General features: G+C 39.3%; 1 long non-coding RNA gene across 1 annotated transcript; it reads left to right on the top strand.

The window, feature by feature from the left end:
- Nucleotides 1-31,247: 31,247 nt before the first annotated feature.
- LOC124280250 lies at nt 31,248-49,019 on the top strand. Its single transcript, XR_006899630.1, has 3 exons — nt 31,248-31,332; nt 40,369-40,372; nt 49,009-49,019. It is a non-coding gene; the product is annotated as an uncharacterized LOC124280250 (long non-coding RNA).
- Nucleotides 49,020-72,089: the final 23,070 nt, after the last annotated feature.

The raw sequence follows: 72,089 nt of genomic DNA, 5'->3' as shown, positions 1-72,089 counted from the left end.
CGCAAGAAACCACAACAGAGTTAGCGTAAGTCAAGTCCCAGAACGGAAATGGCGAAATGTTAAGGCAGGTTAAGAAGCTCAAATGGTCGTTGTAAGCCTGGTGGAATAGTTCGTGTAGTCTGCTTTTAGGTGTTAGATTTGATAGGACATTTTATTGAGATTTATGGATTACCTACTAGTTAACGATCGGGGCAGAAATATGCATGGCAGACAAGCTGTGCGTGGCTTGTCACTCCTGAGCGACTGATTTGACTACAGATTGTATGGAAATGCAAGGGCTATGGTCATCAATATGATGTCATGTGACGAACTTATATTGTCAATATCCCGTAAACATAATAAGTAAACAAATTTACGTTAATTACTGTTAATCAATAGCATCTTTATGCAACACTAGTTGTGACAATCTCATAAAACACATATTCTGTGCCTCCATGGCTAATACACCCCGAAAATCAACTATTTGTGGAGATCTTCAGTCTGTTTTGTGCAAATACAACCTTAGAAACTACTTATATGCTTAGACAGTGGTTCATTTCCCCCCAAACACCAGTGGAGACGAATTATAAACAAACACGTACAAGGATATGAAGAACACATGTGGCGTAACAAAGTATCACTTAACGCAGGACTGTCTCGTTACATGCGAGCTCATACATCACTGACATATCACATACTTTTTGAACTTAGCACTTTTATACCTAGAACACAGAGCAGCCTTTGCAATTATGTTTGAAACTTTCATCACGAAATAAAATCTCAAAAGAATGTTTGCTTTGTAACAAGCACGCTTATGACTATGACAACCATGTGATACTACACTGTGAAAATGATTAGGTCACCCCTATTTCTGATCTACTAGATGTTGAAACCCAAGTGTACTTTGAAATGTTGGAAGACGACGAAATGTTGTCCAAGTAGATACAGTTCACATGATCCTAGTGGGATACATACTATGTTGTTACAGGTTCTTGTAAATTATGTCTATTTAGCTTGTCATTATCTTTGAGTTTAGCTTTTATGGAGGCACAGGATGCTATCCTTGTATTGCTTTCGTGCTATATCAATTTGTTGACCATGAATAATATTGTTTCTAGGGAATATTTAATAGGTTAGGGTGTTTGATTGAATTATGTATTAATAATTTTGGATTGATTTCTGGAGGAAGAAGAATTTTGGTTGGTAAATAATGTATTTGGAATAATCTCTATGCATTGTTAACACAGCATGCAGTATATATATCAGTGCATTTCTTGCCTCCTATTTTACCATCCCACCCACCCTTCATCCATCCCAACCCGTCGTCCAAGATCATCATCCCACTATATTTCAAAACCCATGAAGTCCCCAACATCCTATCACTACACGTCCTCTCAACCACCATGACCAAAACTTCTCTGGCGACCTGACTGCAGACAATTACAGTCTTGTTTGTGGTGTGTCCATAGCTCACATATAACACACACACACAATACTACCACACACACACACACACACACATGGGCGGTAAGGGTAATTCCTTATTGTCTGGGCAAACGAAGGTTTCTTCTTCATCAAGCACACGCTTCGGGATGATCACAGCTATGATCACCACAGAAAACACTGCAGTAGTTCTATGCCTGTTAGCTGACACTTGTTTGGGAAATGCTGATGCTGCATGTCCTATGTCGAATTTTCGCATCATTGACTTGGAACGCTGGGACGTACATTCATAAAGGTTTTGTACTAATTTCACCAGGAAAATATATATTGAGCTTGTGTCATTATCCAAAAACACCAGGAAGAAACACGTCGGTTGGCTACAATGATAAGAGACTATCAAAATGTGTCATGTCAGAGTCAGTGACAGCCCTTGTTACTGGCATCCGTGGGAGCACCTCAGGTCAGGGCGACCCATCAATTTCGATGTTTTGAAATCAAATTCATGCCACTCAGTTGGCGTTTTGCAAAATAAGCAACAAACAGGAACCCTACAACCAGGCAGATGTTTGTAACCATGTACAAAGATGTGTTTTAAAACATTAATTGACTCAGTTTAATTTCATTTGGAGACATGTAATCTTTGTTGTCTCTTTACTACCCACCTGCTGAAGCTGATGCATGATCGAAATGGCTTGCTCCTCATTAGTTCATTCTTATTCCATTATTCAACAAACGTATTTTATCATTGACTGCCTATGCACATGCCTTTTGTTTGACAATAAGTAAATAACGATATTACCAAGAATACTTTTCATCCTAAAAGTAGTATGTAAACAGCATCATGACGTCAGTCCTAAAACTAATTCTTTTCATTTATACTGTTTATTTGTTGATGAAGTAAATGACGCATTTGAACTCTACATGTGAAGGATATGGAATATTCACAAATGCCCTGGAGTGTATATCAATAGCATAATTATTCTAATATGAAGGAAAGTTATAACTGCCGTTTTATTAGTAGTATTTGATTAGAAGTTTCATGATTTTAAATAAGATGATGTAGAATGTATATTATATATAATGGTAGGTGGATATTATTTCTAGAATGTTGTTTTGATGAAGATGTATAGTTGTAATATTGGCTTTGGATATGGACATTGCAATCTAAGTTTCGATGTGAAGTTGCTATTGATATTCTAACGGGTCGGACCATCTGCACGATATGCCCGGAAACTTGCCATTCCACCCACCCATTCCATTCTTCCGTCCCATTCTCCCATTCCAACCCACCTCAAACCTGTTCAACTCGATTTCTCCTCAGCCCAATCATGGAACGGAACAAACAAGAAACGAGCTCAACACGATTACTCGAACCGGTCTTTGGACAACCGGACGCTGTAGCTAAGATGGAAAATTACATCCATATACCTCCCCATTTCACATACCTGCCTCTGCATCCTGTTCCTCCAACAGCAAGACCCCTACTATTCTACCCAACTTACGCTTGTATTAACTGATGTAACAAGGAACATGGAATTGCATCAATGCAGCTACTGACTGCAATTAGTGTTTTATATATCACGACTACCTTTCTATGTTTGCTGACTAGAACAAAATGACTTTAAGTGACAATAAGAATTACGAACATACATGCATTATAGTTTGGCATGAAATGCATGTGGACCCGGTTTTCAACATTCTCTACCCAATGACCCAATCGATCTCAAACTGTGCAAGTGGATGTCGTCAGACAAATCCCCAATCACATTGTAAAATCACCGATTCTATGCATTTGTATTAAAAGAATCGTCAATGTAACTGTCAACAAAATAAACAGCAGCATGCAAACTGCTTGCAGAGGGAGGGAGCAATGACCTGTAACAGACAGTGTTGGGTCATAAAGGTCAACGTTCGTCAAATGAAGCCAGCTATGTACGTGACAGGTATGAAGAGATGTTCATTTCTAGCAAATAGCCGGTGAATGACATCTCTGATGACCCTACAAGAATATAACTTTTGATGCCAACACTGCCGCAGTTACAGGTCATTGGCCTCCCCCTCTGCAAGCAGTTTGCGTTCTGCTGTGTATTTCACAGACAGATTCTTTATCACAAATGCATAAAATCGGTGATTTGATACGTATTTTGCTTATGTTTGAGAAAAATAGTCTGCTTTGTATAGTTTTAGGTTTGATTGGGTTGGTTGGGATGAAGATGGTTACAAAATTGGGTTCATATGTATTTATGTAAAATCTATGGGTATATGATATATGTACCATGCCTTATACTTTTGTTTTGTTCTATATATCACTATTTTTAAGTATTAGATATTCTAGCATTTGTGTGGAACATGTTTTAAGCATAGTTTTATTAGGTTGAATTACTTTAAAAGAGAAGAGACACACCAACAATATCTTTGTTTGTCTTGTGATGACAAAGCCAGCATTTATTTGAAATGGGTATATGGAATTTTACTCATCATTCTAGTTCTAGAATAATGATGTTGGCACATGGAAACATTAAAGGAGCAAAGTAGATGGCATGCATGGTATTAGCCAATGGGCTCATTCACACATATCAGTTTTGTCCCGTCCCCATCCTTCACCCACACCCATTCATTAACCCATCCCCATCCCATTTTCCAACCCGCCCAATGCCTTTTCCACGCCCACCATCCCACCCACCTCCTACTAACCCATCCCACTGTTCACGCCCAACACTCTATTCCATATCAGTAATAGGATGCTTCACACGAAAGCACAGCCCAGGCACGAACATCATCTGCAGCCAATAGGAAAACACAGTCAGTCTTAAACTATCACATGCATGACAAAGGAAATAGAGTGGCACTGGCCTTTACAGTATTACAACATGGACAGAACCTTTAGCCGAGTATTAGATGAATATCTTTCCTGATTGATATATAAATCATTTAGGCTAAGTCTCAGGCGTATTAGAAAAACATTACGGAGGCTTTTACTACGTAAGCAGACATGACTCAGGTTCAAGCAAAGATTTAAACTCAATGATAACAATCATATCTTGAACTTTCATATAAAGATGTAAATGCCAGCCTCTTTAAAATATATTCCATAGCCTAAAATGAAAGAGTTTTGATAAATGCATTAACGTCGCCTCCAGGGTTTGGGATAGCCAACAAATCCAAAGCCGTATCTAAACAAAAGATTACGAACACGGGCTGCCCAAGTATTTTTACGAATATTATCAGCAATCATAGTTTTGGCAGACGATGCCTTACATTGCTTACTACACCCTCAGTACTTTAAACACAGAGTAAGCAGAAATTATGTACAAAGGAAATTCTTACATTCACCGTACACCATAGCATAGGGGTAGACATGCCAACATTAAAACCCTACATGCAAGAAGACGAACTCTTTTCAATGGCATGTGGCCTCTGTATTAGCCCTCAAATTTCAGACCCATAAAGAAGAATAGGCTGTACTTTGGGAATCAAACAATTTGAAAATATATTGGGACCAACAACCCCCAACTTTTGGTATAACAGAGAGCAATTGAAGTAGGGCTCCTTTTCTCTACCTGCTCCTTTCTAATCACATCGAATACAAGATTCTTACATTTGAATACATTGACCTGATAATATCAAACATTTTCCTTGAAGACCCCTATTTCTAAGACATTTCCACATTTTATTCTTCAACAGAATCAAAGTTTTCTAAAATCAATAACAAAGTATATAATTTTACTGAAAGTTAAACATCGTTTCACTATTGAGTATATAGTAAAATATGATCAGTTGTTGAGTATTCTTTTAAATCTAGCGAATTTGGAATCAAGTCTCCTTATATTTTGGACTCATCAGGTATGGTTATTGGTTAGATGGGCAATGTTTTTACTAAATAATACTTGTCAGAGAAATCTCGGATAATTGTTAGGGTTATTTATGTTTATTTGGGCCATGGAATAATTTTGATCGTTCATCCGCATCTTGTCATCTGCAAACCCAATTTTCTAACCCTGTCCTATTCCAATTCCCCAGTTCTCTGTCCCACGTTCAACCTTCTCGTCCCCATCCCAACCCAAAGCTCACCACTCAGACCTCTGTCCAAACCGCCCATTCAATTTTTCCAACCAACACACAACCTCTACAAAACTGTCCACCAAGACATGGTTCCACCCCACTACAAACATTGACCCAATATTGGCATCCAAACTTCTGGAGAGAACCCTATGTAACCATCTCCGGGAAGTGATCCCATACAAATTCTACTTCACAAACTAGGACCCCCCAGCACAATCAACCCGTCTGTTAGACCTGTATGTACAAGGGAAACGAACGACAACTCCAGAGTGAGCTGCTCAACCAGGCATACCCACGCCAACATTTAACTTTTCACGAACTCAAAACAAATCAGCAGATGCAGCAGTGCCACCAACGACACTTGAGCCATTTGCCCAACAAATGTAAACCTCCACCTCTGTCTCCTTCTCACTCTACCACCGTTCCCAGCAAAACACCAAGTGGCACACATACCACAGATTCAGTAGTACACGCCCAAATCTTACACCATACTGTCATGACACACGCTGGTCAACGGGAGCACATATCTGCATCCATAGATGTCACCACACACCACCACGATCTTCGCAAATAGGATTATTTCATTACCAGCATGAGCATTAAAATCGCCACATAGCAGTACATATAAAGCACATATATCAGACCCCAGTTGTCAAATAAAACGACTCCAGTCTCCTTCAAATGAGCATGCCATTCTAACGTACTGGTCAAAATGGAGAATTCACAGGGGGAACATATATAAACAAGAAATAAGTCATTTAGATTAAATACAAATCTCTGGAATTTCAAACACACAAAATTGCTGATTGCAGCCCTCTCAGTTCAACACATTTGTTTGCTAGCGTCCTGTCCACATTCACACACACGCCACCTGAGTGTCTGCCAAATGTGACAGCTTAGCTGCCAAAGGAAAACACCTGTATCCTGTTAACCAGCCATTCATGAAACCTGTTATAAACGCTCCAGCAAATATACAACGTGTGAAATGAATAAAGATAATCAATAAAATCTGACGGTTTGGCTTCACTTAGACGTGGCATTTTATGTTCGTCAACAATATTATCTAAAACCACTGATAGATCAGGATCAACCTTTATACTCCATCATTGAGACTATTTGATCTCAATTTACGTGTATTGTGATGTGAATTGTGGTCGATACTCATATCGCTGAACAAAATACAGCAATATGGATATATTATGATGTATATAGGGAGCTTAAAATAAATACTATAGGGATTTATAAATAGAATAAACTTGTGGGGCCGAATACGCGACGGTACCGCCTTGGCGATGCCTTTCGGCAATGCCACCCATCGTCCCATCCGCCTTCGCCCAACCCAAACCCACCAACTTCCCACCCAACTCCATGACCCACCATGGAAACCCAACCCCACTGTCAGCTAAACACACTGCCCTCCACAAGTCAACACAAACCAGCACATCACAGACAGCAAAACCAACATATGTGGAAAGAAGTGGAAAAAAATTTTATAAACAAATAATGACCTACTCTGTGTATATAATATTTGCAAAATAGATGGTTATAATTATTTTTGTATGTGAGGGAAGATGGAAGTTGCTGATCAAGTCAATATTCCTAATTTCTTTCCTAATGTTAAGTAAATTCTCAAATAGTGCTTTGTTTTAGGGGTCAAATACTGTAAACAGATGCTGTAATGAGAACTGGGAGTGCTACTTTAATTTCTAAGACATGGACACTGCCTCTTTTCACAAATTTTAGCCATGAATTCTCACTGCTCTGCTGCTAGGATGGGCCCAGACACACAGGGTGTAATATCGACATATACGATTCAAATGGACTTCAAGGGCACTCTGTCTGAAAGCTTGGGTGCAGGGTCACTTCTAACAACTTATCATAGGTTTGCATAAATAATGTGGCTCTTGTAAGACCAAAGGCATATTTCACATATTTTTCCTGTGTTTTACAGGCTTCAAGGTATTCGAGTTGGGTAGATAATAAGCATCTGTGTCAGTAGTATTTATAAAATGGGACAATTTCAGCCTACCCACACACACACCTTTGGATGTCTCTCCAGATGGGAATAACATTTCTAAGCAGTTAAAATGTGTGTTGTGTTTTTATAAGCCATGAGTGTCACACAACTGTCAGGGGGTTTCTTAAATATGTTTGTCACGTACAACACAAATATACCTAGAAATATACCTTGGCTTGTCATTAAATACTTTGGGAGAGTAGTTAAAGTAAGTCCACTGGAAGGTTCCCCATCATATTTCACTTTTTAATATAAACTATACTTCCTCACAAAAAGTTAAGCAACAAGCAGTCTTTTTTTCACATATTTTCTTTCTATGGTATATAGTTATTACTTGGGTATATAAGCTATGTAGGAGAATCCCTTTGCTGACATGAACTTAAAGTATTTCTATACATATTTTTGATAAATATTGTTAGTACTGCTTGGAATGTAAATTCACTCTTTTAAACCTCATATGTAGGGGCTTGAAATATAGTATACATTGTTGTATATGTGTTTTATTGTGTTAAATTGCTAGTAATGATGGGGCTATGTAATATTTAGAGAGAATGGTTAGAGGTCATTTATTACACTAGTTGTTTTGGGGTTTGTGGGTGGGGGTTAGGGATTTAGAGGTAGTACCTTATTTTCATTGTTTGTTATTTCTAGAAAGGGATTAAGTTGGCACCGATTGGGATTTGTGACTGGGCTCATTCTATCCCATTCATCCTTCCCATCCCATCCCAATCCTCATTCCACCAACCATCCAACTCCAACCGTCCCACCCATTCCCATGCCCTGACCATGACCCACCCCACCCTAACTTAAACCCATTGAACACGCTTCAGAACATCCCCCAGCACTCCACAAGTCTGTCCTCCTCAGACTCTGGATCAGCTTGAACAGGCATTGAGGAGAGAATGGCAGAACATTCCCACAACAGACTCTAGACAGACTCATCTGGTCAATGCCTAGACGTCTTGAAGCGTGTATTCAGGTCAATGGTGGCCATACACGTTATTAAACTTTGGATCAGTGCTCAAAACTGACAGTAAAAGTGTTTTCAGACATTTTCATACCCTGATGCAACACATTTTGCACGGCTTTTTCAGTGACACTGTTTTTGATGATTTGCAAGTCAGTTATTGTTCAATGAATTTTGATTTCTTTGTTGGAAAAGTGTGTGGATATGCTTTATCTTTGTTATGTTTGATTCAGTTGTAATGATCATGAGTAAAGGCATATGTACTGACCAAAAATACACTTGTTGCTTAATTTTTTGTGAGGAGTATAGTATAGACGCATACATATTATGTTCTTTAAGAGAGTGTATTGCACACACCTGTTCAGATCTAGACTGCTGTCATCACATGGCATAGCTTTCAATGACTAGACGGTTGTTGGACGAAACTCGTTCAGTGTCAGTGGTCTAGGAACCAAGCTATACATGCTATACACATTTTATTGAATGCCTCTAAGTATGTGCATACAAGACACAAATACAATCGTTTCGTCAACTGTACCCAGGTTTCGCTTGACAGTAATCAGCAAACATACACTAAAATACATCTCACATAAGTCAAATATCAAATATCACGCAAAATAGATGATCAAAGTACAAAAGTATTGCAAGTAGTTCCAATGCATTTGATTGGCAAAGGAAACAATACTGCTGCATGTATCTTCCGTAGACCGAAAGGTATTTGAACACGGCCACAAACTGATCAGTAGTATGTATTAATATTGCATATATCTCACGATAACGTCATAGTCAACCATTTCTGACTGAGAATGTATTGCATGTTTTATCCGGAGTCTTGAATAACTCAAGGAATACTGAAGGTGAGTTCATTTCACGGAAACAGGCATCTGACGAGGTTAAGCTATACTATCTGAAAAAACAAACTATACATGAAAAAAGCAGGTACAGAATTGTTGTGAAATACCTCTATTTTGCAATTATAAGAAATCCAAATAGCTCACACTTCACATGACACGTACACAGTGTCTTGAACTGCTCATCAACTTTTATAGGATATATCATTGTATAGTCTTATCCGTTGGTTTGTCAATCTATGCCGTGAGAATCTCTTCATGCGAATTTGATAGAAGGGCATATTCTTGGATGGAACTTCTTTTGGGGTCACCCGTGCAGATCCGGGTCAGAACTGATCTCCAGTAACCCATGCTTGTCGTCAGAGGCGATGGGAGGTCAGGCTTGCTGACTTGGTCGATACACGTCATCGTATCCCAAATGCGTAGATTGATGATTATGCTGTTATTCTGGTCCATCCTCGATTATTTGCAGACCGCCGCCATATGTCGGGGATATTGTTGGGTGAAGCGTTAAGAAACTTACAACAACCAACAATAAATTGGGGTAGACACAAGCCGACATTTACAGAGCGTGGTGTTCTATTTACACAAAGAAAACCAGAATGTTGAGACCCCACCACACGAGAAAGAATATGAAGAACATCATGTCTATAGCATGGGTAACAGTAGTGTCATTTGTAATATTAGATGCTTTGGGATAGGTAGATGATATTTTTCTTTGGCCAAAACAAGATCCTCCTTTTCTACAGGCGCCCTTGTTGATGATGACCAGTTGGTTATGATCGTGAGACAACTCTGAGTGAGAACTAGAATCAGATACACGGCCATTCTTGATAGGGATCCCGACTTGGGCATCACATCGATGATGAAGACCAGAAACACCGAATAAGACATGCATATCGAGATCAGGTACGACATCCTTTCTCCTGAGTCGATGGGCAGTAGGAATGAACAGGCGTTCAAGAGAGACAACAGACACATGGGAAACAAAATGGTGGTCACGTAGAAAGTTGCTTCTCGTTTCACAAGTAGAGTAAAGTATATTGGACGTGAGACTGTTTCAGATGATGCGTTTACAATTTGTCATTCAGATGAAGTTTGTGTTCCAGATGGCATTTTCATCCATACAGACGGTATAATATTGGATAAAATGGGAGACTCAAAAATAATCCGACAGCTCTAACTGTCAAATGGAAACTTTGTGCTATCAACATTGCAAGTGGTTTGGTAGGTACTCACGATCTTCTGGCGAACCCGTCCGTCATTAGACACCACCAAACTGTTTTCACGTTCAAGGAGCCACTTAGAGTCCACACTGTTCAACACTCTGATGTGGTGCATTTATACTGCGAGTATTCTATTGATTGTTTAAGATAAATAAACAGTGATCGCCTTGTGTTAAGAACTTTTAATCAGGAGCAGCATTTTTGGTGTTTGACAAGTTAAAAGTATTTGTGTTTCACTAATGAGCCATTTAAGACCCTTTAAACGGCGCCATACAGAATGCACAGTACACAATAAATATTATTTTACCGGTGAGTGTTTGTTGTCTTATTATGAGACTTGGAGTCAATAGATGTCAACGCATTAGCATCTGTTTACTGCCCAGAAACGTGTAACATATTCCACCCTCCCAAAGGCACTTTGTCAGAGTCATTCAAAGCTTAGACCATAAATCATCAACTGACTCACGATAGCGAACCTAGGAATGTGGTCATTAACAGGATTCATAGAATAGTGCAGACTACTACACCTCGGAAGGCTGTGCACAAACTCATGTTTTCTACCATGAAACATATAGTGTGTTCGTATTTAGCGTCAGTCAATGTCTCTAATACCAAAAACTAGCACCAGCATATGTGATACAATGATATCAACTGCTTGTAAACACAACCTTAATAATGTCATTTCGACCTTTATCAGAACTGGAACATTCCCCTGCAAAACCGAATGGAGAAGAATGGTATGTCACGCAATATCCTTATTTGAGGAAAATCTGTGGAAACGCAGCTTCTTACTGAGAGAAGATCTGGTCAAATACAGGTCAACTCATTAAAAACTTAAGATGCATATACTATCAATGGAAATCAGCACTAACGTATCCTCATCTTAGATATTGCATCCAATACTCTCTTAAGATTGCTTCCAGACCAATTACATCTCGAGAATGTTCCAAATGTGGCAGACATGCTTTTGATTATGACAGACATGTACTTTTACACTGTGAGTATTATATACTCAGCAGCAAAACAAACGTCAGTACGAATTCAAAATTAGATAGGCACTGTAATCAAATCATTACAGAAATTGACATAATAAGCGGATTAAAACATTTTTTATGTACAATATCTTGACACATCAATGAATAACTCAGCAGAATTTCAAGACATTACGTGAACGTTTCCAGTCTATTCAGACTCTTGACTTCAGTGTCTAGTGTGACCACCACGAGCGGCAATAACTGCAGCACAGCGTCTGTGCATGGAGTGCACCAATCGATTGATGAAGGCCATTGGCACCTGGAACCACACTCTGAGAAAGCCTGGAGCAATAAATCGAAGATGTTCAATTGGGTTTAAATCAGGACTAAGGGCTGGCCACTGCATAATGTTGACACTGTTCTGCTGTAGGAAGTCCCGTGTAGCTCTGGCAGTATGGGCCCGGGCGTTATCATGCTGGAAAATGTTGTTCCGGTGACGTGCGAAATGTGGTATGACGTGGGGTCTGAGAGCTTGGTCGATGTAGAGCACCACTGTGATGCCGCCTCCTCTCCCTGGACCAAGGTTCTGGAACACCACAGGACCCACTCCCTTGTTCAAACCTATTCCACCCCCTACCATGATACTTGCACCTCCCCATGAGTCTCTTTCCATAACACATTGGTCTGAGTAACGCTGGCCACGTCGTCGCCATATTCTTGTTCTGTCATCTGTAGTTGATACGCAGTACCGACTCTCATCTGTGAACAGAACAGTTCTCCATTGCCTGTATCGCCAGTTTCGGTGTTGGAGGGCAAACTGTAGACGTTCACGCCGATGACGAGGGGTGAGGATAGGTCCACAGTAAGGTCTACAGTAATGGAGGTTCCTGCTGTTAAGACGTCGGCGTACTGTATCAGTACTGATTGGTCTTCCGTGTGTTCCCACTGTCTGGCGTGCTGTTTCGGATGCCTGCATGAGCGGATTCTGTACATGCTGTCGCACAACATGGCGGTCTTGTCGTCTTGTAGTCACCCTTGGTCTGCCAGTATGGGAGCGATCATTTATGGTGTTGGTGGCCCGGAAAGGTTGCTGCAGCCTGTAGATGGTCCGAACGTTGACCTGGAAGTGATTGGCAACGGCTTGTGCAGTGTGTTCAGCTTCAAGTCTTCCTAGCGCCTGGTTCCTCTGAGCTGTCGTGAGTCGCGGCATCCTGCTGACGTTGTAATGTGAACGTTTTAACCAGGTTTGGGGGTGCATTTTATAGGGCTGGTCCTTGTGAACAGCACGTGCAGCATGAGTTGCATGAAAAACTTGGAGAACACCGTACCATCTCCGAGATCAGGTTGCGTTTTTGAGACCATTTCCTGGGTTCCATTCTGAGTTTGGGAAGGAATGTCTTTGCTCAGGTTAAGTTGGAAAAAATATACAATCAAAACATTAAATGAGTTTACAGTTATCCGAATCTACGGAAGAAAATTCCAAACTGACGTTTCTTTTGCTGCTTAGTATATAACTGAACGAAATGAGTTTTTCTCCACTCTCACTGACAAACTGGATGTTGACAGCTATGTTCAAATTGAACTTTTGGATGAAAATGAGATGCTTGCACTATTTTGGGGTTCGGCACAAACAGTACCTGCAATTGGTAGTCACACCACTTGGGAAAGTGTATCATTATTATTCTGTAAATATGTACTTCATCTGCAAAATGCATTAGACCATAACCTCTTTTCATTTGCTGTGCAGCAATAGCTGTCATTTGTGTACATATGTGTTATCGACTATTTACTTATACAGCTTGTGTCACTAGGACTCATATATATATTCATGTACATATTAACATCATGTATTTGCTCTGAGTAACATCAGGCATATTGTAAATCTCCGAATGTAGATTCTGGAGGAAATAAAATTGATTCATTCATTCATTCATCCATACGATGTTTTTTGTAAACAAATCGAGTCTGGATGTCACCATGTAATACGATGACAGAGCATATATTTATAAATCAATATGAACTAGTGGTAATATCAGGTATTCGCGAAAAAGGTGAGCTTATTTTGCCTCAACGGTGGTATCCGTCATAAACATGTGCTAAGTCTAGTCAATTGTTCACCAGAAATATTTGGACATTCCACCAAGTGATTACAAGTCAACATTTTTCAATTTCAAAACGTTAAATATGAAGTTGATATTTTTCCATTGTTGTGAAAGAAGAACCCCATGAGTGGTTGTACTGACAAATATACTAACAACAGATTTCTTAAGCATATTATATTAACATATACCAAACCTTCGCATTCAATAATTCAAAGAGATTGGTACATTGTGATGAAAAAGTTGTTCTTTCTTAATTGATAGTGTGTAATGATTGATATTGTGTGTGGCTATGCCTTCGTCCTTTAAAAAAATTGTCCCCTGACAATATCTGTGTCTTTGAAAGTAAGGTATACCCATCATGGTTTCAATAGCAATATGGTTATTAAGTTTTTTTATTGATGGCAAAAACGTGTACAATGACAGGTAACCTAAAGAGTAGTGTAAGTTCTGCAAGGGAACCATGCAGATAGCGGAAGTACCTATGGCCCAAGTATTGTGAGCTAACGCTCTTTTGTGGTGATCTGTGGTCCGTGTTTATAGTATATTATTATCCCCGCCCCCGCCACGAGCTCCCTCCCTCCCCCCGTCCGTCCGTCTCTCCGTCCGTCTGAGATAATGGGGTTGTTTTTTCCAAAAACCGTTGTAGATAGGGAAAACAAATTTGGTACGTGTTTTCATGAGTTGTTTAAGACCTTTCAAACGGCGCCATACAGAATGCACAGTACAGAATAAGTATCATTTTACCGGTGAGTGCTTGATGACTTATTATAAGACATAGAGTCAATAGATGTCAACGCATTAACATTATTCCACCCACAATACCAAAACTTCGCATTCAATAATTCGTTAGCCAAAAAGATTGATCTTTTGATGAGCCATGTTGCTTGTTATTAATTGGCTGTGTATAATTAGAGAATAACCAACGAGGTACGAGTGATTACGGGAAATATGCCCGAGTTGAAATAATGTTCACAGTGCCATTTAAGACCTTTCAAAAGGCGCCAAACTGCATTCACAGTACACAGTAAGTATCATTTTACCGGTGAGTTTTGGATTTCCATTTATAAGACATCACCATCATCATCATCAAAATCTTTATTACGTATGAAGGCCACAGGCCCATATACATATTAATATACATATTCGAAACAGGTATGGAAACAGGAAACAATTTCTTAAAAGATTTAGCATTTACCTGTCTACCTGAGTAGATTTTCTTACACTCCCAGTGACAAATATCAGTAACATATATATGTACATGTATAGCTGTAATGGATTTTGTTTAATAATTTTAATACCAATTTCTGTTTTGCTAACTTTTCTCTTATTTTATGTGCATAATAGATAAAACGAGCTAGATTATTTATGTCTTCAGTTTTGTTTTGTTTAAGGATATTTCTAAACAATATTATATTTACTTGCAAATTCTTAGGCAAAAAGCTATCCCGAAGATCTTTATAAGCTGGACATTTCAACAAAAAGTGATGTTCATCTTCTAAATCTACTTTACATGCTGGACAGTTTCTTTGAGATACATCAATATTCTGCCACCTACCTACGTTATTTTTTAAACGTAAGACACCAGCTCTGAATTTGACCAATACTTTACGAATTTATATTCCAAATTTGAGGACAGATACCCCCCAGGCTCAAGAAGACTCTTATATTTTGCATATAACGTATAACGTGAATTGTTTTCAAGAGTAGATGTCCAATTTTGGTAAAACATATTGATCAAGCGTTCTTTAAAAATGTGAATAAAAGCGCACGGATCACCGACAGCTTGTGAAAACCAGACAAATCCAAAGCCGTGTGAGCAAAGTATATGGCGGATCTCAGACGCCCATGTGTGGTACCCAGCGGTATCTAGGTAGTATAACATATTATATGCCTTTTCCGGAATTCGTCCATCATGCATTGTCATTAACTTAAGCCAATAAGACATAGAGTCAATAGATGCCAAAGCATTAGCATCTGTTTACTGCCCAGACACGTGGAACATTTTTAAATTTCGAATAATACGAAGTTAACATTTTTCTATTGCTGTGAAAAAAGAATTCAATTATTGGTTTTACTGACAAATGCACTAATAAGTGATTTCGCAAACAGATTTATTAAGCATATTTCTAAAAGCATATACTAAATTTCGCATTCAATAATTCATTAGCCAAAGAGATTGATCTTGCTGGTACATTTTGAAAAACAATGTTGCTTGTTATTATTTGACTGTGTATAATTTTATTTTGATATTATAATATCATTTGTGGCTGTGCCCTGGACTGGGATTGAAAATAGTGTACCCAAATAAGTTATACCTAGCATGGTTTCAATACCAGTATATGTTTTTTTATTGATGACAAAAACGTGTACACTCGCGGGTAACCTGGGGGATAGTGGAAAATCTGCCAGGGAACCATGCAGGTAGCAGAAGTATCAAAGGTACCCATGGTCCAGGTATGGAGAGCTAACGCTGTTCTGTGGTGATTTATAGTCCGTGTTTATAGTGTGTTATTCAGTGATAGTGTATCCTGTTCCATGCTGTCAAGCTCGCTTTAACTAAAATGTTTTTATCTTCTAGTTACTGTCCTGTCCTTTGCAGGGTTTATAATGTCAGTGTCAATGTCAGTCTAATCTCGTCACGAGGTTTGTGAAATACGTCTATGTGAACTTGAACTTGAACTCACTTACTCACAACACCATACTGATATACGAGGTACATCAAAACTTTACAACCAAAAGCAAGTAGCAGTCTAAAATTTTCCCCACGAGATATCAGTTTCGAATAAACATTTATAACTCAATTAGATTTACAACAAATCTCTGAACTTATATGCCACTTTTAACAAAAAATTCTATCGAAATATTCTTATTATCACCAAGACGTATTCAGGGTAGAAACTTTATTTTGATTTCTTGCCCTGAAGACTTCTCTACATAATCACAATCATGAGTGACACATTTCTCCCAACATTGCTTGACCTTGTGCAGACCACTTGAATAGACCCCCCTGATTTCATTGAAAACCAACCCTCCAAATCTTCAATGACCTCATTGGTATCGTTAAAAATCTTGGCTCATCTGTGAGGGATATATGACCGGTTTGAAAATGACTTTTCCATCTCATAACAGTATCATAAAATGGGCTATCTTCACCGTAAACAGATTTCATCTCCTCGGAATCTGTGGTGAAGTGCAAAAACTTGATAACACTGCGTGCCTCTATTTTCTCCATACATGGGGTTATTCATGGTTTGGATCAACTAGCACAAGATTGAATACAGTGATGTAAATAGTTTTCGTCCATTAACTAGATAAGGATCACTGATGTTACCTTCAAATTTTCGTCATAATTTCTCAATAAATTCATGGCGATAATTAGAACTTTTTGATATCCCCCGTATGGTTAAACGGCTGGGGCCACTATGACCATTAACAAGTTTGACTGAAACACAACACAGCTATTAGGTTCGGTTGTGACTTTTTGCACCTGTGTGATGAATGCAACAGTATCTATAGTCAATACAGTTATGTCTTATACTATTTACCAAAGCAGTTGTCAATTGTTCCCCACTTGAAAGAATGCATCAATTTGTATACCATAAAACAGAATGCATTTTTCATCGATTCTGTTTAAGCATTAGTGTCTCAGCGGTGGCTGTACGAGGCGGCTGCCCTTGGAGAGATCCCAGTATGACCCAACCGGTACGCGTAATTTGCATACTTGCAGTAGGAAGAAACAGGTGTTTAGGAGAGACAACAGAAACATGGGAAACAAAACGGTGGTCACGTAGAAAGTTGACTGACGATGCATGTATAGCGTAAAGAATACTACGCCTGAAATGTTTCTTATGATGTATTTACAATGTGCCATTCAGACGACGTCGCTATGAGGGACGACATAGACGTCGATAATGATGGTATACTTTGGCAAAATGAAGTATGAAAAATAATCGTTTGACATCTCTGACTTTCAAATGGAAACATAGTGCTGTCAACTTTGCAAGTAGTTTGACTGGTACTCACAAATCTGTGGGAAACCCGTCCGTTATCAAATACCGCCAAATTATTATCACCTTCAAGAAGTGACTTCGAGTCTACACTGTTGGGGATGAGAGAGATGGAGAGAGAATAATCATTGAAACACCATCGTAGTTCCTCCCAATCTTACTTAAGTAATGTAGAAAATGTCACAGCAGAGTTAGCAAAGGAGATATTTGTTATTACACAATGCATTGTAGATTACATGCTCGCAACGAGGAGGTTGGGGCATAGTGGGTCTTGAGGGTGGCATTCTGATCATCACATGGTATGAGCTGGTATCACTAGTCAAATCCTTCTTGGCATAGACTGAAGAGTACTGATTCTTTCCGGTGGAATTTCCCTGCATTCTTCCCGCAATGTATTGGAGAGTATGTGGCCATGTATTGATTTAACGTACAATTATGTGTTTGTGGAGATCATTTCACAAGTGCACTCTTTGGTGAAGCTTGGCTGTGTAGAATTCTCCCTCATACATGATCATTCATCATCTTTTTACGAATGTCATGCTCAAGAAATAGAATTGTTTGATAAATTTCGGAAAATTGAATGGTGTTTTAACTTAGTGTGAGATTATAGACGGCGGTGCCACTCAGAGGGTTAAGTTCCATAAAATCATTGTCCCCGTTAAATGAAATGTGAGTACATCTTGATCAAATTATATAAAATCAACTAGTATTGTAATTCATAGTTAATGTGTTGTTTTTTACTATTGATTGTACCATACTACTATTGATTGGCTTACGTTCCCGAATTATTTCATTTGAATAATTAACTAGACTCAGACCATGTTTACAATGATTGCCACTGGTAGGGCAGGATACGCTAACCGTTTTGCGAACACATGGTATCATCACTGTTTCATAGTGATTCATAGACACGTGCTCTGTCATCGTATCGCATATGGACAATCACTGGATTGTCTGATCCGTACTCGATTTTCATTGTTCAATCGATTCTGTTTTAGCAGAGATACCTATTCTATATAGAACTAAAGGGGGCGATGGGGGTTGCCTAATGGTTAAAGCGTTCGCTTGTCACGTCGAAGACCTGGGTTCGATTCCCCACATGGGTAAAACGTGTGTAGACCATTACTGGTGTCACCCGTCGTGATATTTCAGGAATACTGCTAAAAGTAGACTCACTCACAAGAGGCCAAAGTGATGTCGCAGATCTTATCAGGGAAGTCGTAATGAAACGTAAGTTCCCTTGATGCACAGTGAGGCGGTCTTGCTTTAGTTGCTAGTGGTCTAAGACAAAGTTTAAATTTGTCCTAAATCTTCTGTTTAAATAGTGACGTGGAGTCTTTTAAACTTGAACAGTAACATATATCTTACTGTTTCATTGCCTGTCGTAAACAGGCATTTAATAATTAACTCTTTCTCATTGCTATATCGGTGCAAAATGTGACATCTGCGAACATGCATCAAAAGTCCTGAAATGTCCACACCAAAGGAGGTGCTGGAATATTTTTCCAAATAAAGTGAAAATTATTTGCTCAATGTTATATATTATACCCCTATTCCGATGCAAACCCAGTTCTTACAGCTTTCATGCGAAGCCATGCTTTCAATAAGTAAATTTAAAAATGTAGTGTAGAATGCTCAACTAAAGTGAATTTCAGAGCGAGAAACAAAACACAGATCATTTAACCTTTTATTGCAACATCAAGCATGGTTATGAAGAAACACTGTTAATGTAGAAAATACACCATCACCATCAATCAGTAATTTGCAGAGAAAGTTCAGTATCAGATAAGGAAATTTATATCTCACAATCATTGAAATGTCCATTGCTATGAGTGAGCGAGTGAGTGAGTGAGTATGGTTTAACGCCGCTTCCAGCAATATTCCAGCAATATCAAGGCTCGTGACACCAGAAATGGGCTTCAAATATTATACCCATATCGGGAATCGAACCCGGCTTTAAACACTAGGCTGTCCCACCGCTCCTCCATTGCTATGAAGTAATACAAGCGTGGTATTTTCTTTCGTCGACGTCACATATTTGAAGTGTCTGCTGCTTGTCCAAATCTACAACTCATATGCAACATTTTGACTGTACAATGCACAAGCAGATATGATGTACAAATACGCATAACAATTAATGCAATGTAATTACTTTCCTCAAAATAAGTTCATTGTTTGACAATACTCACTAACAACTGACAAAACATAATTACATTTCTCAATTATTATTTTACATCTTCCACAAGCACCTTCGACACAGCCACAGCTTACAGCAGACAATAGTAGCTTTCAATGCTCAAACGTAACTTAAAACATTTTATATATCTAAATAGAAGGACAAAAGAAAACATGACATGTCGTTCATTTTACATGACTCCCAGACTTGTTAAGGCATTAGGAATTCCTTATTCCATCAATTTGTTGACACGTTACAGAAACAAGCACATATAATCCCTGTCAGATTTTCCTACATCAGAAATATCTTCTCCCAAACCAGTCGCCTGGATGTGTGTGATCCGAAGCTGTGAAATATCTGTGACCAAAAAATGTTTCTCTGTTTAACGTTCTTAGACATCACTACAACAAAAGAAACACAAGGTGTTTCTGGAATACGGTTGCGCTTGATTATATTTCATACGGTCAGTTACGATTCATACTTTCATAACCATGGCCTTGATTTTCGAAGCTCTGTTAGCGCTAAGATAGTCGTAAGTTAATGTTAATGCATGACACTTACGACTATCTTAGCGCAAAGAGAGCTTCGAAATTCTTGGCCCATATCGCATGCATTTCACCATGAAGTTATAATCGACCATTGACAATTGTCACATGTGGTATTAGAATATGAGTTAACACACACGAGTCATTTGATTGAACGTTTCCGAAACGTTGTCATTTATGAAAACAAGTGTGTAACAAAAAAGTTGCAACCACTGAGACTTGGGAATGATGTATGCCTTCTGAGAAAAATATATATTGAAAAGTACGGAACCTAATTGTTGAGAAATATTTCCCTTTGGTGCTTTTGTCACAAACATAAGTATACACAGTGTCTTGAATCGTTTGTCAACATTGATAGACTGTAGCAGACTATACATGGACATATCCTAACAGGTTTGTTTGTGTAGCTATGCCGCCAGGATCTCCTGATGTCACGACTCGAATCGGACGGCATGAAACATTCTGCCCGGAACATCTTTATGTTCTATGTCTAAACAAAGAAAACCAGAATGCTGAGACCCCACCACAGAAGGAAAAACACGAAGAACATTATGTCCAAAGTATGTGTACCAGAAATGTCATTTGTGGTCTGAGATGTGTTGGGACAGGCAGTTGTTACTTTTCTGTTGCGAAAACAAGATCCTGTTTTGATACAGCTGCCCTTGTTGATGACAACTAGTGTCGTTATGATGGCAAGACAACTCTGAGTGAGAACTAAGATCAGATACACGGCCATTCTTGACAGGGATCCCGACTTGGGCATCACATCGATGATGAAGACCAGAAACACAGAATAGGACATGCATATAGTGATGAGGTACGACATCCTTTCTCCTGAGTCAATGGGCAGTAGGAATGAACAGGCGTTCAGGAGAGACAACAGACACATGGGAAACAAAATAGTGGTCACGTAGAAAGTTGACTGACGATGCATGTGTAGCGTGAAGAATACTGCGCCAAAGTTTGTTTCCGATGATGCATTTGCAATGTGCCATTCAGACGACGTCTCTATCCTGGGAGACATAGACATTGATACGGATGGTATAACGTGGCACAATGGAGGATCTAAAATAATCATCTGACATCTCTGACTATCAAAGGGAAACATGGTGCTGTCAACTTTGCAAGTAGTTTCATACGTACTTACAAATTTGTGAGAAACACGTCCGTCAGGAAACACCGCCAAAGGATTATCACCTTCAAGAAGTGACCTGGAATCTACACTGTTGGGTATGAGTGGCTTTGGCGTCCAGATATCGGATGGAGAGAGAATAATCATTGAAACACCATCGTAGTTTTCCGTATTCCATGTCAGATGAGGATCCTCCCAATCTGATTGAAATAATGCAGAAAATGTCACAGCAGAGTTAGCAAAATCTAGTCCCATAATGGAAAGTGGCTGAAATGTCAGAGATATGTTGAGAAATTTGAAGTCTTTGGTGGTAGGTAAAATCTCGGGCGAATAGTTTGATAGTAGTTTGCGTCTCAGGTCTTGGTGTATCTCTCTTATGATGGTGACACTCAGTGGAAGATTCATGATCACCACCAGTGCAGTAAGGACTGAGGCAGAAGTATGCATGGCGGACTAGCTGTGTCTGTGGCTTGTCAGTCCTGCACGAAATAAAATTCCCATGGTCAACACTTTGGTCTTATACCCTACAAATATCCATTTTGTTTGTACAGGATAAATAAAGTAATGTAGTTAATGTGATTGTTACTACTGTACTTAAATTGTCGGTGTTTTTCATCCTGCTGTGTGATATTTGTTGAATTAAAAGCTTTTGCCTCTCACTCGTCAGTGATTGAAGCAATTCAAGTACATTGCATACATGCATATCGATGTACTGTGTTTTTTCAAATCATTCTATATACTGGCAATGAATGCCAAAGCATCATTATCTGTAGATGACCATGGTCATGTTTAAAACATTTCAGAATACCTATACAAGTATGGAAACACGTACGTCTGACAATTGCGCAAAATTGTTGATCTACACGAAAGAAAGTAATGTTATAGAACACTGTTGCAATACCTGTCTTCAGCAATTGTCAAGTAATTTGGTTGAATATATGCACCAATTAACGAGTCGCAAATGTTGTCACTTCAAGGCTTTATCATTGATTGAAAGGAGTTGGGAAATTATTTGATGAGGATCTGTGTTCTTTCAACGACCTTCACGGGCAAAATTGGCGAATTTGGAAATTGTTCAGGTACATCTACTTTCAGATCATGAAGCCGATCATTGCATTAGAAGTGGAAATGGACTTAAAACCCAGGTTCAAGAGTAGTACTCTTATATAGTGCATTCACGTGTTTGGTTTACTATGCAGTAGTTGTTTCCTCGGTAATAGCTATAACTGACGAGAATATGTTCTCTTATGGCATTACCGCGTCAATCACAATGAAATACACAATGCTCACACAATCCTAAAAGCTTATTGGCTGATGTCAGTTATTGCTGAACGGTAATTGTATTGACCACATAAGTATGTACAACCAGAAATTGTTGAGAATTTAAAGATTGTAATTTTTATATTTTTTTCACTCTTTACTCACGTATTAAATGTGAATATCAGCAGAACATAACTCCAGATTCAAAGACAGGTGAACAGTTAGTATTTTTTCAAGTCACCATGGGCAGCAATGAGGGGCTTCAATGCGGCGGGGCATACTACTGATCAAAGAAGTTAGAAAGTCGTGGTCAATGCTGTCCCAATATCGGACCACCTCTTCGTTCATTCAGCAATATTTGTCCGATTTTTCTTATTGACACTTTCCTTCATAAGTCCCCAAACATTTTCTATTGGATTTAGGTGATGGCTATAGCTTGGCCAATCTAATAATGTCATATTTTGGGTCCGAAACCAGGCCTGTGAATGCTTTGAACGATATTTTGGGTCGTTGTCCTGCTGGAAAATCCAAACATTTCCACAGAACACGTGAGCAGATGGAAGTAAATGCCCCTCGAGAATATCTGTGTACCGCTCACTGTTTATATTCCCTTCACATACACAGAGGGGCGTTGCCCCTAACACAGATATGCCACCCCACACGTTAAATTTCGGACTGTACTTTGGGCGCTGATACAAAGGTTTTTCAGTTTGTTTGGTCCAGAATTTCAGTGTATTAGGAAACAGCCACACAGAACTTTCATCTGAGAAAATCACATTGTCAGAGTTAAAATTTCTATGCTGTAAGCACCAGTTCAACCTTTGCTCCTTTTGTTCAGGTTTCATGATCGGTGATGGAATTCCTCGACTTTTCTGCCAACCCATTGCATGCAGCTCAGTTCTAATTGTCTCCTTACAGACAGCCACAGTTCCTCTATCAATCATATCCAGCCTTAAGTTTTCTAAACTCCTTAATTTGTTTTTAGAAACAAGAATACCAAGCCGCCTCCTGTTACCGAAAGTCAATTTTCTGGGCCTACCTGCGCCTCCCTGGTGCTCAATGCCATGTCCATTTGCAATATTTTTCAAAACACGATAAACAGTGGACAAAGAGATGCCTGTTCTACTTGAAATCACTTTAGCTTTAGCTGATCTGATGTCCTTGTTATAATACTCTAAAATCAACTTCCTCTTCCCTAACTCATCCATATTTAGGATCACTGAAAATGTCGTCTGCTAGCAAGTCAACAAAGGGGGATAACTTTTCACAAGCTAATGAAAAGGAGTAACGGAGTTGTCTCTCTTGAATGGAACCAAGCACTTGATAGCTGGTCAAGGTTGTTTATACTAGAAATCCAATTAAACATATTCCTAAAATTCTCAATAATTTCTGGTCATACTATATATGACGAGTTAATCTCCCACCATCACCATTTCAATCGAGTGGGTTCTTACGTGAACAGATATACGGTTCTCTGCCTCTGTGGTGTGACAGTGAAGCTGTGAAGGAAGATGTCACTCAATTATTGACGACTTGCACTCCCTCTTCATATTTCGAACACTACTCCCTAGTAGAGCCTCTTATCCGTGACAAAGTGCATTCACATTCATTTATATTGTACTATCTACCAGTGTATTTCCAGCTTATCTGTTGTTTACTAACAATATACGTTGTGAACATATTTTCTCGATTTGAATTTCTGTGAGCATCGCCCACCACTGCGTAAAAGTGTGTGCCGTCGGAATTTTTTACGATTTCTTCATCTCTAGATCTGAAAACGAACACATGTTTTATAAGCAGACTTCTATGTAGACATCTTTGCATTGCTATATATAAAGCACATGAGTTCCTGTATCACGTTTACCAGGGTGGCCTGCAAGCCGATCCTTTTCGTTGGTCACGTTCACGGGCATGTTGATTTCTCCTTACGTTTAAGTCACGCTTTGTACACTGAATAGGCACTGTAACAGTGCTGCGTGTGATGCCGAGTCCAGTCAGTGAGTGGTTGAGTGATATGCAATTACTATGGGCAACACTATGATGTAACATGACGAACATAGATTATAAATACCCCTTTCATTAGACAGGATAAGTAAACTAATTTACTTGCATGATTCCACGTTTATCGCTTTCAATCAATATCAGTGTTTTCTATTTGGGTGTGTGAAGGTTGTACAGTATAAAGCATTCAGCTCTTATTCGTTAGGCAATTAAGCATTTCAAATACAAAACATACATACATACCAGTGTACTAGCGAGTGCGTTCGATGTTTTTTGCCAATTATAGAATATGTAGGCAATAAATATTAAAGCATTAATGTTTCTTGATGGGCAAGTCACGTTTTAATCATTCCACTGGAGCTGTCACTAATATGAAGTCACGAGTTTCGCGCTCTTCCCTCTCTCTCGGTCCACCAAGTTTGTTTGTGGATCTTCTGTTGTGCGCAGTTTTGACGTTTATGCTAAGACCAACTTGACCATTTGCTGGATAATGTCATAGGAGCTGATCTTATTCCAACAATGACAATCCATAAACAGATGACAACTGATGCAGATGTGGTGTATCGATTTGTATTTTATTTTCGAATAAGGAACTATGTCTGAACAAATATATGAACAGTGTTTAGTTTACCTTTAGGAATTTTTTTATTTCGTTAATTGCATTTCATCGGATTATCAATGTTTAGATTCAATTAAACAAAATAGGAAGCATAATCTATGTCTTGTGAAATAGGATGTAACTGGCAACTCATGACCTAATTGACCTATTTTCACTCTTAGCTTTGCCACTCGTATAATATTCCTCGTGAAAATGTGTTTTTTCACGTCAGTCAGCATAACAGCAAATGTTGTAAAATGTAATTTGTTTATGACTATACATTTACACAGTCTCGATGAGGCAGATCTTAGCTTATTGAGAATATTACCAGTCAGGTTGAATTCAACATTTAACAATGACTTAAATTGTTCATAATAATTGCACATGAAGGAATATGCAAGACTGTATTAAACCTGATAATTCTTAACCAGGTCTTTATTTAAACAGAGATACAGAAATATTTGCATCCCGAATTTCTTGTGATACCAAAGCAAATAATTTTGGGGGGGAATGTTCACAATACCTCTGACCCAGTTAATGTTACCAATATCATCTCGTGTTTCCAACATCAGACAGCATTGAAAGTTCTGCAACATGATTTCATGGATATTGTCATATAAACCAGGAAAAGTGGAGTTCTCCCACATTCCCCCCAGTACCAAACATACAGTTTGTTGCTCTTCGACGGACTTGTAACAACCACTTATAAAGTTCAACTTGTATGTTTTCAACATTTTAAATATTTTTAACACCCCAGATCTCAGCGCTAAAATTGGAATAGCAATGGAGTGAATGAATTAGATTTTTACACGGCATGCCACCAATGTTTTGGACAAAGTGATACGATGGAATTAGTGCTTTATAAGTCCTACTGAAACAAAACCGTGCTTTACTCCAAATACGCCTCGGAGTAAAAGATTCCATGAGTCAAAAATACCCATAAAGGGTAACTACCTTAATTTGTTCACCATGTAGATACCATTTCTTATAGATACATAAGTGAAGACCAAGATCTGAGGTGTATATAGATTAGTTTCATACCAGTCAAACTAAAAATATTTCCAATGCATTTATTGAAGAAGAAGATATACCTCCCCATATGTTTCCCGTGCGTCACAATTTTCTAGATCACTTGTTAGCGTTGTATTTTCTTGATACAATTAACTTCCGTCTCAGAGAAAATGATCTCTTAAATAGTGATCTCAACCCTCTAAAAACTCCAAATCTGTTTCCAAACACCAATAGTCAACATTAATGTCCTGTATTTGTCCCTTTTAATTTCTTCTATACCTCTATACCACCATGTTGGCTGCTACTGTAAATTATGAATTAACTTTTGTACACTGTTCCAGCATGATCAGCTGTTGATTATTGGTGTTCTGTATGAGTATGATGTCGCTGATGTTGGTTAGATGTAACTGTATGAAGGTTAGTTGAGCTGATATGTCGCGAGGAAGACAGTTATAGTTAACGTATAGACGCGTTGGAGACGCTGTTGTTGTACATGTGTTAGGCTGGTAAGTGAACTTAATGGGATTTTAACATTTTAGCTAATATATTTGCTATTATATTTCAGTTGAATGGAATTTGATATATGAAGGTTACTGAACCATATTAGATCATTGATATACCTAAAGCTTCAGTATACGTCTTGGCGAAATGTCCTTGTTTTGATTTTGCCACCTGAGCAGACATTCTGATTTCATGTGCATAAAGAAACAGATCCAAAAGGAGGGGAGCTGGTATATTTGGTGATGCCTACTTATTGTCAAATACTTAACCCGGAAATCATACTGGAATCTGGTTGCACATTTGCTGGACCAAGCAATATATCTCCTTATTTGTAAAGAAATCTGTAAAATCTAAGGTAAAGCCAGTAGAAGTAGACGGAATAGAACAATCAAATAAACTTGATGACTCAAATGTATAAAATGCGGCAAAGATATTTATTGCTAATGTGAGAAGACCAGTTCATGGACAGTAATGATGAAGATCATAATTGTGCACTTCTAACAATGCCTTAGCTAAAGTATGTTGACAATGAGAGATGTCAGATATATGTGTGTGATGAAATATGTGCGTATTTTGTATTTCTTACTCATTGATTTAAGATTGTATATACTATATCATATGCATATCAGCATATAGAGTCTAAAATATGCTTGATGTATAATGTCATAAATACCGGGGGCACATTTCTAAAGGAGACAGGTCTCGGAATGTGGAATAGTATGTTGGTTGGTTGGTTTTATAGTTTTAGGGGGACGTGGGCCAATAAGAGGCCTATTTGCGCCCAACACATTGACTTGATTTAATAAACAATCATACGTAATTTCATTGCCAAAAGGAATCGTTTACCTAAGATAAAAGAAACGACAACACTATTAATTTGGATAGATGTATACATATATGGAATAACCTCTGCTTCGTGTTACGGATTAAAAACCTTAAGTAATCACTTCCATTTCTGAAACATGAAATACTCATTAAATAAAAAAGCAGTAGGTTCAGATGACAGAGTGTTAAAGTGATTGGAATAGTATGCAGATCATTTACAGTTATTTCCCTTTGTAAACAATTTTGTTTAATTGATGTCTTCCTTGTCAGGTCCTGTAGAATATCTCCAAGCATGGAGGCGTGATGTATTAGTTCCTCATGATCATGATGTCACTGACGCTGGTTTGATGGAACTATATGAACCTCAATTTAGCAGGGTTGCAATTAAGTACATGTTGGAAAACTATTTGGCTGGTAACAATATGTAATGACAATTAATAATTTTTTGTCATAACATACCAACGGTCGGACGGCTCCTTTGCCAGTGACGAAACTAATAGTATGATGAGCTGAATTATATTAAATAGTAGAAACACTAGACACAGATCATTTAACCTTTATTTCAACATCAAGTATGGTTACAAAGGAACACTGTTAATCTAGAAACATCACCATCAGGACGATCACTAATTTGGAAAGACTATTCATATCCAGTCATTCACTATGAAATTAGTGTCTTTGACAGCCAGTGAAATGTGACATCGACAGTCACATGCCCGTACAATGACAAGAGAAACCAAGCCATGGCCAAACTGAATACCAGACTTTTTCAACGTCATGTATCCTTTGCATAAATCATATTTAATTACTTCAAGATAGGAACATCCACACGCTGGACATCCCTGTTCAGTTCTATATGTCTTCATCACATGATATATATTCCACTGCCCCTATGGAGATTGTATATTCTCTGGTGTTGACGTAATGCATTAAGAATGTCCAAGTCTACAATGCATTTGAAGCCTATAGGGCCCGTAAGTGGTTCACAGCACTTCGCGAGACCACAGCACTTCCGGTGACGAGCAGCGTTTCATACCTCTTTGAATGATTTCATGGTTATCAGTTGACAGTAAGGAAGCGACAATCCTTACAAGAATAATACATTTCCGATCTAACCATCCCCAAATTAGCCAACTATTACGACAGCTGTGACATTTCCAATTATGAATTAATGAACTGATGGGCTACATTATGTAATATAAATAATTTCGTTGTCATCATTCTGTAGTGATTTTGAATTTTTCTCACACAAAGCATTAACTTTATCATTAATTATGTTCAGTGACTCTTTTGTCACTTCTGCAGTGCAATGCTGCATTGCAAATATTCAATGGTAAAATAGAGAACGATTCTGCAGACATTATCCTTACTTTAGAAGAATACAGGGCTTATTATGCATTATCCCCTGTCTAAAAGTGTCTTACTTAATGTTATTCCATTCATAAGATCAGCTGTCACTCACCATTTTTGTGTAAAATCGCTGTTTTCAGAAGCTTGTTGACGATGCGTACTCCGAAATTGCTGTTGATTGCAGAGAGAAAATGCCCGGATGATGATGTCATTCTCACTTTCGGAATGGTAGCGTATTTTTTAACAATTTTTTTCATCTACAACACGTGCACTTATTGTATATTTTTTGCTACGCATTTGTAGAGGGAGTAATGGGTTATTATTATAAAACAATTCAAGCAGGTGCGGCAAGGAGTTAATTAACTACACACTTCGGAAATTTGTATTGCTTCAAAGTCAACATTTTCATCAGTTTCTCAGATTCAAAATTGCGCACGCTTCACCTTATGTTCCTTCTTGTTATTGGCTAGCTAAAAATAACTGACCAATCATTCCTTTCGTTACCAAAAAAGCGGAGTTCTAAATGACCCACATTCTCTTCCCACAGAGGTTACTCCTGTCATATCTTCCTACGTAACCTCTGTTCTAATACGGCCCGGCCCTTTCATGGTGTGAGCGTTCAAGACTCGTGATTGGAGGCAATCAGATTTAGTTGTGCAATCAGCGACGTTGTTTCAAAAGTGATCATTCGCAAGGCCTCGGTAATTTCCGTCTACTTTGAGAAAACTAAACCTGTTCCCCTGCGCGATGCGCTTACGTTTCTTCTAGACAGAACTCAGTCATATTATGGCGGATCAGTGGCATCTCCATCGCCCTCGTTGACAACGGACAAGCTAGCCATTAAACGTCTTGTGTGTAACATCAACACAAGTCCCCGGCAGATGGGGGATATTTGTGGCCTCACATTTGCTTGTGTTAGTCAAGTTGAATCTAAGTCGATGTAACACGTGTTCTGATTGGATAGAAAGAAGGGAGATAATTCGTGTTGCGATCTTTTGCCGCTAGGGGATTTTACGAGAACCGGAAAATATGGCCGTATTAGAACAGAGGTTCGTAGGAAGATATGACAAGTAACCTCTATGGGAAGAGAATGAATGACCCACTGTTTTGCGAGGTTTTTGAGACAAGTTTTCAGGTCGAGATTTAGGGCGACAAGAGTTACCTCCCGCGGGTGGATATAGCTACTTTCAAGACGAAACTGTCGAAAGTCGTAAAGGCAACAGAATAAAAGTAAATATATTATCTACAACTGTTGCCTACCAAATAAACATAAAATACATGTTTTATATTGAGAAATGAAAGTCTTTCCATACCACTTTGTATCACTTCTCCACACGTGGTCCTTCGACATTCTACTCTGCACGATATCTGCATGCGACACTACACTTAAAAAGTGAATTAGAGTTACCTCCCATGATCTGAGTGGGAATTAACATAAAGCGATCCTAAAATACATAATCATTTTGGCCTCAACAATAAAGAAGTTGACATCCATAAAAATCATTTTCCTTAAGACTCAATTTGTCACAAACAACATCGAACAGCTGTAATACTGTTGAAACAAATATTTTCCCATGACATTGTCAATTGTACAATCGACTCAGCAGAGATTTCTTGTGGATGCGTAAAGGGTTTTGTCGCTTCTATTCTATATACAACCACTAGAGACCAAAGGGGGCGACGGGGGTAGCCTAATGGTTAAGCGCTCGCTCGTCACGCCGAAGACCCGGGTTCGATTTCCAACATGGGTACAATATGTGAAGACCATTTCTGGTGCCCCCCGTAGTGATATTGTTGGAATACTGCTAAAAGTAGACTCACTCACTCACAAGAGACCAAAGTGATGGCATAAATCCTGCTAGGAAGTCATGCAGGAAGCAAAGGAAACGTTCCTATGATGCTTTGGTTGATAGTGGTCTAAAGTAAAATGTTTATTTGTCCTGAATCTTCTGTTTTAATAGTGACGTAGTTTCTTTTAAACTTGAACAGTAATATCTATCTTACTGTTTCTTTGCCCTTCGTCAACAGACATTTACTAAATAACTTTTTCTCATCGCTATATGGGTGTGCAAAATGTTAACTCACTCACTCAATTTATCAATGGAAAATCTTTGAACGTTGAGTAGCATCTGATAACATACATCAAAAGTCCTCAAATATCCACAGAAAAGGAGGTGCTGGGATAATGTGGTATTTAAAGCGAAAAATACTTTTTCAATGTTATATATATACTTATGACAATAATGGTTGTCACCCCCTTCAATTTTACTAATAGGCTGGGGGGTGACAACCGTTATTGGCATGAGTATATTATACCCCCTTCCGATTCAATCCCAGTTCTTTCACCTTTCATACAAAAACATGTGCTCAATAAGTCAATTTAAACATGTGATGCAGAATTTCAGAGGGAGAAAACAAAACACAGATCATGTTTAACCTTTTATTAAAACATCAAGCACGGTTACAAAGAAACACTGTTAGTGTAGAAAAACACCATCACCATAAGCGTGAAATTCTCTTTCAATGGCGTTATATATTTAGGAGTGTGTCTTCTGCTTGTCTAACTCTACAACACACATGCAACATCTTAACATTTTGACTCTACAAAAGTACAATACACAGGCACATCATGTGTAAAATGAATACAAAATGATTAACGCAACTTGTATAAATGTTTGGCTTTGCCACACTGATATGTTTGACAGGATATCAAATACTACATAGGTCATGTGTATACATGGTTGAAATACATTCACAAATAGTTTAGTTTTGTTATTTATAACCGTTCGTTCATTTTGAAAGATGAAGATTTCTTATCAATATTATCTATCACTTGCAATACAATAAGACTGCCAAGACATTGTATATACATCTACTAAATAACACTTGTAATCAAGTATTTTTCATTCGGCTGTATGGTGTTTGATCAGTTAAAAGTATTTGCGTTCCACTGATGAGTTCCATTAAGACCTCAAACAGCGCCAAATAGAATGCACAGTACACTATAAGTATCATTTTACCGGTGAGTGTTGGATTTCTATTTATAAGACAATCAGTAGATGTCAAAACATTAGTATCTGTTTACTGTCCAGGCACGTGTAAATAGAAGCGGCAAAATCCTTAAAGATTTTATCAAAGAGATATGTTTTATTTGTACATTGTGATTAACTAAGGTGTTCATTATCAATTGATAGTATATAATGATTAATATTGTTTGTGGCAATGCCTTCGTCCTTTAAAAATATTGTCCCCTGATAATATTCGTGTCTTTCAATGGTTTCAATAGCAATACGTCTATTTATTTATTTTGTTATTGATGGCAAAAACATGTACAATGGCAAGTAACCAAAGGTGTAGTGTAAAATCTGCAAGAGAACCATGCAGGTAGCAGAAATACCTATGGCCCTAGTATGGTCAGATAACGCTCTTTTGTGGTGATCTATGGTCCGTGTTTATATCCTCCGCCCCCGCCACGAGCTCAGTCCGTCGGTCCAAGGTAATGGGGACCGATTTTCTCAAAAACCGTTGTAGATAGGGAAACCAAATTTGGTATGTGTTTTTAGGACATGAATGCCTTGATGGAGTTCCAAAACGGAAACCGTGTTACAATTTGTTACTGAGTTGTTGCCCTGGTCATGTGTTTCTTGACTTAGCGCTCGGTATCTCCAATGGGGACAGATTTTCTCAAACGTTGTTGTAGATAGGGAAACAAAATGAGGTATGTGTTTTCAGGACATAAAGGCCTTGATGGAGTTCGAAAACAGAAACCGTGTTACGATTTGTTACAGAGTAATGGCCCTTGTCATACGTTTCTTGACTTAATCCCCAATGGGAACAGATTTTCATGTAACAGCTTAAGTACCGCTATTTGTAGGAAAAATGAATTGTTTTCAAAATAGGAACAGGACACTGTGGCAAGGGATATTGATGACCATGTCGTCTTGTTTAGTGATAGTATATTGTTTCCGTGCTGACAAACTAGTTAGTGATTGTACTGCCCTTTAAAGAATTAAATATTTTATTATTGGTAGTTTGGATTAGTAGCTGAGATTTTTAGTGGCTGTACCCTCAAAGGGGGTTGAAGTATTGTAAAAATATTGTCCTCCTCAGAGGGTACGTAAGTCCCGAAATAGTTCAAAGTTAATTTAAACCTACCACTTTTTTTAATCGTAGCATTTATGTTATCTTAATTTATGGCTAGATTATCTAAAATTGTCAATAGCTGAAGGGATGGTGTAAATCCGGCTAGGGTCCATGCAGGTAGCAATTTTCTAATTTCAAAGCTAATTGTATACATTTCTGCCGTAAATACAAACCGCATAAACACCCAGAACTACTTTTAAATGACACTCCAATCAAAATTTGTCAAGGAGGCCAAGTTCTCGGGTCTGATTTTCGGCTCCCATTCAACTTTTCCTCCGCATATCAAATGCCTAAAAAAATAAATGCCTGAAGGCACTAGACTTGTCGTTTCCACTTCTAAGTTGGGAGGGGATCAAGGTACCATCCTACACCTATATCGATCATTGGTCCGATTGAAACTTGATTATGGCTCCCTCGTTTGTGGTGGGGCCTGTAAAAGCAACCTAAAACTATTAGATTCTATCCACCATCAAGGTCTGAGACTGTCTTGGGTCCTTCAGAACTTCTCTTTATGAGAAATCTTTATGCCGAGGCCGATGAGCCATCTCTAACACAACGCCGTATAAAATTATCTTTACAATATGATACAAAAAATATATTAACGAATATAACCCTGCATTTAAGTGTGTCTTCAATCCCCTCTATGAGGATTTATACAACAAGAAACCTTCTCTTGTTCCGCCTCTGGGCACAGAATTAAACCATTCATTTCTGCTGCTGCATCGAGCTAAAAAATAATTCTCCTTCCGCCTTCTTTCTTCTCCTCCTTGGGAACTGTCGTCCTAACATTAACTACATTTTATAAAATCAGAAACTAACGAATTACAGTATAAACACGAATTTGATCAATTAAAAAGTAAATATAATGCATACAAATCCTTATTTACAGATGGATCAAAGGATAGTGGCGCAGTTGCTTGTGCCACTGTCATTGTATCCAGAACAATATCTTCTCGATTGCCGGACACCAGCTCTATTTTCACAGCAGAAGCAAATGCCATATTAACAGCCGTAAACATCCACTTTTAAAAAAGAAAGTATTCAATTATATAATGATCTTGCTACTGGCCAATACGACATCGTCTTTTGTTGGTTATCCAGCCATGTTGGCATATCTCGCAACACAATGGCTGATCTTGCTGCTAAAGCAGCACTCAACAAATCTGTGGCACCATTTCTCATCCCATACTCCGATTCCAAAACTACCATCAGATCGTACATCCGTGACCTGATGCAGAGGAAGTGGGACACTCAAGTAGGTATTAATAAATTACATGCAATAAAACCGTATATTGGTTATACTTACTTGAGTTGTCAGTCCAGATTTGAAGAGGTCATCATACGACTATGTCGTATTGGCAACACAAGATATACTCGTGAATACTTATTGAAAGGTACGGATCTGCCGTTTTGCATATTTGTGATGCAAGAATCACGGTTAATGTAACGCTTTGATTTGTGAGTCCAGATTTGAAGAGGTCATCATACGACTATGTCGTATTGGCCACACAAGATATACTCGTGAATACTTATTGAAAGGTAAGGATCTGTCGTTTTGCATCCTTTGTGATGAAAGAATCACGGTTAAGTATGTGTTGCTTGATTGTGATGAATATTTCAAATCAAACTATGAAGGATCTTTTTAATAATATAAGTTCTCTTTTAATTATTGCATTTTTAAAAGAATTAGATTTGTTCAATGAGATGTAAAGAGATAAATATTTTATGTTTGGAAGTTTAAATTAGGAACTCCGATTGTTAGTCGCTGTATCCTCAAAGCGAGTTAAAGTACTGTATAATTATTGTCCTTCTGAGAGGGTACGGAAGTCCCGAAACATTCAAAGTAAATTAAAACTTTCCACTTTTTTAATCGTAGAATACGTGTTTTTTTAATATATGGCTAGATTTGCTAAATTGCTGACGGCTGAAGGGATGGTGTAAATCCAGCTAGGGTCCATGCAGGAAGCAAATACTATGTAAGTCCCCATGGTCCCTAGAATGGTGATCTACCTTCAGTCGTTGGCAATCTATAGCCCGTTTGTATATTGTATTGTCATTTATAGTTCCAATATTTTAGATTTAATTGCTAGTTTTAAATGGATATCTGTGATACACTAGTAGTTATACTGTTCTTCGTCAACAGGTTCTTAATTCCAACGTTATTGATCTTTGATGTAACTATAAACTGTTCTCTTCACGATATGGCTGAAATATTGCCGATGTGACGTTAAATATTAACTCACTCACTCACTCAACGTTGGCAGAATATGTTGGCGAGTAGCAGCGAGAGTTATGCCAGGGAAACAATTCAACAAACCATATGTTGAATAACATTTCTGAGCAGCTTTGGAACGATTAAAAGTCCATTAAGGACACGTCGTTGGCGATTAGAGGTTTGATTATTCGAGATGGTTTGGAATGGGACAATGGTGCAGGTCAAAACGGCCAAAACACGATGTCAAATTATAACAGGCCAATAGAAAATGCCATGAGTTTGCTATAGCATGGGTTCGCTATCCTAGCAATGGCTTCGGGTAGTCATGACTTCTCGATGGTAGGGATACTAGTCAGTACCTTGTGTGACCTGTGTGAACTGTTATCATTGGTCAGACTGAATTCTGTCCGGTTTAATTCTCCTACATTCCTCCTGCAACACAGTGGTCAGGCGTGCAAGTAGCTGTGGTGTATGTTAACGTTAACATACATGTCTACTGAGTTCATACCACAGTTGCTAAATCAGGTTCAGATACCGAAATCTGGAAGACATTGCAAGACATTGACTTTTCAGTTATAAAGGAAGTCAACAGGACACATACGAGCTGTCGAAGCACCTACCTCTGTCGGATGTTTATTGGAAGAGTGAGTGAGTGAGTGAGTAAAGTTTTAAGCCGCTTTTAACAATGTTCCAGCAATATCATTATCACGGCGGGGGCTTCAAAGAATGTACCCATGCGGGGAATCGAACCCGGGCCTTCAGCGTGACGCGCGAACGCTTTAACCACTAGTGCTGTTTGAAACGTACATTTCGATATCTCCCTTCTCCGCATTGAACACAAAATTGCCGCATATTTGTCCATATGTGTACAGTGCTGCTTAAATGCGTACGTTCTTGTCGATGTAAACTTATCAGTAAATATCTTCTTGGCCTCATTCTCAGAAATGAGATTGGCTGTGATTGGTAGCATTCAGTTTCTCATTTTCAATAAAAAGACAAACGTATGACAAAGCTCGGACTATCTGTAGTCATTGGTACTGCACATGAGTGAGTGAGTCATAATGGAAAGTCATTTTGGCAATATTTCAGTCAAATCGTCATACTTAAATAATTGATATTATATAATAAAATCTAACTAACATGACAGTTACTACAGCTTGTTCAGTTTGACCTGATCAAGTGAATACTAATGCATTGCGTGACCTTGTCACAAGTGGTAAGGTCTATTATTGTGAAGGGGTGCATCTTTGTTAGTTGATTGTTAACATGTCCGAACAGCCGAGAAAAGGTCGCCGTTTGAGATCGCAGTGTCGAGAAATTGTCAGCATGTCTTAACTTTATTTAAAAAAGAAGCTACAGATGGTTTAATGTTTCCGATTCATTGCAACAATAATGTGGATAAGCCATTAACCTCTAGTCATAGAGTAGGAAATATATGTCTTTACAATACGTGAAAAGCGACTCATCGAGAGTCATTTGCCTGAAAATTTGCCCAAATTGCTATTGCGATTGCCATGCTGTAAACCAGCGGTCCCCAACGCCATGCTGTAAACCAGCGGTCCCCAACGCCATGCTGTAAACCATCGGTCCCCAACTCCATGCTGTAAACCAGCGGTCCCCAACTCCATGCTGTAAACCAGCGGTCCCCAACGCCATGCTGTAAACCAGCGGTCCCCAACGCTATGCTGTAAACCAGCAGTCCCCAACGCCATGCTGTAAACCAGCGGTCCCCAACGCCATGCTGTAAGTCAGCGGTCCCCAACGCCATGCTGTAAACCAGCGGTCCCCAACGCCATGCTGTAAACCAACGGTCCCCAACGCCATGCTGTCATGCATCATATTCCATCAACTCTATGGCCAGTGCTGGACCACAGGGAGTGTTTCACGTCAAGGCTCCCTACTTTTAAGATTACCTTACGACAGATACACTCATACGATGCACACAGCTGTTTAGATCTTGGCTGATTGTTGGACGAAACTGGTGTTCTTGGCACCATAAAGCTATAATGCTATACACATAGTATTTAATGCCTCTAAGTGCATACAAGACACAAATACAATCGTTTCGTTCACAGAACCGGGGTTTCGCTGGACACTAATCAGCAAACATATACTAAAATATACCTCATATAAGTCAAATATTAATTATCATGCAAAATAGATGATGAAAGTACAAATGTATTGGGAGTAATTCCAATGCATTTGATTGGCAAAGGAAACAATATTGTTGCATATATCTTCACGTAAACCGAAAAGCATTTGAACACAGCCACAAACAGATTCCAATTTTCTGATAATACTATGGACAGTTCTTCCTTTGCATTACCGCGCTGATCAAAAGCATGTGTTAATGCTGCATATGTCTCACTATAACTTCATAGTCGACCATTTCCGATTGACAATTGTCGTATTAAGTGTTGTATCCCTAGTCCTGATAACTCAAAGAAATCTGAAAATGAGTTCACTTCACTGAAAAATGTATTTGACGAGAAAAATGGGTCAAGCTATTATGATGTGTGTGAAAAACTATACACAGCCAAAACGGGTACATAATTGTTGCAAAATATCTACATTTAGCAATAAAAAATCCAAATAGTTTACACTACACATAACGCATACACAGTGTCTTGAACACGCCAGTCAATTTTGGTGGATATACCATTGTATAGTCCCATCCGCTGGTTTGACAAGCTCTCTTCGTGCACAGCGACACAAATTGGATAGTTGGACATAGTCTTGATTGGAACTTCTTCCTTGGGGGTCACTCGTGAAGTTCAGGGTTAGAATTGGTCTCCAATAACCCAAACTTGTCGTGAGACGTGACTAACGGGATCGGGGGATCAGGCTCGCTGATTTGGTAGACACATGTCATTGCATCACAATTGCATAGATGGCTGGACTATTGCTGCGTGCAGCGTTAAACAACAACCATCAACCATATTACAGAGCGTTTACAGAGCATGATGTTCTATTTATACAAAGAAAACAAGAATGCTGAGACCCCACCACAGGAGGAAAAATAGGAAAAAAAACATGTCTAAAGTATGTGTACCAGTAGTGTCATTTGTAGTGTTAGATGCGTTGGGAGAGAAAGTTGATTTTTGTCTTTGGCAAAAACAAGATCCTCCTTTTCTACAGGCGCTCTTGTTGATGATGACCAGTGTGGTTATGATGGCGAGACAACTCTGACTGAGAACTAAAATCAGGTACACAGCCATTCTTGACAGGGGTCCTGACTTGGGCATCACATCAATGATGAAGACCAGAAACACGGAATAAGACAAGCATATGGAGATGAGATAGGACATCCTTTCTCCTGAGTGGATTGGTAGTAGGAATGAGCAGGCGTTCAGGAGTGACAGCAGACACATGGGAAACAAAATGGTGGTCACGTAGAAAGTTGATTCACGTTTCACGAGTAAAGTATAGTATATTGAACGTGAGTCTGTTTCCGACGATGCGTTTACAATTTGCCATTCAGATGAAGTTTGTATCTCAGAAGAATTCACATTCCTCCTTACATGACACAAAATGAGAGGCTCAAAAACAATGTGACATCTCTGACTATCAAATGGAAACATTGTGCTCTCAACATTGCAAGTGGTTTGGAAGGTACTCACGATCGTCTGGACAACATATCCTTCATAAGACACCACCAAAGGATTATCACTTTCAAGAATCGAATTCGAGTCCACACTGTTGGATATGAGAGGCTTTGGTGTCCAGATATCGGTAGGAGAGGGAAAAATCACTTGAAGTCCGTCATAGTTGTCAATATTCCATGTCAAATCGGGATCATTCCAGTGTATAACAAACTTTGCCGAAAAAGTCAAAACAGAATCAGCAAAGTCAAGTCCCAAAACAGAGAATGGCTGAAATATCATAGATATATTGAGAGGCTCGAAACCATTGGTCGTTGGTAGTATCTCTGGTGAATAGTTTGTGAGTAGTTTGCTTCGTAAGTCTTGGTGTATCGCTCGATTGATAGTTACACTGAGTGGAAGAGTCGTGATAACCACCAATAGAGTTACGACTGGTACAGAATTATGCATGACAGAGTAGCTTAAGCTCTAAGATGACACTACGTTAGAGCGGCGAATTCGACTGTAGCTTGACTGGGTACATTTTTACTATATTCAACACTGTAATGTCAGATGATGAATTTATACTGCAAGTATTGATTATATAAGATAAATAAATTGTGATCGCCTCGTGTCGATCACTATTCACTTGTTGCCCGTTCCATACGGCTTTCTGATGTTTGATCAGTTAAAAGCATTTGCTTTTCACTCGTGTCATTTAAGCATTTCAAACACCGCCATACATAACGCACAGTACATACTAATTATCATTTCACAGGTGAGTGTTTGTTTTAGATTGATGAAATATTGAGTCAATAGCTGTCATCTGTGCATTACCCTAGGAACGTTTAAATCATTTCACAATACAATAGCTTATCTGAATGTCAAGCCAACATTTCTAAATATGAAAGTTGATATGTGTCATAATTTGACAAAGGAAATCCAGTAGCTAATTTGAATGTTAATTTAAACATGCAAGTCGGTATGTTTCAATTTTGTGACAAAGGAAATCCATGGATTGACGTACTCACAATTCTACTATGGCTACGTGAAATGCTCGAATTTGATTGGTCAATCCATAAAATCAGACGATATCAATTTGGATTGAAAATGCGTCTGGTTTCACGGCGCTTCACTGCGCACGTATACACCACTGCAGCACTACTTCAGCTTGGCCACTGTAGCGTAGTAATATTATACATCATTTGATGTAATGTGATGTAGTGCGCATGTGCGTGGCGTACCGGATGCCCTCGCACTCGGGAAGTAAAAGGCTTATCGTCAACGCTTAGTTGTGTCGTCTCTCCTCCTGGGAACAGCAAGTCATGCAGTGAAGGACCCATAGAACACTACATTGGCGACGAGGATGTTTGTTTCCTAGGATTTCAAGTGGTGAGACTAGGCATGTTAGTTATACGAACTCTAACTAACTGCTGAATCAACTCAGAACTTTTCGAGTCTCGATATAGGAATTGCCGCAGTGACGTCATTGTTTTGGTCACGTGACCCCCACCAAGCGCATCCGGTAGGCAGAAAGCATTGCGAGAACCATAGATTCCAGCACGTTCAAATCGAAGTATCGTCATCACATTTTCTTTGAGTTGGAGTTTCGTCGATTTCGTTCAGTATGGTAATATCATGTGTTGTTGTTGGATGTGTCAACCGTTTCAAGTCAGGATCTGGGGTGAAATTCCATCGAATACCGAAAGAAAGTGAGCGGCGATCGAAGTGGCTCAAAGCTACCAACAGGGAAAAATGGACCAGATCGTGTTTGTAGAGACCACTTTCTGTCAGGTAGTAAATAACCTATGAATATATTTCAGTCGGCTTCAATGAACATATTTCAGTCGGCTTCATTTATTATTTACTCTAGAAACTAAATCGGAGAATCAGCTTTTCAAAAGTAATTGAATGTCATTGTCCTGTTTTCGATCATTGGTCATACAGTGGATTTGATTAGCACTTGCGTATATATTTAGAAAATGCGGTGGAAATCAGCCATTTGCCATTTTAGAACATAGATAATACTTATAATTCCATCCCAAAATTGAAGCTGAAAACAATTTCATTTACTGTAAATTATTTCATATAGAACCTTGATGACATGTTCTAATTTCATTTATATTGTATTACATTATCAAACTTATTTTAAAGTCTTATATGATACCATGTGGACAGGTTCTGCAGAGAATGATCCTACTGATCCAGACTTCATTCCTCATATGAGTTATGAGAAGAAAGAATTGGCTACACCAGAGTCCAAACAGGCCAGGTTTCAGAGGATCAAGAGAGGGAATGAAGACAAATCAAGGCGGAATAAAGAACTTGTAGAGATGAAAGATGCTGCCTCTGTCCTGACGGAGATGTCAACAGTGAGAAACAGAAGTGAACATCTGAATGATTCTTTGGAGTCACTGGTTCTCCTTGATCATGTTGATAAAGAAAATGAAACAGGAGCAGGTGCTTGTTATTTTGCATTATGCTATTATAATGTGTGACAATATACATAATTGGGGTGGTTAAAATACAGGGTATACGCCTCTCATCGACTCTGTCCAAATTGAATTATGTAAACATGAGTAAACATGTTTCTGTATACATTTGTTCAAATTTGCTTGTAATAATGGACTTTACTGCCATTGTTAAAGTACCATTTACAGTATTCAAAATTTGCTGTTTACTTTCAGATATATACGACCCATGCCTGAAGAAAATCTCCAGTCTACAAAGGGAGAACAGACAGCTTTTAGATGAATTGAGTGTGCTGCAGGATGAACTGAGAGAAACAAGGAACAAACTTGGAAGTGCTAAATTTGGAGATGCCTTCTTAGCAGGGGGTATACGAGATGCAAGGACTGTCTTTTATACTGGTATCCCAACATATGCTGCATTTTTGTGGTTGGTGCAGTTTTGTACCTCTGTTTTGCCAACATCCATGAAGATGAACCCTGCAAGCGTTCTAATGTTGGTGTTGATGAAACTAAGACTGAACACAGCTGATATGGACTTAGCTTACAGGTTCGGAGTCTCGCGTCAGCATGTCAGTGACCTTATCAACTCTACACTGCCACCTTTAGCGAAGAAATTAGCCTTCCTTATACAGTGGCCGGACAAAGAAGAAGTGATTCGTCATATGCGAGAAAGTGATTAAAGAACATACAAAACTGCAGGGTTATCATTGACTGTTGTGAGATATTCATAGAGACCTCGAAATCTGACAGCTCGAGCCATGACATGAGTCACAATACCATCAAGCTTCTTGTAGCTGTGTCTCCTGTTGGTGCTGTCACATTTGTATCAAGAGTCACAACACCATCAAGCTTCTTGTAGCTGTGTCTCCTGTTGGTGCTGTCACATTTGTATCCACACAAGAAAAAAAATGGTGATTTCCAAAAATTTCCAATTTGAAATATCATATTTCCAAAATTTCCAAAATTGAAAGATGTTTCCAAGGCTTGGAAATTTTTTGGAAATTTAGGAAGGATTTTACCACTACTTCTTTCAGTTTCTCCTTTTCCCAAGGATCCCCGTGAGTGTATAGACTGTGTATTCGTCCTCCTAGGAGTGTATTCGTCCTCCTATGGGATCAACTAGGAACCAGTTCTATATTTAGTATAACCAGGGAGACTATAAGACATTGCAGATTATCCCTGGTATAACTTCACTCGTCTGCATCCTTGTTGTTCTAGGTGTTGAAAATTGATATTGACTGTCATATTTGCCCTGATATGGCTAGCATTTTCCAAAATACCGTTTTAAGTGTATGTTTTACTTATTATCCACAGAAGCGCAAATAGTTTTGACCTGTCACGGTTTGCATAAACATAAATTACATAGACCTACGTTACATCATTGATTAAATAAAAGTTTACCGGACCCACTGACTAACTGGACAGGGTTTATTACATGTCATAAAAGTGAACCCTTGCCAGGGAATAATAGGTTTATTGTAGTAGAATACATTCTTTAATGGTACCCTCTAATTAACACCTGTCACAAGGGATGGACCGTTTGGGTGGTTTATCATTGCGAAATCAACAGTCAAGACTGTTGTTTTAAGACTGTAGGCGAATAGAGAACAACCCATTTGGGTTTGTGGTCAGAGACGGTGTTATGCAGTTGGTGTATTCACGAAATATCATGAACTTGATAATAGATAATTATTATATTGTCCACACACGGGCGGACTGAGGCAAAAAGAACCCAAATGAATTCCTTCTTAAAATCTTTATAGTGTAACTATTAATTTGGTCATATACAATAAAAGGTGACTAAATGTTTAATTTTAGATAACGTTAAATAATTTCTAGAGAAATCACTACATAAGTTCATATCACAGATGATTCCAGAAACAAATAGTTTATGAGATTCTAGTTTATGAAAAGCATTAAATTCCAAACAAGCCAATCTGTTCTCTTATGCTCAGGAATTATCACCACTTACATGAAAATAGTTTGAGATGTCGACTCAGGAAGCCGACCTTTCAATTTTTATAAGGCTCAGGACGTTGACAAGGGGCAGGCTTTGAAGTTTGTGTGTTATTTTAGCACATGGCTAATCGCATGTGACGTGTTATTATAAGCTGGTGGTTGATGGAAGTGAACACATCGCACACGGAAGTCGACGGTGTAAAAACATGATTAAAACAATCATATGATGAACACATTTAACAAGGCACTGATCCAGAGCAATTTCCGCGCACTGGTTGTTGCTTTTGTTATTGTTTTTCTCCCCTGAGCACCCGGATGATATCCCAGTATTTTCAATGGGTTCGTGACCTTTGCTGCGCCACTCGCATGCGCAATTGATCGTATAGGTATAGATTGATCAACAAAATGAAATCTTTTTTTACTCGATAATATTTCCATCTTCATTTTTATTATAACAAATGAAAACAGTTTGAAGTTTAATCATCTGCCAGTGGTAAAACATCATGACTGAAAAATAAGGCAGTCAATCTATGTCTTTATATTTTGTCTTATAATCCTAATTATTTTATTGCCATATTTGTATGCATTTTGAAACTTAATAAAAAGCATACGATCTACTTATACTTATAGCGTATTTATAACATGACTGTAATATCTAGACATATTATAGAATGCCAACATGAATCATATTTCCCACACGCCCTCGGTATGACCTAGTGTATGTTGTCTGTCGCATTACGCTACACGGCGAAAACAAATTATTCTGTTGAATGCTACCACAAATGAATAAAAACAAAATGCAAATATTAGAAATAAAACAGACTAAAGTCTGCAACAATGTCAGGTTATTACCTTGTTCGAGTAATGTATCCATCAATATCCACATAGGTTTAGTCCCGATTTTGACAGCCTCAAATTTGACAGTGAAATTTCTCACTTCTGTAATTTATCTAGCCAGTTATCCCAATTTTGACAATGAACTTTGGTACCCTTGTCAGCTCTTCTCGTGCCCGTTTTTTTACATTACTGGTAAGGATATAGGAACCAATAGAGCTTTGGTCTGGATGTGTATGCTGTTTGTCCCCTCTTCTGACAACAGTCCCATCTGCTGTTGTAGTGACTGAGGCTGTTTTCAGGCACTGACATCTCCATATAATGGTACCATTCCTGTTGGCAGTTCGTCTCAGATACCTATATCCATCCAGCAACAATTCTCCACCTGGTCTCCTAACATCTAACTTTGTACCTTTCTCAGCCATGATAAAATATGATAAGGAAATGTGATGTATATGTGGGCATATATACTTTGCAAGTAATTGGTAAAGCTACTTCTCCCATCCTGCTCATGACGTAACCTTTTTTAAATATTGCATTCATACATCTCAACGGATAATGCTGCTTCTCGCATCCTTTTCCCTCAGTTGATTGTGATATTAGTGATCAAGAATGTTACTTGTTCTGTACTTCTCTCGGGTGATTGCATTTACTAGTACGTAACTACCCTTAATTGGTGCAGCTAGTTATCCCAGGTTTGAGAGCGAAACTTCGCGAAACTTTCTTTAAAAAGGTAATTTAATTAGCCAATAATGAGCAATCAATCCACTTGTGTTTTTCTTGGTCATCTCCTCCCCCACAATCCCCACCCATCCGTACCATTGTCTTGCTAATTAACATGGTCTGGTGATCCTCTTGCGCCTTAAAGGTCATATGCAACCAAAACATCAAACATAATTAAAACACAATTATCACTTATTCATGACATATGATATACATTGCTGATTATGAAAAAGATTTAAACAAAATTATAAGCGTACAATCGCAAATCAAAAGTGCAATATTTTGTACTTGGGTTTACTTCCCAAGAAACGAAGCAGCCGGGATACCGAACCCAGTCAGAGCAGGTGGGTGTGCACTCAAGTGTAACGGCTGGTTCATTTGCAGATGCCTCACGTCTCGTGTGTGTATATATATATATAGATGTTAGGTTTTGTAAAAACATGCTCCTTTCTTGTGTATAACATTTTGCAATCAACAGACATCATAACATGTCATGTGTACAAGTATCACCTGCCTGTCTGTGTAATTACATAATGAGACCGAGCGCGGGCCATAAATCGATGCTTTTTGCTTATGGTGTATAGCCTGATTGGTGTTAAGTTCAATTTGCATGTGGTCAGTGATCGAAGTTGTGTATTGAACATTGTCATTAGCAGACAGGCAGGCAGACACATAGGTGTCAATAAAACAGACATTGAGTTTTGTCTGTGACAACGACATATCTATATCACAGTTAGACATTTTTGCTAAATAATCACATTGCTTTTAAGTATCAAACTGAGAAAGTGACTCGGTTAGATGAACGTGTGGTGAAATAGACAAATGAAATTATATAAACAGTTATATCGGTAATCTACTGTCATAACATATAAAATGCTCGCACCTGTGAAATATCAACAACACATTAGAAATACAGCTCACACCAAAGCCTTCACCGAGTATTCACCGGACAACCCGCTTCCAAGCTGCGCTAACCTATTTCACAGCCCAACTGTTGAAACCACATGATTAACAAGCCTACAGCTCAGCAGATTTTAATAACTTACCTTTTTAATACGAAAAGCAAGATTTATGGATGTCAACTTCTTTATTGTGAATAACACGAAGTTTCGGAGCATATGCTTGCTCCTTCATCAGGTGAAAATCAGGTCACAGTAATGCATTCCACTTCTTAATGCCCATCAAAGATTTAACTCACTTCCAGGGGCTTCTTTAAGAGGCATAAAAACTTGTTAATTAACAAGGCAGTAGGCCTTGTTAATTGGTGACTAGTAACTGCCTTGATTCACTCATCAATCAACAAGGGATTAGGTCCCGGGGCGTGCAAATAACAATAATTTACCATCTCCCCTTGTGGACATTTCCAAAATTGTAAATTTTTTGGAAACATCATCTTTCCAAAATTGGAAATGTCTTGGAAACATCATCTTTCCAAGACATTTCCAAGCTTGTAAACATGGACTTTTTTTCCAGTGACATGTTTAAAAAGCACTACTATAAAGCTGAATTGTGAACATGTGAGAATTGTACTCAGTGGTAATGAATTATCACAAGTGTTTTCTTTCTTAATGGCACATACCAGTCAGTAATGTGCATGTTCAACTTCTTGCATGAACATTGTGAACATTCCCAAAATGCAGTAATAAAACAATGGACAAGTTCAGTCTTTTTTGAATACTTTTATAAATATTGTGGAAGAGTAATTAAAGATGGAATAAATTTTCATCCGTTGTAATGATGTCAACAATTATTTGTCATGTTTTAAGTTTATATAAACACATGAAATCTGAATGTTTCCATACAAATATACACAGAGCAAATGTACACAATGTGGGAATCAACCCATGATGCAGCTTGGGCAATACCAATCTCCTTTTGGCTTTCTTCTAATGTTTATACAGGCATAATGAAACCAAATGTATGAGCAGTTGGAACCTTCACATCAGATCATGCGTCCATGCTCTTCCTGTTGACACAGACACCACACTTCAGTCTCCACACTCACTCCAGTGTTAGCAAAGTCAGTCTCAGCACATTGAGAAGGTTTAGTGTTATCACTTTTCCTTGCAACAATCTCTGGTAGTACATGGGAAAAAAAGAACGAGTCACATTTGTCGATAAGTTTGTTACAGAAATACACATGTCAACATTGGTGAAAACTACAAACTGCATTTGTAACTGTGTTTGTGTGTAATATCTGTGGCTTTCTGATCCAAACAGAAGTCTCTGTCCTTGATAGCAGAATGAACTGTATTGTCCCTGTGTTTGTAAGGACATTTTATTTCAAGGCATCCTTTGCCACAGCAGTCACACTCACTGTAGTAATTAAATAATTTCATTAACTTCTTTGAGTGGCATTTAGAAGTTGGTGTGATGAATGAGGGGTTGAGTTGAGTTTACACCGCACTCAGCAATATTCCAGTTTTTGGCGGGATGAACGAGGAGAGTTCTATGGATATACAACTTCTTTAATATAATATGAGTGACGTTTCGGTGTAGCTACTAACACTGTTATCAAGCAAGTCATATACAATACTGAAGGCTAGGTTACATAGTAAAGTTTGAAAAGTATGTGATTGATGTTAGCACAATTAATGAGGTTGATGTACAAGGTTGGAGAATGTTTACACAAGAAGGCATTTGTCAACAAACAGAATAAGCCATGGAGGGATTATTGGGAGGAAGTCAGTGAGACAGGTGTAAGATTAAGATTGCTTTGGAACAGCATCAATGTACTCACCAATAATCACACACACTACAGAAAGCTACTAAAAGTCATTCAAATCAAGAGACTCCAACCAACCATGAACAGAGACCAAGGGTATTACAATTTACATCCCCACTGCCTACAACCAACTTAGCACCAAGCAATCTTAATCCCATTATTCTCCTGTCTGTCATATCACTGGCTTCCTCCGAACAATCCCTCAATTACTTTAGGAAATTTACCTCCTTTCGATATGTGGCATTCCATCTTCAGGCATAGCTTGTACATGACTTTGACTGCTCTTACTGCAGCATCAACTTTAAAAAGAAGAGCTTCAACATGGCTGCAAACTTCCCCAAGTCTGAAAAAAACAACAACAAATATTGTATGGATATTGTCATCTCATTGTGAATAGTGACTTTAAAATATGCTTACCGTCGACAAAATAATTTTGTTGTGAAGATTTAATGGAAATATTAACTTTTTTGTTCTATTTTCATTAAATATATTATTATATTTTACAGATTGAGATGAAAAATGCAAATATTATTATTTAGAAAATCTCACCTGCCATACATGTACAGTGTGCAAAGTACACTGCCCCAGTATTTGTTTGGAGGTAGACCCAAGGTTGGTGAGGCTTGTCTCTCAAACGTTGTGATGGTATCACCTTTGTTTTCAGCAAACAAAACGGTGATTCTTTCTCAATTTCATGACACTGGATCGGTAGGACATGTCCACTTTCAACATATTCATAGGCTTTCAAAGACTTAAATGCACGCATGGAATTGTGTGTAAACTGTCCTGGAGTGTCTATGAGATAAATATCAGTGAAAGTAATTTCAGGCCATCTGGTCGGATCTTCCACCCATCCACTTCGCAAATTGTACTGGTCTGGTAATTACTTGGGTAATCTCTGCTCGTGAGGAGATCCGCGAGTGGGAACGTGAATGTGCCTGGTGTAAACGGAGGTACACCAAGCCGTCTACTCAGATAATGGCAAATCTTCCCAAGGTTCGAGTAAGATCGTCCAAAGCTTTTGAACAAGTAGCTGTAGACTTTGCTGGTCCCTTCATTACCATTCAAGGGAGAGGCAAACGTCGTACAAAGAGATATTTATGTTTATTTACTTGCCTCACAACAAGGGCAGTCCACCTAGAAATTGCTTTTGGCTTGGATGCAGATTCTTTTCTTAACGCATTCTTTCGAATGACAAGTCGACGAGGAATACCTAAAGAAATACTTTCAGACAATGGCACCAACTTTGTTAAAGCTGCAAAAGAACTAAAAGCATTGGTTCAAAGCAATCTGGACTCTGATAAGGTGAAGGGTTCCTTGGCTAACAGAGGTATCAATTGGAAATTCAATCCACCTTCAGCTCCTCATTTTGGTGGAGTGTACGAATCCCTTATCAAATCAGCAAAACGAGCCATATGTGGAATTTTAGCAAAAGGAGACCTTTCAGATGAGGAGCTTATGACTGCATTTATTGGTGCGGAGGATCTTCTCAATTCAAGACCTCTGACTTATCAGAGCTCTCATCCAGATGACAATGTTCCCCTCACGCCAAGTCATTTCCTTCATGGATTGCTTGGAGGAAGTTTGGCTCCTGACATTGATTGTTCTCCATACAACCCAAGGAAACGTTGGCGCCGCATTCAAGAACTTCTCAGACACTTTTGGAGAAGATGGATGCGTGAGTGGTTGCCAACATTAAATCTGCGCCGAAAATGGTGCAAGTCCAGCAGAGATTATCAAGTTGGTGATGTTGTAATTGTAGTGTCGCCTGAAACTCAACGAGGATGTTGGCCACTTGGAAGGATTGTTGGAACTCATCCTGGTGCAGATGGTCATGTCAGGGTGGTGGATGTCCAGGTGGGAAGGACGAAATTCACCAGACCAATCACCAAAATCTGTCCATTAGAATGGAATGGTGAATAAAGAATCATGACAGAATTTCAGGAACATTCTCAGGTTGTAAATAATCTGAAATGTAAATAGTTTTGTTAGTTAAAAAATGTTGTCTCATGATAAACAGTATGTTATCATGGAGGGGGATATGTTCAGAAAGCTACCAAAAATGTAGCGGAGGAATGCACAGTGGAAGTCTTTATTGAAAAAAATAGACTAAAAGGAAACACACACCAAACTAAACGAACTGAAAGGGTCCTAGAAAACTATGTGCAAGTAAAATTAAACTGGGTGGCTTTAGGTTGTATTTCAACCTTAGGCCAAAACTAAATTATGGTAAATATTATTTACATTGAAAATCAACTAAATGAACTGAAGGGACCCAGAAAACTGAACTAGAAATGTCTTCACAAAATGCAGTAAATTTCAGGCCTGTTTGAAATATGCTCAACTAATGTTTAATTGTCTTAATACTAAATTTCTAAATGCTGAATGTCTTACAATTTGGGCTCAAGAAACTAAGACAATCACGATACTGTCAACACAAGTTTTCACCTTGAGATTTTAAGACCCAACTAACTAACTGACCACATGTGTTTGTCCCCTGTCCTATCCCATCTGGACATCCACCACCCTGACATGACCATCTGCACCAGGATGAGTTCCAACAATCCTTCCAAGTGGCCAACATCCTCGTTGAGTTTCAGGCGACACTACAATTACAACATCACCAACTTGATAATCGCTGCTGGACTTGCACCATTTTCGGCGCAGATTTAATGTTGGCAACCACTCACGCATCCATCTTCTCCAAAAGTGTCTGAGAAGTTCTTGAATGCGGCGCCAACGTTTCTTTGGGTTGTATGGAGAACAATCAATGTCAGGAGCCAAACTTCCTCCAAGCAATCCATGAAGGAAATGACTTGGCGTGAGGGAACATTGTCATCTGGATGAGAGCTCTGATAAGTCAGAGGTCTTGAATTGAAAGATCCTCCGCACCAATAAATGCAGTCATAAGCTCCTCATCTGAAAGGTCTCCTTTTGCTAAAATTCCACATATGGCTCGTTTTGCTGATTTGATAAAGAGATTCGTACACTCCACCAAAATGAGGAGCTGAAGGTGGATTGAATTTCCAATTGATACCTCTGTTAGCCAAGGAACCCTTCACCTTATCAGAGTCAGATTGCTTTGAACCAATGCTTTAGTTCTTTGCAGCTTTAACAAAGTTGGTGCCATTGTCTGAAAGTACCTCTTTAGGTATTCCTCGTCGACTTGTCATTCGAAAGAATGCGTTAAGAAAAGAATCTGCATCAAGCCAAAAGCAATTTCTAGGTGGACTGCCCTTGTTGTGAGGCAAGTAAATAAACATAAATATCTCTTTGTACGACGTTTGCCTCTCCCTTGAATGGTAATGAAGGGACCAGCAAAGTCTACAGCTACTTGTTCAAAAGCTTTGGACGATCTTACTCGAACCTTTAGGAAGATTTGCCATTATCTGAGTAGACGGCTTGGTGTACCTCCGTTTACACCAGGTACATTCACGTTCCCACTCGCGGATCTCCTCACGAGCAGAGATTACCCAAAATCTAGCTGCCAAAGCTGCCAAAGTGCCATTGGTGCACAAATGACAATTCTTTTCATGGTGGTTGTTTGACAATCAACTTTGTTGTCCAGTGTCTCCTTGGAAGGATGATGGGACATCGTGCTTCATAAGGCATATCATCAGAAAACTGCAGTCTCCCACTTGATCTAATCAGACCATTTTCATCAAGAAATGGTTTGAGACTGAGTAACTTGCTTTTGCTGATACAGACCTTCCCTTTGACAAAGCTGCATACTCATCAGGAAATGATTGTTTCTGACAATCTAACAAAATCAGAGTCTCTGCATCCTGTAATTCCTCAACATCTAATTCTCCAAATGTTCTTTTGGAGCTGGTCAAACGAACATTGTTGAGGAATCTACATGTCCAAGCCATTATCGCGGCAAAGTCTCTTCCAGTCTGAAAAATTGGAAGAGTCTAATTTCTAATTTGATCTGTCAATCTCTGTCAAAAACGTAACAGAGACAGGCAAACTGGGTAGTTTGCTTTCAGAAGTTTCCAGTGTTGTGAAACCTTTCTGGTTGTTCAGGCCATTCATCTTCACAATGGCTAATGAAATCTGGTCCATTTGCCAAGTTTTGCTGTTCAAAAATTGAAGTATTGAACCTCTAGAGAACATCTGCTGGTTTGATACTTGTTGGAATATATTTCCACTGGGAAGGCATTGTGTTCTCATGAATAAAACCAACCCGATTAGCAACAAATTGGCGAAAGCATCTGCTTTGGTTTCTTATCCAACTCAGGACGTTCTGGCTATCTGACCAGAAGACCATAGATGATAGCTCACATTTCAAAGCATCAGCCACTGCCAAAGCCAACTTAACTCCAAGAACAGCTGCATGTAGTTCCATTCGTGGTATGCTAAGAGCTTTTAAAGGTGCTTCTCGACCTTTTGAAGCAACAAGATGACCACAAATGTTTTTCGTTTGCATCAGCACTATACACCACAGCGCCATATGCTTTCTCTGAGGCATCGACAAAACATGAAATTTTACATCATCAATGTTGTTTCTTGTCAAGATGCACCTTTTGAATGATAAAGATGTCAAGTCTTTCATTTCATCGTACCACTGACAACATCTGCTGTCAATGTCTTGGTCAAGGCTTTGATCCCAATCAACAATCTGTAGTAGCCACATATCTTGCAACAGCATTTTTGCTCGGACAGTAAAAGGAGCAAGAAGGCCTAAAAGGTCAAACAGCCGAGCTGTCTCTCTAAGGAAACTTCTCTTTGTAAAGATTGCACTTCTGTAGTGCTACTTTGAGCAAATCTGAAAAGATCCCGTTCAGGATCCCAAATAAGACCCAGTGTCTTTAGTTGAGGCAGCTTGGACATGCAAATATTGACTTCTTTGAGTCTATCTTCAATAGGAATGTTTTCCATGACAATCAAGGAATTGGATACCCATTTTCTTGCGTGCATGCCGCAAATTCGAAAGTTCCATGAGTTCGTGATACAGTTTGACCGCTTTGCTATCTGTCTCAACTGGATCTAAACTATCATCCATGTACGTTGAGGGCATTAACAGTCTCTGTTGCAGGGAAACTCAGTTACATGATGTTTTGCATGTCTCTGTGTTACATACTGAGCTAAGAATGGTGAACAGTTCATTCCGAAAATGACCCTAGAAAATTCGTATACATCGGGTGGTCTACTTTTATCTTTTCGCCAAAGGAAACCTGCAGAATTTTCGATCTTCTTCGAAATTTCAATCTGCAAATACATTTCCGGCAATGTCATGAGACAATTGCTACTGCATGTTTACTAAATCTAAGCAAAATGGCAAACAAATCGTTTTTGTAGTTTTGGCTAGCGATGTATAACATCATTCAATGACACACCTTTCTCTTTTGCAGAAGCATCAAAGACTATTCTAACTTTTGTTGTATCCCTATCAAGCTTTACAGAGAAATGAGGTAAGTACCACCATTGTGTTTCAGCTTTCTCTTTTTCAGACACCTTCCTGATTAACCCTTTAGCTTCATACTGCTCTATCACATCTGGAATAAGCCTCTGCAATAGCCTCATCTTTACTCAATTTCTTCTCGAGTGTGAATCAAGCGGTTCTGTGCCATGTTAAAATTGTTATGAAGAGTGTGAACATTGTCACGCCATGGTATACTCACCTGATACCGGCCATTGCTGTAACAAAGACTGTTTTCTACAGATTTTACAACCTTTTCATCCTCAATGCTGATATTTTTACCTGGATGTGGAAGTGAGTCAACCTCCCAAAATGTATGCATAAGTTCTTCTAAAGAACTCTCTTGTTTATCTTCATTTCTTTGGACAAAGAAGGAGTTCGATGTTGATCCAGCTAACTGATTTATGCTGCCAATGCAACACCAACCCAGTGGCGTATGTCTGGCTATAGGCTCACCTGGAAGTCCGCTGACGTCTTTTTGGAACAATGCAGGACTGCATAATCAACGCCTATCAAAATATCTACCTTTGGACGTGAAGGGAGTTTTGGAAATGGTATGTCGTTCAAGTGAGGGTAATGTGTTTTGTACTGCTGCCAATCAATCACTTCTAATGAACCAGTGACCTTGGAAGCTGTCAAGCCTGTCATCATCATGTCAACAGAGCCATCAACACTCTCCAAACCAAACTCAACTAAACAACTATCAAAGGTTTGTTTCCGGTTGTTTAACACATTAACACATACCTTTTCCTGAGTTCCATGAAGACCTAATTCTGCAGCTATGTCATCGTTGATGTATGTCTGCGTACTTGCATCATCTAACAATGCATTTACAGTTATTCTTCTGTTACCATTCTTCAGTACAACTGGAATTGTTCTCAATGCACAGAAATGCCGATTTACATTGCTGGTTGACATGGTGACAGTATCCTGTTTTTGATCCACTCTCTTTTTTAAGCAAAGTACTGTCGTTGTTTTCCAATATTTGATCAGATGACTTTCTATTGAAAGCATGCAACAAATGATGATGGTTAGCTTTACATCCATCAATACCACAAGTCTCATTCATACTGCATGCTTTCCCTACATGATTTGGCCCCAAACAACGAAAACAGAGTCTTAGTTGTTTGGCCTTAGCCCAACGACTGGCAACATCTAAATTTTTAATTTCATACAGTTTTGTGCAGTATGATTTGTGCTCTGGCATATGTGACAACGAAAGGTGACAACATTTGGATCAGCACCAAAAGAATGAATCAGATTTTGACCAACCCTTATTCTCAGATCGTGACTTGTCAGATAATCCATGTTTTGTTTCACTGGCAATTGCGAAAAACTCAAATTCCTGCAACACCCATTCCCTGAGGGTTTCAACAGACTCTTGTCTTTGTTGTTCAAAATGAACCGTTGGTACTGCACGAGCATCGACTCAGTCATCTTTTGCTTTAAAATTACATACAAACAGCCGTCACTGAGTTCCTCCACCTTGTCATTTTCCCCTAAGGTTAACAACCACAACATCTAACATGTCTGCAAAATCTCTCAAAGTCTTTAATCTTACCTGGACGTATTGGTCTGAAATTTGCAATTTCCTCCAGCTGCAAAGATATCTGCCTACGTTTACCCCATACTTTCTGTCAAGTTTTTTCCAGGGCAATATTATAAGCAGAAGAACTATGACCTAATTTTGAGATGAGTTGTGCTGCTTCACCTGACAAATACTGTTTTAATTGGAGGAGTTTGTACTCATTTGTGACAGGTGCACTGTCTACACATGCTATAAATGCAGCACGCCAACTGTCATACATCTGAACCTTACCTGAGAAAGTCAGGGATAGAAACCCGCTTTAATTGACGCCATAAGTCCTGCCCAATCTGTGGACTCTTGTTGCCAATACCTACTTCTTGGTCTAATTGAACAGGAGCAGAGGTATTCTCGTGAGTTACATTTGTAGGTTTTACATTTGCAGTATCTACATTGTTTAATACAGACTGACTGCCTTGCTTCACTTGCTTTGAAACTGCTTTATCCTTGAACAAGTTTGCAACACCTGAATAGCCACTGTGTGACGACGCAGTAGAACTAAAAGTGTTGTTTAAAACACTTGCGCTTTAGTGACCACTTCATCAATCGTCTCAATTGTGTCTATTTCTTTGTTTGTTTTCTTACAGTTTTCAAGATCTCCAGCTGAGTGGTAGACAAGTGCTAGGTCACAGATAATGTAGACGACTTTACTTTGTAATGAACAAACCTGATCTATTGCTCCTCTAATATTCTTGCGACTGGGATACTCTTGTTCCAACAAATCTGACAGTTTGTTTGTTGCCTTCGTTAAAGCCGTTTTAGCAGCCCTCTTTTCTTTTTAAGGTCGGCTATCTTTGAATCAGATTCAAGTTTACTAACTGGCACTTCTTCTTTGACTAAAGACATTGCTATATTGTTTCACAACCTAATGTAAAATGTGATCTAAACACCTAAATATATGGGCTAAAATGAGTTTCAAACCACGCTCTGCTACCAAAATGGTGCAAGTCCAGCAGAGATTATCAAGTTGGTGATGTTGTAATTGTAGTGTCGCCTGAAACTCAACGAGGATGTTGGCCACTTGGAAGGATTGTTGGAACTCATCCTGGTGCAGATGGTCATGTCAGGGTGGTGGATGTCCAGGTGGGAAGGAAGAAATTCACCAGACCAATCACCAAAATCTGTCCATTAGAATGGAATGGTGAATAAAGAATAATGACAGAATTTCAGGAACATTCTCAGGTTGTAAATAATCTGAAATGTAAATAGTTTTGTTAGTTAAAAAGTGTTGTCTCAAAATGCATCCATGTTTGAAACTGTTCATGTACATATCATAACGTGACACCCAAACGCACCAAAAGGCATGCATATCAAAAAATGCACGGGATCCACATGGGATAGGACAGGGGACAAACACATGTGGTCAGTTAGTTAGTTGGGTCTTAAAATCTCAAGGTGAAAACTTGTGTTGACAGTATCGTGATTGTCTTAGTTTCTTGAGCCCAATTGTTAGACATTCAGCATTTAGAAATTTAGTATTAAGACAATTAAACATTAGTTGAGCATATTTCAAACAGGCCTGAAATTTACTGCATTTTGTGAAGACATTTCTAGTTCAGTTTTCTGGGTCCCTTCAGTTCATTTAGTTGATTTTCAATGTAAATAATATTTACCATAATTTAGTTTTGGCCTAAGGTTGAAATACTACCTAAAGCCACCCAGTTTAATTTTACTTGCACATAGTTTTCTAGGACCCTTTCAGTTCGTTTAGTTTGGTGTGTTTCCTTTTAGTCTATTTTTTTCAATAAAGACTTCCACTGTGCATTCCTCCGCTACATTTTGGTAGCAGAGCGTGGTTTGAAACTCATTTTAGCCCATATATTTAGGTGTTTAGATCACATTGTACATTAGGTTGTGAAACAATATAGCAATGTCTTTAGTCAAAGAAGAAGTGCCAGTTAGTAAACTTGAATCTGATTCAAAGATAGCCGACCTTAAAAAGAAAAAGAGGGCTGCTAAAACGGCTTTAACGAAGGCAACAAACAAACTGTCAGATTTGTTGGAACAAGAGTATCCCAGTCGCAAGACTATTAGAGGAGCAATAGATCAGGTTTGTTCATTACAAAGTAAAGTCGTAAACATTATCTGTGACCTAGCACTTGTCTACCACTCAGCTGGAGATCTTGAAAACTGTAAGAAAACAAACAAAGAAATAGACACAATTGAGACGATTGATGAAGTGGTCACTAAAGCGCAAGTGTTTTTAAACAACACTTATAGTTCTACTGCGTCGTCACACAGTGGCTATTCAGGTGTTGCAAACTTGTTCAAGGATAAAGCAGTTTCAAAGCAAGTGAAGCAAGGCAGTCAGTCTGTATTAAACAATGTAGATACTGCAAATGTAAAACCTACAAATGTATCTCACGAGAATACCTCTGCTCCTGTTCAATTAGACCAAGAAGTAGGTATTGGCAACAAAGAGTCCACAGATTGGGCAGGACTTATGGCGTCAATTAAAGCGGGTTTCTATCCCGACTTTCTCAGGTAAGGTTCAGATGTATGACAGTTGGCGTGCTGCATTTATAGCATGTGTAGACAGTGCACCTGTCACAAATGAGTACAAACTCCTCCAATTAAAACAGTATTTGTCAGGTGAAGCAGCACAACTCATCTCAAAATTAGGTCATAGTTCTTCTGCTTATAATATTGCCCTGGAAAAACTTGACAGAAAGTATGGGGTAAACGTAGGCAGATATCTTTGCAGCTGGAGGAAATTGCAAATTTCAGACCAATACGTCCAGGTAAGATTAAAGACTTTGAGAGATTTGCAGACATGTTAGATGTTGTGGTTGTTAACCTTAGGGAAAATGACAAGGTGGAGGAACTCAGTGACGGCTGTTTGTATGTAATTTTAAAGCAAAAAGATGACTGAGTCGATGCTCGTGCAGTACCAACGGTTCATTTTGAACAACAAAGACAAGAGTCTGTTGAAACCCTCAGGGAATGGGTGTTGCAGGAATTTGAGTTTTCACAATTGCCAGTGAAACAAAACATGGATTATCTGACAAGTCACGATCTGAGAATAAGGGTTGGTCAAAATCTGATTCATTCTTTGGTGCTGATCCAAATGTTGTCACCTTTCGTTGTCACATATGCCAGGGCACAAATCATACTGCACAAAACTGTATGAAATTAAAAAATTTAGATGTTGCCAGTCGTTGGGCTAAGGCCAAACAACTAAGACTCTGTTTTCGTTGTTTGGGGCCAAATTATGTAGGGAAAGCATGCAGTATGAATGAGACTTGTGGTATTGATGGATGTAAAGCTAACCATCATCATTTGTTGCATGCTTTCAATAGAAAGTCATCTGATCAAATATTGGAAAACAACGACAGTACTTTGCTTAAAAAGGAGAGTGATCAAAAACAGGATACTGTCACCATGTCAACCAGCAATGTAAATCGGCATTTCTGTGCATTGAGAACAATTCCAGTTGTACTGAAGAATGGTACCAGAAGAATAACTGTAAATGCATTGTTAGATGATGCAAGTACGCAGACATACATCAACGATGACATAGCTGCAGAATTAGGTCTTCATGGAACTCAGGAAAAGGTATGTGTTAATGTGTTAAACAACCGGAAACAAACCTTGATAGTTGTTTAGTTGAGTTTGGTTTGGAGAGTGTTGATGGCTCTGTTGACATGATGATGACAGGCTTTGACAGCTTCCAAGGTCACTGGTTCATTAGAAGTGATTGATTGGCAGCAGTACAAAACACATTACCCTCACTTGAACGACATACCATTTCCAAAACTCCCTTCACGTCCAAAGGTAGATATTTTGATAGGCGTTGATTATGCAGTCCTGCATTGTTCCAAAAAGACGTCAGCGGACTTCCAGGTGAGCCTATAGCCAGACATACGCCACTGGGTTGGTGTTGCATTGGCAGCATAAATCAGTTAGCTGGATCAACATCGAACTCCTTCTTTGTCCAAAGAAATGAAGATAAACAAGAGAGTTCTTTAGGAAGAACTTATGCATACATTTTGGGAGGTTGACTCACTTCCACATCCAGGTAAAAATATCAGCATTGAGGATGAAAAGGTTGTAAAATCTGTAGAAAACAGTCTTTGTTACAGCAATGGCCGGTATCAGGTGAGTATACCATGGCGTGACAATGTTCACACTCTTCATAACAATTTTAACATGGCACAGAACCGCTTGATTCACACTGAGAAGAAATTGAGTAAAGATGAGGCTATTGCAGAGGCTTATTCAGATGTGATAGAGCAGTATGAAGCTAAAGGGTACATCAGGAAGGTGTCTGAAAAAAGAGAAAGCTGAAACACAATGGTACTTACCTTCATTTCCCTGTTGTAAAGCTTGATAGGGGATACAACAAAAGTTAGAATAGTCTTTGATGCATCTGCAAAAGAGAAAGGTGTGTCATTGAATGATGTTATACACGCTGGGCCAAAACTACAAAACGATTTGTTCGCCATTTTGCTTAGATTTAGTAGACATGCAGTAGCAATTGTCTGCGACATTGCCGAAATGTATTTGCAGATTGAAATTTCGGAAGAAGATCGAAAATTCTGTAGGTTTCTTTGGCGAAAAGATAAAAGTAGACCACCCGAGGTATACGAGTTTTCTAGGGTCATTTTCGGAATGAACTGTTCACCATTCCTAGCTCAGTATGTAACACAGAGACATGCAAAACATCATGTAACTGAGTTTCCTCTTGCAACAGAGACTGTTAATGCCTCAACGTACATGGATGATAGTTTGGATTCAGTTGGGACAGATAGCAAAGCGGTCAAACTGTATCACGAACTCATGGAACTTTGGAATTTGGCAGGCATGCACGCAAGAAAATGGGTATCCAATTCCTTTTGATTGTCATGGAAAACATTCCTATTGAAGATAGACTCAAAGAAGTCAATATTTGCATGTCCAAGCTGCCTCAACTCAAGACACTGGGTCTTATTTGGGATCCTGAACAGGGATCTTTTCAGATTTGCTCAAAGCAGCACTACAGAAGTGCAATCTTTACAAAGAGAAGTTTCCTTAGAGACAGCTCGGCTGTTTGACCCTTTACAGGCCTTCTTGCCCTTTTTACTGTCCGAGCAAAAATGCTGTTGCAAGATATGTGGCTACTGGGTGTTGATTGGGATCAAAGCCTTGACCAAGACATTGACAGCAGATGTTGTCAGTGGTAATGATGAAATGAAAGACTTGACATCTTTATCATTCAAAAGGTGCATCTTGACAAGAAACAACATTGATGATGTAAAATTTCATGTTTTTGTCGATGCCTCAGAGAAAGCATATGGCGCTGTGGTGTATAGTGTTGATGCAAACGCAAAACATTTGTGGTCATCTTGTTGCTTCAAAAGGTCGATAGCACCTTTAAAAGCTCTTAGCATACCACGGAATGGAACTACCAGCAGCCATTCTTGGAGTTAAGTTAGCTTTGGCAGTGGCTGATGCTTTGAAATGTGAGCTATCATCTATGGTCTTCTGGTCAGATAGCCAGAACGTCCTGAGTTGGATAAGAAACCAAAGCAGATGCTTTAAGCAATTTGTTGCTAATCGGGTTGGTTTTATTCATGAGAACACAATGCCTTCCCAGTGGAAATATATTCCAACAAGTATCAACCCTGCAGATGTTATCTCTAGAGTTTAATACTTCAATTTTTTGAACAGCAAAACTTGGCAAAATGGACCAGATTTCATTAGCCATTGTGAAGATGAATGGCCTGAACAACCAGAAAGGTTTCACAACACTGAAACTTCTGAATGCAAAATACCCAGTTTGCCTGTCTCTGTTACGTTTTGACAGAGAGATTGACAGATCAAATTGGAGATTAGACTCTTCCAATTTTTCAGACTGGAAGAGACTTTGCCGCATATTATTCTTGGACATGTAGATTCCTCAACAATGTTCGTTTGACCAGCTCCAAAAAGAACATTTGGAGAATTAGATGTTGAGGAATTACAGGATGCAGAGACTCTGATCTTGTTAGATTGTCAGAAACAATCATTTCCTGATGAGTATGCAGCTTTGTCAAAGGGAAGGTCTGTATCAGCAAAAGCAAGTTACTCAGTCTCAAACCATTTCTTGATGAAAAAATGGTCTGGATTAGATCAAGTGGGAGACTGCAGTTTTCTTGATGATATGCCTTATGAAGCACGATGTCCATCATCCTTCCAAGGAGACACTGGACAACAAAGTTGATTGTCAAACACCACCATGAAAAGAATTGTCATTTGGGCACCAATGGCACTTTGGCAGCTTTGGCAGCTAGATTTTGGGTAATCTCTGCTCGTGAGGAGATCCGCGAGTGGGAACGTGAATGCCTGGTGTAAACGGAGGTACACCCTGCTTGTCCTACTCAGATAATGGCAAATCTTCCCAAGGTTCGAGTAAGATCGTCCAAAGCTTTTTTGAACAAGTAGCTGTAGACTTTGCTGGTCCCTTCATTACCATTCAAGGAGAGGCAAACGTCGTACAAAGAGATATTTATGTTTATTTATCCTTGCCTCACAACAAGGGGCAGTCCACCTAGAAATTGCTTTGGCTTGGATGCAGATTCTTTTCTTAACGCATTCTTTCGAGATGACAAGTCGACGAGGAATACCTAAAGAGGTGCTTTCAGACAATGGCACCAACTTTGTTAAAGCTGCAAAAAGACCTAAAAGCATTGGTTCAAAGCAATCTGGACTCTGATAAGGTGAAGGGTTCCTTGGCTAGTCAGAGGTATCAATTGGAAATTCAATCCACCTTCAGCCCTCATTTTGGGTGGAGGTACGAATCCCTTATCAAAATCAGCAAAACGAGCCATATGTGGAATTTTAGCAAAAGGAGACCTTCTCAGATGAGGAGCTTATGACTGCATTTATTGGTGCGGAGGATCTTCAATTCAAGACCTCTGACTTATCAGAGCTCTCATCCAGATGACAATGTTCCCCTCACGCCAAGTCATTTCCTTCATGGATTGCTTGGAGGAAGTTTGGCTCCTGACATTGATTGTTCTCCATACAACCCAAGGAAACGTTGGCGCCGCATTCAAGAACTTCTCAGACACTTTTGGAGAAGATGGATGCGTGAGTGGTTGCCAACATTAAATCTGCGCCGAAAATGGTGCAGGTCCAGCAGAGATTTTCAAGTTGGTGATGTTGTAATTGTAGTGTCGCCTGAAACTCAACGAGGATGTTGGCCACTTGGAAGGATTGTTGGAACTCATCCTGGTGCAGATGGTCATGTCAGGGTGGTGGATGTCCAGGTGGGAAGGAAGAAATTCACCAGACCAATCACCAAAATCTGTCCATTAGAATGGAATGGTGAATAAAGAATAATGACAGCCAATTTCAGGAACATTCTCTCAGGTTGTAAATAATCTGAAATGTAAATAGTTTTGTTAGTTAAAATGTTGTCTCATGATAAACAGTATGTTATCATGGAGGGGATATGTTCAGAAGGGATTCGCCAAAATGCATCCATGTTTGAAACTGTTCATGTACATATCATAACGTGACACCTAAACGCACCAAAAGGCATGCATATCAAAAAAATGCACGGGATCCACATGGGATGGGACAGGGGACAAACACATGTGGTCAGTTAGTTAGTTGGGTCTTAAAAATCTCAAGGGTGAAAACTTGTGTTGACAGTATCGTGATTGTCTTAGTTTCTTGAGCCCAATTGTTAGACATTCAGCATTTAGAAATTTAGTATTAAGACAATTAAACATTAGTTGAGCATATTTCAAACAGGCCTGAAATTTACTGCATTTTGTGAAGACATTTCTAGTTCAGTTTTCTGGGTCCCTTCAGTTCATTTAGTTGATTTTCAATGTAAATAATATTTACCATAATTTAGTTTTGGCCTAAGGTTGAAATACTACCTAAAGCCACCCAGTTTAATTTTACTTGCACATAGTTTCTAGGACCCTTTCAGTTCGTTTAGTTTGGTGTGTTTCCTTTTAGTCTATTTTTTTCAATAAAGACTTCCACTGTGCATTCCTCCGCTACAACAAGAATGTATGCTACACACACACACTACACACATTACAAGAATGTATGCTACACACATACTACACCTATTACAAGAATGTATGCTACACACATACTACACATTACAGAATGTATGCTACACACATAGTACACCTATTACAAGAAAGTATGCTACACAGAAAGTATGTTACATATGTTCGTAGCCATAAGATTCTATCAATTTTGGAGGAAATTATTTTTCTGAAAAGATATGAGTTGTTGCAAAATTTTTCAATACGACTTTTTCCAATACGACTGATCTTTTACATTTAAGTAGTGTTATTTCTGTGTACATGTTGGAATTCATAGTTACTGGTTCTCGACGAATATCGCCGAAAATGGCCGATGCGATGTAAAGCATGATTCAAGTTTTTGAAAGGCATTTAGAAGTTGGACGAACATGAATACATGACACTTTATGGATAACAACTTCTTTTATTCTTTACACGACGTTTTTGAGCTAATTCTTGCCCTTCATCAGGGCTGAATACTGAGTCAGTTCAAAGAGTGAATATATATAGATAAAACATGTTTACACAATGCAAGGAGGGAGAATGTACAAAGATAACAATATAATTACATAGCCAATAATATAATTATGAAGCCAATAAGATAGGATTAATGTTCAAGAGATAACAAATGAACGGATGAAGCCAAGAGATTTTAGGACAATAGAGTATACATTGGGAAGGTAAAATGCCTTGGTCCCGGTTAATGACTGGCTTCTCTCTGGATCTCGATGCTTACTTGAAGTTTCCGCTTCTTCCAGTGGTTGATGTTGGTGTGGCAGAATCTTGGTTTGTTGCCAGGAAATGTGTTGGGTCAGGATTTTGATGGGGTGTTCCGAAAGGGCAGATTTCATGTCAGATTTTTCTACAGAGGTCTTGTGTTCTTTTATCCTGGTAGCTATGGGGCGTGATGTCTCTCCTGTGTATTTGTCTTCACGCAGTTGCATGATATTTCGTATACACATCCCTCTAGGATTTGGGGTGGACTCAATGGGGCCTTTCCTATTAGCATGTAGCATGTTCTTTAGTGTTCTGTCTGATGTGAAAGTGACATCTATTTTGGCTGCTACTGGTGAGCAGTCTGCTGATCTGGTGACTTACGGGTCCTAGGTATGGGTATACTGACGGATACCCTAAACAGCTAGTAGAGAAGACGATACGCAAAACCCTGGCCTCCCAGCAAAAGACCCTAATCCCAAGTCCAAACCGGCCCCATCACTTATCCTCGTCAACCAAATAGATGTCACTATATATATTCACTCTTTGTACTGGACTCAGTATTCACCTGATGAAGGAGCAGGAATTAGCTCTGAAACGTCGTGTAAAGAATTAAAAGAAGTTGCTATCCATAAAAGTGTCATGTATTTAAAGCGCATGATTCATTCATTCATTCATGTTGACACAAATATGTTCATTTGTGCTGGTAAATATATGTGCATGAGCCTGCTGTTTCAGGCCCATTGCTTGCTAGAGGATATTTTTCAACATTGGGACAAAAACGCCACTCAGAACTTCTGGGACAGGTAGGTTTATTTTTGGGCATATAATACTGATTCTCAAGGGACTTTCTAATACTAACTTTGTACAGTTACGTTCCAGACAACATGATAAGGTTGGGCCCACATGGCGTTAATTATGGCCGGGCACTGGATCCTACATTGGTAACCCTTTGGCATTTAGATTTGTCCAAGGGGCGAAAACATTTTCAACATTACAATACTTAGTTCTTTTTTATCTTAACTAATCAAACAGGTTTAAATATATACTCTTCAAGATGCACTGGATCAAAATGAATACAGTTGTTTTACAAATGACATGATTTATCATGAATGTATCAATAAATATTGGTCCAAACAATGTTTTATAAAGACCTTTGTTCATCACTTTCAAAAGGCAAATGTTTTTTATAATATACATATATTTCATTTCAATATCAAATGTTCCCCGTCACGATATGGCTGGAAATATTGCCGATGTAACGTTAAATATTAACTCACTGACTCACTCAAAATGCAAATATTCATGACAACAATTCAGTCAGGGAAAAGTCAAGGAAACCTCAAATGTTTAGGGTGTATGTTATGTACTAGTACCTTCATCAACAGCATTGTGACCTTTTTGCATTTTTATGGAACTTTAAGCATATAAATGAGACCTAGAGGTTGACTTGTTGCGACTTTGTCTTACGTGTTACACGCATTCCGGCTTTGATTACCCAAATACTCTGGTGATACACACACCTCTGAGGACTCTCGATTGTTCCCAGGAATGAATACACAGTGCCATTAGAAATTGGTCAAATGTAACACATGTTATATTTGAGATTTCACTTTCTCAGCAAAGTTACCGATTCTAGTACTTTTGTTGGGTCCCACCCGTGATTCGAACCCACACCCACGGAGTCAGGCACCTAATCGCCAGTACACAATGTCAGCCATCTAACCCACACAGCCACCACAGCTTCCACTTTGTGTGGTGGCGATTTAGTTCCTCACTTTGAGAGTGTGGGTTCGAATCACGGGTGGGACTCAACCCAACAAAAGTACGAGAATCGTTAATGAGAAAGTGTAATCCCAGTTAGGTTTCTTTTTAGTATGAATTTGAAAAGTAGACGTCACAAACGGAAATAAGTTCAAAATGGCGCATCGTATCATTGTGGCAGTGTGGCATTGTGTCGGTGTTGGGGGACATCTGGCTACGCACTGGCCAGGCAGATTCGAAACTAACGAGATGCCCCATTTGGTGTTCCGACACTATATGTCACTGGTAATGAAAGAGTGGGAACCAGCGGAAATGCCTTTACAGACCATCGTAGCTTTCCTTCCATAAAAAGGCTAGTAATTCTATTGTAATGATTCATTGCCAGGATAAGCTTGGTTGGACACATCTATAATAAATCTGATCGCATTCACTTATGATCGGAAGGTTCTGGAGTCGATTTTGGTTGCTACCTTTTTTCAGCTTGTCCTCTTTGTCTCCCAAGTTGATAGGAACATTCACTGGATTTACGGCCATTAACTTCTTTGTCATCAGGAAGGAGTTCCTTCTGACTGTAAAGTTGCAAAGTCAACAATCCGCATGCCATAAAAGCTTACATCTCTCTCGGCACAGGGCAGTTGAAAATATCTGCATTCAGTACATACGAGTAACTGCCCAAAAACATGAAATACAATATGGCATGTGCAAGAATGTACGTATTTGGAAATCGAAAAGTTAGTTTGACTGATAACAAACGATCATTTCATTTCCCCAAGAGCTTTTCTGTCGGACTGGCGATACCATTTCCGGTAAACACGAGGTGGATTTTGGGTCACATTAAGGTACTCGAGTATTACGGGTTTTTAAATTCAGAGTGTTCGAAAAACTAGTATCGCGTTACTTGAATAAACACTGAACGGATCGCTTCATGCTGTTCCACGTGTTTTCTTAACCATTTACAGACCATACCACAGATGCTGTCTGCTAGTGTTTGCTGCAAAATTAACTCCACCTTCATTCGTTGCAGCTGGGTGGATTGTTCATCACCTACTTCTTCCTCCTGCAGTTCAAGATATAAAGTGGCACCGTTTGTCTGTATGCGCTTAGATTAGGTCTATCTACAGGATAGTTTAGGTGTTCATTCCACGCTCTCCTGCAGGATCCAAGACCATTCACTCTATGCTTACTAACACTGGAAATAGAACCACGTAACGTAAATGCTTATCTACCACAGCCAACCACTTTTATAAACGAACGCGTATGAGTTAAGTTGAATCATTGATCAACCTGATAACCCACCAGCGTCGGCAGAATGCTGGATCTGGTGGATCTGAGCTCAACGGGCTTGGTTGACGCCGTAATCGCGGTTTCACGGTACGGTCGTTATAACGCGATCACTAAGTTGTCACAAAGCCCAGACTCGATTCGCGCTTACAGTTATGGCTGGGGATATTTACTGGGTAAACATTGAGCTTCAAACTCTTTCCATCATCGCAGCGGGCGAACGGTTGTTTATTTAAGTCGGTCTTTCATAACTTCGGTAGCGTGACAAATGAAGAATCAATTCATGCCGAGGTTAGCGTAAGCCATATTCCACCAAAACTGTCATCCGAAGACGGTATGGCTGGTCGATGCGGTTATGATTAAGGCTGATCGAAGAGGTGCGAAATTAGCCTATCGAGCAGAAATTCGGCAACTATTTTAGATTCCAGATAAACAGCGACAGGTTAGTGCACTGCATGGCGGTCATTTTGCTATCATTAAATACCGAATCCGCCGCGCTTAGGGGAGTTTATTTGTTCATCTTATGAACAGATGGAGTTGATCTAACTAACGGCTTCAGTCGCTGCTTATTTCAAGTTTAATACATACGGTATTTTACGTTAAACCGAGGAAACCATGAAAATAAATGCTGCTGGCATTTCGAGTTTGCAAATCGCCGCCGATTTCAGGCGAATGTTCCGTGCTGACGGCGTATTTATTTATATTCCACCAAGCCCACAATAAAAAGGGCATCGTTGGCGTGGGCATCTCGTGGAAGTAATTCTTTTCAACGATTACGCGCAGGGACATTCAATTACCGGAACAATTATCGGGAGTTGAACGCTGTTTCATCGGTGGCGGTTAGACCTGCCTACCAAACAACTGATAATTAAAATGTTCTGAATAAAGGCGTTGCTGTGCTGCATGGCAATAGTTTTGTTCGTTATTATATCGATAATTGCATTTTACAATACATTCCCTATAGACGATCACCCGAAACACCAGAAGTCCGTTCCAGAACCGTGCTAGCCGCTATACTTGCTCTAAAGGCGGCTAACAGGATCAGAGCGGTCAGCAAGACTCACTTTAAGCTGCGTTGCGTTACCTATATTTAACCAATTGTGTTTTGCGTTTTTCGTTGCGTTGGTCGCTGAACTTCTGATCAGATAATTTAAAATTTACACAGACTGGCCTACATAGCGGCAGATATTATTTGGGTGGCGAACAACAGGGCCGACGGCCCCGTTAAATAGATGCTGATTGGATCTAAACGGTGAATTTGGCCAGGAGAGTGATTATCCCTCAATACTAAGATTTGTAGTTTGCCGTCTGTCACCCCTTGTTCAGGATGTATTTCGCGGCGATACATTGGGCATGGATGTTTTATAAGATTTTAGAGATAAAGACCACGGGCGGACGCATTGCCAAGATCAGATGGAGCTTACCTTCGCCCCACCCTCCGGAATAGATTACAAAGAAGATATGTCGTTATCAGCATAACTCCAAACCCGTGAAGATCCGGATGGGCCAGGTCTTTCATGACTGTGCTTTACTTGCAAAGGGCATTCCCTCTTGTCGTAGAGGCGCTTCACCGGATTCGGGCATTCCCAGGCTCGTTGGAAGCTGGGGTTGACCGTATAGTCGGTTTACGGATCGGTGCTGACGCTGTTGATCTATGGGTTATCTGGTCCGGATACGCCGCTACCAGCTTAATATTGCTGGAGTGCGGCTCGCAAAATTAACTCCACTCCACTCCACTACCCAAAATTTTCGAGAACATTCTACCGGTTTCGGGAAGTGTTTATACCCACTGGAGATTATGTTACCAGAATTGCAACAGCAAAACGATTCGCCAAACGAATACCAATGGCAGCTGGTGCTGTTAGGAAAGGCAGGATCCGGAATCTAAGAAGTTGCCGTTTGGCTTCCAGATTTCCTCCACGTTTACCATACTTTGCGCGGATTCCCTTCTTCCTCTCCACGGCGAAATCTTACGTGAGTGCGTACCATGACGCCACCATCGCTAAGGCGAATTCGATTTAGCTTTTACTTTGCTTTAAAAAGCGACACGAAAAGAGTAAACCATTGCGCGTATTTGCTGGTCAGTGTTTGGCGAATGCGGTTTAATTACCGATCATTTGTGCTTGCTTCGATAACAATGCCACTTTGCTACGTCTTGATATCTCTTATCTGTATTTTTTACATTGATGATAAAATGCTCAAGTTTACTGCTAACGGCGGCGGGCGAAGCCGAGAATCGCGGTTGTCGGGTATGGACACCTTGGTTCAGAGTTGGTTGGGGCGTTGAAACATTGTGTGGTTTTAGTAGTGACGGACAGGTTGAGCGGTGCGATATGGCTTCAGGCGCGGAGAATCGGACCAGAATCTAGTCTTCAGCGATGACGAACAAATCGCTTTAACTACTGGGCTATCCCCACCCTCTCTGACGTTCAGAAGGAACGGGTCGCGGAAGGCGGCATTTTGCGGGGATGGGTCCGGGATATTCCCAGCTATCTGCGACGTTACCGGCTACGTAATCGAGTCCGGACCAGACTGATCCAGTGATCAACAGCGCGGGCACTGATCTGCGCTGGCCTAGCCTTGGATGACGTAGTACTGATAGGCGAGGTCGGCGGCGAGCCTAAACACCGATCCCGCTAGTCGCCACCTCTTAGCGCAAGCGCAGGTTGCTGGAAGGTTACATTTCCTGGCCAGTGTAGCATTGCACTGAATAACCCCCCACCAGATTATACCCCGAAGGGTCAACTATCGGCTAGTTAGGTTTACCTACAGGGAATTTACCATGGACCAAATAAAGTATACCCCTCAAACTGAGTATACCCCTAAAATTTCTGGCGACGTTCCTCAATATGAATTAGTAGCCGAGCTCAGACAGCGTGGTCTTGTTGTCATTAAAGGAATTTGTGAGGTTTGTTTGATTTACTGTAATGCAAAATCGCCGGCCAATGAGGTAAATTATTTGTTGAGTGCCTCTCCGCAGTATGATGGTACTTTGACTTTGCGTAAACCCCGGCCATGTTGATGCATATCAAAGGTTGGTAGTTGATTTATTTGGCTTTATTTAGCGTCCTTTACAACTAAAGGGTATTTCGTCCACAGCTTGGGGTAGTGCTGCTTATTGAACAGATTGAGGCTACGGGGCACCTCTACTCTTATCAATCAAATTAGAGGCTGTCCGCCCATTTATGGAGGTGGAATGTCTTAGATGTATCTCCGTAACTAACTTCAAAATAATCACTGTACTAATGGGGAGATAACCGGTGTGAGTAGGGGCTGGTGATGAGATTATTGAGTGGGGGCTGGTATTTGTTTACGTATTATAGACAAATTGACTCGCCGGAGACTGATTCCAATTATCATATGAAAATTATTTAAAAGTGCGTTTCGTTTCGCATCCTATATCATATTCAACCCAACTTCAGCATGGATTGACAACTTATGTTTGAATCTTGAGACTTCACTGCGCTCTGAGTAAAAATTATCTCGAAAAACTGCTCATGACCTGGATACCTGACACGCGTTTGAATTGCGAGAGTCACATTTTCTGGCATACTCTGGCCTGTTACCGCGAAACTTCACGGAGTACCCAGTGATAATAAACATTTTATTAGAAATGAGGTATTATAGCATCAGAGATCTAAGGTGCAAAGGACACAAGGAAGCATCCAGTAAATGACATCAATAACTACTTGGGCTTATCCAGGTCAAAGATTTAGAATAAGTCCATTTTAATACGTATTAACAAACACGTATATACACATGAATATTTATCAGGGTTGGGGAGACCTTTCTTCGCTATTCACCATTCTTTGGAGTCTACACAAGGTAAAATACAGTGATTTGAAAGATGTGACAAAGCTGCGGTCGAGATGCCGTTGGAGTTTGGAATCTTCCAGGAATTCTCAATCAAAACATTTAATGACTTCAACGACATTAGTTCATGATTCTAACTACGCCTTCCACATCAGGTAAAATGGAAGTTCCGAGTTCCAGTTAGTTAGTAGAAAGAGGTTGCCAATGTGCAGTATGTGCATTTTGTAGCGTCCCTATATCTCTGACTGCCATATTAATATATAAAATAGGTTTTACTAAATCTACATATTAATCCTATTCCTTAATCACAAACTTAAAAAATACCTTGTTTTGTTTTGTCAGCTATGAAATTACAGATGGCTATTCGTGGCTCTATGCCCAATTCTAGTTTTACAAAAAGCCATTGCTCGTATGCTTTAATATGCTTCAATCCTAAGTAATATTTACGTATAGTTCATTTTATGCAAATCACCAGTCAGACTTTAGCATGATGTCCAGAAAGCTCGCGCTTGAATATAGCTACAATCTCATGTCTATTCAATTCAAATGTTGTGTGCGGGTACTACCTAGCAAGAGCTACTGCTTAAGCCCCATGGTCCCTAGTCCATTGATCTACCTTCAAGTTGTTGACGATGCTCATGGCCCGTGTTTTGCATACTGTCATGTATTCTTTGATTAAACTATTTATTGCTTTTTGCTATGCTAGTTTATATTCATATCTATGCGATACTCTATTATTTTTACTATGCATCATCGACGGGTTTTACTTTTCGAATGTTTTCATCATTGTTTAATACCATTGTTTTTCGTCACGATATGGCTGAGATGTTAGTGATGTTTCATTGAATCCTCTAACTCTATACTCACTCCATTCCGTTTGTACTTATTTACTGCTGCTGAATCAGGAGTGCCCTGTGCTATCAACTGAAACCGTGAATTTGCATAATTCTTGATTTGTTTCAGCGCTTGTTGTATGGCACTTCGCACTAAGCCATGTCCCAAAGCTATATGACGGTAGGCTGTAATTATTAGGCCAGACAATCCGGTGATGAACTAGCGGGAGCATCGATACGCACGCAATTGGGATGCGATGACGTATTGCATGCGTCTGGTGGACGCGGCAAATGAAACCCCGTCAGTCGCCTCTTACGACAACGGCGTGGAATGCTGAAGATAGATTCTAACTAGGAACTTTACGGGTGAATAATGTTTGAAGGTACTACATGGGACATTACACAGGAGTCACACTCCATCTATATTCTCCCCAGACGCCCGCTGTAGAGGACGACGACATTCTACACGGAGTTTACACGCTTCACTTTGGTGGTATAGCATGTTCCGAAAATAATGTATTTCATGGCAGCTGCTGTTGAACGACGAGGTTGCTTAATTTCCGGTAGGAGACGCATATCATATCTGCTCTGTTGATGGAATAACTGCGTATTGTGTTTGTATTTGTGACTTTACAGGAAGGAGAAAATCAACAACTGTGCAAAACATATAGATTTTCTCTAGAACATCGTGATGAGCCGTTGCCATGAAATTGCTAATCGATGTATTTCCTGTGGTACTGGGATTGAGATGAGTATGTTGCGATGACATTAAAGAGATAAGAGCAGGGCTCTTGCGAGGCTCAAGCTGGGCCCCGATCAGCCGTTATTTAGCAAATATATTGCTGGAGCGGCGTTTGGAAGTGTTTAAGATGCAAATTGCTGCCGCCTCCGGATTTCGTTGTTTCGATCTGACTAGCCACGCAGTTGAAAGATGTTGAAGATGAACATCTTATTCTGACTGGCGCTGAGAACTTGTTCAAAGGTCTGTTA

The sequence above is a fragment of the Haliotis rubra genome, unplaced genomic scaffold (assembly GCF_003918875.1).
Source record: "Haliotis rubra isolate DU_JTF1 unplaced genomic scaffold, ASM391887v1 Scf1075, whole genome shotgun sequence".
NCBI classification, from domain to species: domain Eukaryota; kingdom Metazoa; phylum Mollusca; class Gastropoda; order Lepetellida; family Haliotidae; genus Haliotis; species Haliotis rubra.
This window is presented reverse-complemented; position numbering and strand designations above follow the sequence as displayed.